Genomic DNA, 62,475 nt, shown 5'->3' on the forward strand with positions numbered 1-62,475 from the left:
AAAAGGACACTGGAAAAGTGAGCATGATTCTAAGGTGTTCTTAATCTACATGGGAATGACACTACTTGTAATGCTTTTAATAGGACAGCGATTTACTGACTGAATGAATTCCGTCGTTAACTCATGAAATTCAGTCAGTAACTATGTTTAGGGACTGAATTACGATTGAACATTCGGTCCTTAACTAGTGTTTTTCTTGTAGTTTGTTCTCACTATAAAAGAAGCTGCAAACAAAATAAAACTCTACTTGTCATCCTGAATTTTTTTGTCAAATCCAAATTACATAGCATAGCATAATAGGAGTATTAATTTGACATTGCCCTTCTAAACTAGGTTTCAATAAGGGAAGTGTTCCTAGAAAACTTTATCAATAGTGTCCTGGGACCAAACTTGTTGGTTTGGGACCAATCTAGAATTTGTTTGATAGCTAGAATGAATTAAGGTTGTACAAAAATTATCAGATAAGATTAAATTTATTTTTATTGTTTAAAATCATCTAATATTATTCTTTCATGACAATAACAATATTTGTCTATATTTTTACCGACAAAATAAAATTAGTAGAGAAAATTTTGTCCTAATTCATATATATCATGCCTTATAATCACAGTATTTCATATATGGATAAGAGGATTTAGGGGGTGGAGGTTAAGTTACCGATTTTCACACTGTGGCTATTAAACTTCAAAACTTAATAAAAAAAAGTCACTCAATTATATACTTTCTAATAATATAACCACTAAATTTCAATTAATAAATCAAAATGATATATTGATCATGATCTCAAAATAGAACACTTTAAGAATTTATGATATTCTAACCAGATTTAGTTCTTTATCTTTTTGTAGCAATGTTATCTATGTGTTGTTTGGTTATAAGAGAGAAATTGACGTTTTAGAAAAAGCTTCGAAAATTGTTATTTTAAAAAATAAAAAAATGTGGTTTCACGTGGTTATAGAAAACTTTAATTCTTGCACGTTTCGATTTTAAGGTCCTCACTAGCTGCTATTTTTATGTAAATATATAAACAAGATCAACTGCAGAACTAATTATTATGTCTCTATGTGGAAAACCAAGTCTATAATGCTAAGCTATGGAGAAATTTCACAAGGGAATATACAATAAGTGAAGTGAGGGATGCTACCCTTCTAACAGAGATGATGTATCACTAGTAACTTAATTAGTGAAGTTGAAAAGTGTGTGACCATACATAAATGAGACAATCAGAGTTATTGCTCCTTCAAACTTATAAATTAATTTAGGGATGAAGAAATGTCTGAGAACTATATTAGGATGATAATGTCATGCCTCATGATGGATTTGATATCAAACAACGTGGACCACTTGAGATTACCAGTAGGTTATCAATCTTTCCGTCTAAGATATCTATCTAATTTGGGTAGACATTATGACTCGCTAGACTCCGTTTATGACTTGGAGGCGAAAACACCTTTCAGACCACTACCATGATTAAATAGTGGGAAAATTACAAAATTGGGTCAAATGGGAGATCATTTACATATTTAACTCATTTATTCAACATACTACATATCTAGACTATGTTTGTGTGACTTCCCAAAATACCCTTAACGTTTCCCCTTTTTGGTTACACGAACGGTTGCTCTTCCCCAGATGATTCCCAGACTTTTGATCTCTCTTCCTTTATATTTCGTGAAATTTGCACCATTTCTCTACATCACCATGTCTTTCTCTTCTTCCTCTCTTCATCTCTTGATTTTTCATCTTCCTATTGCTAGAAAACGACGCAATGGTTCTTCCTCTTCTTGTTTCTGCTCGTCTATTGGTTTCTTTCTTCTTGTGCGGATCGAAGCAATCGTTATTCTACGTTATTTTCATCGTTTTTCCAGTTTATCATATGGTTATTGACGATTTTAATGCTGAAAGGCGGAAAAAATATAAGTATCTACTGTTTTCTCTGTGTTTTTTCCAGAAACTCACTTAGCGTAATCTGGTTTCGCGAAGGTCTGCGAGGAGAAAGAGCCTTAAATGTGACGATTTGACTTCGCGAAAACGGATTACGTGAAGTCTGCGAAGAGAAAAATGTCAGAAACCAGATGATATAATAAATAAATAAATAATATTTATATATTAAATATATAAATAAAATTAATTTGAAATTAATTTTATAAATTATATATTAATTATATATTATTTTTGTAAATATATATTAACATGGCATGGCTTGTAAACATTAATATATAATAATGTTGAAAGGGTTGTATTAAAAAAAAAAAAGTCGAATTAGGCTACAGATGGGAATAATATATGAGGAAAGTTTGAGGCTATAGTGGGAATAATATATAATAACCTTTAAAAAGAAATTTGACATAAAACCAATTATCCCAGTTAACTAAAGTAATCCCTCAAATTAATAACAAGTGGACAGTGAAAACTGCTGACTGCATCAATAATAAATATTGTTGCATAGGAGCAGTTATTAACTGGAATTTTTAAGTTAATTTTTTTTTTAATAAACTGCCAAAAAACCGGGGTTGCACCGGTTCCTGGTCTGACCTCCGGACACCGGTCTAATCCTGATTCCCACCGGTTTGTTGGAGATCCAACAGACTAGTGCAGCTCGGACCGGACCTTTCATCGGTTTTTAGTTAGACCGATCCGATCGGCCGGTCCGATCCGAGTTTGATAACATTGGTTTTCTTTAGAATATAACTATCAATAATTATTTTTCAATTATAACTAAACACAGCATATTTACTGTTTGAAATAAAACAGTAAATATAGAAGTGCTTACTTAATATTGAAAACAATTATTTTTGTGAAGAAAATCAATTATCTGTAATTAGCAACAACAATAAACACCTAATTAGTAACAACACGAACAACTGAATCTAAGAAATTTGAAGTATCAATTTGGTCCATAACTTGACATTTTTCATCAAACTAGTTTTAATACAAGTTAGTAAATAATTGGTAACTTTTACAATGTGTAATTTGTGATGTAAACATGTGTTGTTTTAGATTAATTGGAACCAAAATGGATAGAATTAACATGTGTTGTTTTTATGGAATTATTTTATTCATAATCTTTAAACAGTAGTTTTGTCTTTTTAACAAATTGACATGAAATTATTAATGTTGGAGAGGTCAACATCTCTTTTGCACATGTTATTTCTTGTTATTTCATTAAAAACATTATAAAAAAGATACTATGATCAGAAAGAAAGAATATTAATGTGTCAAACTTTTATTGGACAATTTGTAAATGATAATGTTATTTTTGTCATTTTGTGTACCTCTTCAACAGTCATGAACCCTCCACTCTCTTTCTCAATATAAATTTTAGCACAATGTTATGGTTTCACTGTCATTTAATTATTGTATTGGATCGATAAGGTATCTATTAAAGAAGTACCAATTTAGATTTCAGGTTCAAAATGGTATCAATATAGGCTTAACGTTTACAATAATTTAAGCTTGTGTCAAAAAGATAATTTTATTTTTCTAGCATTGTACAAATTAAGGAACGAATATTAGGCACTTTGAATCTTGTGTGGCCGTATGGTAACATTTTGGATGAGTTGTCAGTTGACAATTGATATTTGTGTGCCAGTATGGTCATATATTTTGTATGCAAATGCTGCTTGGGCTTGCAGCGTGCACAACACAAGTCTATCCCGCCATATGTTTTTAATTCTACACATTAATGAGGTTGTTAGGAATCGAACCCTCGATTGTTTGGTCCTAGAGGTTCCGATACCATGTCATGAGACCGATTTAACTAAAAGCTCAAACTGATAAGGTCCAATCATATATTTTATATTAATCTCTGACACCTTAGGCCTATTTTGGTACCTTATGTGACGTGACGCTGAGTTGGCAGACTTAACGGATGACATGTCACGTTCTGTTAGTAATTCTTAAATTGATACTATATTGTAAACGTTAAGCCTAAATTGATGTTATGTTGTAAACGTTAGACCTATATTGGTGCTATTTTGAACGTAGAGCCTAAATTGGCGCTTTCCTAAAAACCTTAGGTCTATTTTGGTACCTTATCCCATAAATTTATTGATAAACTGAAATAGTTTCTTACATTTTGGTTTTGTTCTTAAGTTACATTTTCGCTATCTATTTGTAAATATATTATTAATACAATAAATATTATAGACATTTTATTGTGATAAGTTGTTAGTATTATAACACGTTTTTTTTTATAATTATACTAATAACATACTAAATATCTTACACATAATTTATACTTGGATGGTCCAAAGTCACGGTTATAACAATCAAACTATTCTTTTTAAATTTCCGGTAACGTATGACTAAATTTTTTGTATCATTTTATACAGTAAATTTAAATCTGCACTTCTTCCAAAATGTTAGAGTTAAATTTGACTATTATCCCTATTATTAATCAAGAACATATGTTATTATAATTAATTAACCCTTCAATATATGGATTTTTTTTTGTAGACATTTAAGAAAACATGTGATGATAATCATCTATGAAAAATAAAGACAGCCACTCAGGGCCGGCCCTCTGGGCTATAAAATGAGGGGCGCCCGCCCAGGGCCCATAACGATAAGGGGCCCAAAAAAATATTTTTATAGTGTATTTTAAAATATTTTTATAGTGTATATAAATACAGAGATGAATATGTAACATTAGAATTAATTGGTTCAGTTGGTAGGAGGAGTTTCCTAATGATTTCATTTTAACTTGAGGTTGAGGGTTCAAACCCTCTCCTTTCTATTTTTTAATTACTTTCAAATATATTGTTACTATGATTTCCATGTTTCCTTAAATCTAAATTATCAATTTATATTTTGAATAAAAAAATAACCATTTAATTTTTTTCTCATTATTATTATTATTATTATTATTATTATTATTATTATTATTATTATTATTATTATCCAATTTCAATTTTTTTCTTAAATTTAAATGTCAATCCATTAAAAAAAAACAAATTAAATGTCAATATATATATATATATATATGAAAAATAATATACTTATTTACTTCTTGCAATTTTACATGACACATATACTTGTTATTATTTTACACAAATAATTCTAGTTAGTATACTTATTACTACTGCACCACTAACTAATTTAGTCTCCATATAGAAAATGTTGCAATCTTAAACATAATGTTTATGAGTTTGTACAATTTCAAACCTAGTTGATTAAAAATGAGTTTTTTCCATTAACATTAAAAATGAGTTATTTCCATATTGAGTGACTAGAACGGTGGATGTTGGAGTGAGGATAGAACAAGAAATTACACATAAAAGACCTCATTTTCGTCAATTAAGCTTGAAAATGTACCAATTGATAAACGTTAGGCTTAAAATGACACTATTTTGTGTATGAATGCTAATTGCTCTCTCCTAGTAACCATATGACTAAATTAGTAGCTTATTCCTTGTAATAAAAAAATCATTCAGCTTCCAGCTAAAAAAAAAAGTAAAATGTATATATGGGGGGCCAAATTTATCATCTCGCCCCGGGCCTCTAAAAGGTCAGAAACGGCCCTGCAGCCACTAGATCATTAAGGTATCCATGAAAGATAGTTTGTACTTTCAAACGTTAGAATATGGGTATATGTAATAGAGACAGGCAGTAGATCATTCCTAACTTTTCTTTGTAATTTTATTATTTATCATACAATTTTTGCTATCCATTCAATTTTTTCTTTCTTAAAAATTTCATAACAAAATCTAACGACATTATAATAGATCTGAAGAAAGAAAAAAAAATAAGACTAAAAATGTAAAAGACAAACAAAAAAGTACTTTGTTATTTTGTAAATAAAAAAAATTAAAGCCTCCTGCCTAACTTTTATGAAGTTTTTCTAGATTTTCTACTGACCATCGCATGGAATGAATTACGAGGGCTCAAGCATTTAATGGTGCCTGAAAAACACCGAAAATTTAATGAAAACTGTGTACGATGTTTTAATTTTATTCATGTAAAACCACTGAAATAATATTAATTTAGCACTTATAAATTAAGAGAAACCACAGCAAATACACATCGTCAGTGAATTCTGCATTCATCACTAGACCAATAAGTGTTCAAGAGCCTCCTCTTGCCCTCTTTATATTTGTCCCTGTAGACTTGTTCATCAAAGTTTGTAGTTTAACCTAACTATAAAATTGAATAGGTATGTTCTTACTTAAATTTTTTCTTAAAGAAAAAATTAGACTAAGTGAAGCATTAAACTTAAGAGAGGAATGACAGAGGATCACGGAGGTCTTTCGACCCCTAACTTAGAAGAAAATAACAAAAAAAAAAATAGATTTGGCAACAGATTTCATGGAATGTAAAAGAAACCCATTGATAGTAAGGTTAATTACATATTTTATGACAAATAGATTGTGTGATGTAGATTAAGTCGATATGACGGTTTTCCTCGTAAATCGACAAAAATTACAATCTTCTCAAGTTAAACTTGAATGATGAATAAATATTGGATAAATCCAAACTCTCAAAAGTTTGATATTCATAAAAAGTTGTTCTTCAATACAAAACAAGAGGTTTTTATACCCTCTTTAAATTAAAGGATCAAGACTAATAAACTCACACTAGGGTTACAAGCTAAGAAATAATTCTAGGGGTAAGATAGAGATTAAAACATTAGGTGGCAGTAAGGTAAATAATAGCTAATGGCAGAACAATAATTTAGTAAAGTCCAGTCCTTGTCTCTCCAACCAGGACTTGGCGAAGAAGTCTTCTTTAAAGGGCTTCATGCTCCGTGTTCTAACCCACGCTCCGCGTCACCTGCTGGTGCTCCATGGAATGGCTTCCCTGGTCTTCCTCGTCTACAGTTGGCCTTCTCCCTCTCCTTTGCTCATCGCTCCCACGCTCCAAGTGATCGGTGCCCTGAACTTGATTCTCCTCGTATGGTACTCTTTCCCCTTTACGAACAACGAGCCCACGCTTCGCGTCAACTGAAGCGCCAAAGTTTTCATAAATACTGTGGACGAGGCTTTAATTTTTTTTTATATAATAACACCCAAAAAATAATAATTTAATATCCATAAATCAGAAAAGATCACTGCAAACACCTACTGTCAGTGAATCCTGAATCCTTCACTAATACAAACATGGAAAAAGAATATCAAGAAGATTCGTCTCAATACAAACCTATATATAAACTTAAAATACCGAAAATAGGACAAAGTTTGAAAACACATTTTAATATAATGAGGCATTGGTGCAATAAAACTATAATTAGCTAAATTACAACTTTTTTAATTATTAATTATTAGTGATTTGTCATTTGATTTTTATGGTCTCCACAACTTTATCAAACTTACTGATTTTATTTCTGACAATAAATGCATTTAATTTTGGGTAAATAATGTATGAGTTCCTTTTTTTTTATCTAACACACGGTTTAGTTCCCTATTTTGAAAAACACATTACAAGGTCCCTATCTTTTGTCAATATCAACATTTTGATCCTTCTTCCTATTTATTTTTATATTTTTACCCGTTATATTTGAGATAAACAGATAGTTGGAAAATAATATAATAACATGGTCATCTTGTATAATACTATGGCTATTCTGAAAACTAAGATATGTTTGGTTAAAAATCTAAAAAAAATAGATGAAAGGGCCAAATGATTAATATTGATAAAAGAAAGAGATCTTATAAAATATTTTTCAAAATAGAAAGACTAAACAGTGTGTTACGTAAAAAATAGACACTAATAAATTATTTACTCTTTAAATTATCTAACTGTTGTCACAATCAGCATGTGATAATTTGTGACAACTAGACAATGACTTTTTCATGAATTTGCCAAGAAACAAAACTAGCACATAAAATTCGAATGTGTTTGTCGCCTAAACGTTTTAGGAAAAAAAAAACATGTGGTTTGAATGTGACAAATAATAGGTTTGTAGTTTAAAATTTTAAAAATAAAAATTTATGTTATGCTTTTTAACAAAAGACAATTTTTTTTTTTAAGAAACAACACAATTTTTTTAATTATATTGTTAATTTCTAATGATAATTAATGACAAATGTTGTCAATTATTAGGGCTGTAAATGAACAGAGCCGCTCATGAGCAGCTCGGTGATCGGCTCGATAAAAGTTCGGCTCGACTCGGCTCGATTTGTAAACGAGCCGCTCGTGAACACGATTGACTGGCTCTGTTCGTAAACGAGCCAAGCTTGAGCAGGCCAAAGCTCGGCTCGAAAGCTCGCGAGCAGGCTCGATTAGAACATTTATGAACAAATTTAGTTTTGTAGAAAACTATATAGTTTTGTGTTAGTTCACAAATATCTAAACTTAATATTATTTCATTTGCTATTAGATGAAACATAATAAATGAGTAATAGACGAAGTATTTGTAAGCATCTTGTTTATTTATTCATGAACTTTGTTTGTGAGCTTGTTTATGTACACAATTAAAGAGTTATTTACGAGCAAACTCCATAAATATAATTAACAATTTACTCACAAACAGTTCATGGTTAGATAATTTTCTTAATGAACCAAGTCCAAAAGAGGATTTTAGGCTCGAAACAAGCTCGAAGCTCGGCTCAAGCTCGTTGAGCAAGCCAAAGCTCGGCTCGGGCTCGGCTCGTTAATTTTATAGCAAGCTCGGCTCGGACTCGAGCTCGTTAATTTTACAGCGAGCCGAGCTTGAACAGGCTAAAGCTCGGCTCGGCTCGGCTTGATTACAGCCCTATCAATTATACACATTATCAGAATTGAACGGTATAATGTAAAATCTCATGTTTTATTAATAGTATCAGAACCATATGTATTTGCAAACTTTTAAATCACATGCATACGTTTGCAAGTAGGGAAAATCACAAATATTTTTTATTTTTACTTTTTCCAACATTTTACTAGAGTTTTGTATAATCACTAGGGATGAGGTGCAAAAATACCTCAAGCGTTTATAGTCAGTAGCAATTTTACTGCTAACGTCTAAAATGATGCAATTTACCCATAACAATAGCAGCCAAGATCAATTTTACCCATAGCGTTGGCAAGTGGAGTCAATTTCAGACATTATTATAAAACACAGATATTTTGTTCCTTATTCTGGACCAATTGCATATTAGTTCATTAAGAAAAAAAGATTTCACATTTTCCGTGATTTAATAATAAAATTGGAGATTAATATTCAAATATAATGATTCAAAACCAGATTGGACTATTGCTTTTTTTATAGCACCGAACCGAAGTATATCATTGACCTAACTCTCATTATATACAATTCTAAAAATTCACAAATCCCTAGCTCTCATTATATACAACAACAACAAAAACAAAGCCTTAGTCCCGAAATGATTCGGGGTCGGGTAACATGAACCATCATATAAAGCCGTGCAATAAGTTATGTCAGCGACACAACTTCTCTCCCTCCACTTTGTCCTATCCACTACCATATTCTGCTCAATCCCTAATAAACTCATATCACTCTCGATCACCCTTTTCCAAGTTTTCTTAGGTCTTCCCCTACCCCTCACCACTACATCTCTTTGTCTCTCTTCAGCCCTCCCAACCGGCGCATCAAGCGCTATTCGTCTTACATGGCCAAACCACCTTAGGCGGTTTTCCCTCATTTTATTCTCAATAGATATAACTCCTACTTTTGTCCTAATTATTTCATTACTCACCCAATCCTTTCTTGTATGACCAAACATCCATCTCAACATACGCATTTCCGCCACCGATATCATATGAATGTGACAGCATTTCACTGCCCAACACTCCGTACCATATAACAATGCTGCTCTGATTGCCTAGCTCTCATTATATACAATTCTAAAAATTCACAAACCCTAACTCTCATTATATACAATTCTAAAAAATTCACAAATCCCTAACTCAATAATTGACATGAGACAAATAGAACTCAGTCACACTAACTATAACCCTCATTTTAATTATGTATATTAAATATTCAACATGTGTTCCAAGTGCTCACATCTTATCCTCTTCAAACTTCTATATAAACACATAGTTAATAAACCTAGTATCTACATCTTCTTCATCTCTCTCTCAAGTAAACATTAATTTCCACAAATTAAACAATTCTTGTCCAAATTAATCATGTTGAGGCCACAAATTCATCAACATTCTCAAACCTTAACACCTCTCTTTCTGTTACCAAAACCTTTTATCCATGGAAATAGCCATCTCTCTGTCTTTCCCAAGTCCTCGTCATTATTTCCGGCCAAAACAAAGGCCATCCGGGCCGGAAATAAAGCTGGAAAAATCAAAGCTACAGCAAACTTAGATGTAAAGCAGTCAACTAAAGTGAAAGCTTTAGTTACTGTGAATAGAACAGTTGGAGGGTTATTGTCTAGCATGGGGATTCAACATGGTCTTGATGATATCACTGACTTGCTCGGCAAGTCCCTCTTGCTTGAGCTCGTTAGCTCGGATCTAGATCCCAGTGCGTTCTTAACCTTTTAGGTCAAATGGGTTTATCGCAAAATACACGTTATTTTAATTGTTTCAAATTGGGTTTTCATTCTAAAGGTTATATTTAATACCATGTAAATAATTTGAGTTTTTAGCTTGGATTTCGATACCAAAACGTTCTTAACCTTTTAGGTCAAATGGTTTTAGCGCAAAATACACATTATTTTAATTGTTTCAAATTGGGTTTTCATTCGAAAGGTTATGTTTAATATCATGTAAATAATTTGAGTTTTTAGCTCGGATTTTGATACCAATACGTTCTTAACCTTTTATGAAATGGTTTTATGCAAAATACACATTATTTTTAATTTGAATTTTATATATTGTACTAGTCAGTTCTATTATTTTTTTAAAAAAAATTATATTATGAGGTTTTTATAGTCCATTCATCCAATTTTCACTTATATTTCTATTACTCAAAGATTTTATATCATCAAAATCTAGTATATGACAGATTTTCTCTTATAGTATAAGATTTTCCATAATTTGTAATTGCTGAGTTTTCACTACTATACTATTCAGTCTTTTATTAATTAAAAAAAATGGATAAATTTTATTATTAGCATGTTTAGATCATAATTTCCCTCAAATAACCAATAATCAAATATTATTTATTAATTATAATATGATCTACTAGTTGCTAAATACAATTCTAGCCTCTTTTATTTAGAAAAGTAAATTGTCCTTTATATTTTGAAAATTTCGTATTTACTCGAATTTGGTTAAAATCACCTATTGGGTCTTTAAACTTTTATAAAGTGATCTAATACTCCCGAACTTGTATATAGTGATTTATTAGTCTCATGAACCTACACTACAAAAAAAAAAAACTTTTAGTAATGACATAATTTGTTATTAAAAGTCCAAATGCCCTTAGTAAAAACTTTTAATAACTAAAAAAAGCCTATTGTGGACCCCTTGTTGAACATTGCCTCCTAAATTATTTTTAATAACGGAAATGAGTTCGCATATTATTAAACTTAAGAAATTTTACTTTCCTATTAAATGCTTTAATAAGGGGTTTATTTGTTACTATTACAATTAATAAGTATTTACCTTCTTTTAACACAATTATTAAAAGGTTTAAAATTTTATTAAGAAAATAAAATTAAAATATTTTAATTTAGAGTGAATTAATAAGGGGAATTTTTAGTGAAATTTAACAAAAAAATATTTTGCTTATTAATAATATAGTAATAGAATTTAGCCTTATGAAGGATATACTTTTTAATAAGTGTATTTTATACATTTACTAAATTTTGCTTACTAATACCTCTTTTTCTTGTAGTGTCATTTAAAAATATTTTCTTTGTCATATGGATTTGGAGAAGGTTAATAGATCACGCTAAGAAAACTTAGAGAGTAAATGAATTCTTTTAAAATATAAGGGAATAATTGACTTTTCTAAACAATTAGACAACATTAGAAATGAAATAGACTAGTGGCAGAACCAAAACAAAAAAATAGGGATTCAGTGGAAAAGTTTAGTAAGAAAACACAAATTTGTTGGGATTAATACAGACATTCCGTTGTTGTTTCTATTTGTACTACCGAAATTGTCTAAAGGTAAAATTACAATATATATAGCGACAGAATTGTCTGTTGGTAAATCTAAATTCTAGTTATTTTCTCTTACAGTGGGGGGTCATCGACAGATCCTGTAGTTCCGTTCTGTCTTAGACCGAACTTATTTAATTAGTTACTTCCTAACCCGAACTGATTAATCGGTTTAATGTATTTTTTTTCTTCCTTGAAGAGACAGGATTGGAAAAGCCGAAAGTATCAGGGTACGCACACAAAAAAGACGAGGAAGGAGCGGAGGTAATGTACGAAGCAGATTTGGTTGTTGCATCTGGTTTCGGGGATGTAGGAGCGATTTATGTTGAAAATGAGCACCATCGTGAGATGTTCATCAAAAGTATAGAACTTGATGGTTTCCCTATTGGCACTCTCAAATTTGTTTGTAATTCTTGGGTTCAATCCAAAAACAAGCAAAAACGCCTCTTTTTTACCACTAAGGTAATTATTATCACCTGAACTTATTTAAAATGACGCCTCCACATGTTTAAAACGATCTTTCCGGTCTCTAAATTTGAGTGGTGCATGGAATAGGTGGTACTATCACAACAAATATAAATTACCTTATTGAAGTTTAAATAATCTCGAATTGATTAATCAGATCCAATTAATTACCTAAAAATAGCATTAAATTGGATTTTATTGCTAGTTCAATCATTGATATTCATTCTAATTAAGCATTGTGAAACAGTCATATTTGCCATCAGAAACACCAGATGGATTGAAGAAGGCAAGGGAGCACGAGCTTGCAAAATTAAGAGGAACCGGGGCAGGAGAGCGGAAGGCAGGTGAAAGGATATACGACTACGACGTCTACAATGATCTCGGCAACCCTGATTCAATCGAAAACCTCAAAAGACCGGTTCTTGGTAGCAAAGAACTCCCTTATCCTAGGCGTTGCCGAACCGGAAGGCCTAGAAGCGAAACAGGTGACTCTTTTCCTTACCATATGTTTCATTCAATGGTTGATTGGTAAATATTAGTTGATTTTTCCGCTCACTAATTATTTGGTAACGTTTTCCTCGAGACTTATTAAAATTGATGAAATTCCAACAAATTTGGAAGATAATTTAACAATTTTGTTAATTTAACAATTATGTTAGCAATTCCATTATGGGTGAAAATAAAGGAAATTATATTTACGAAGAAATGAATCCTTTAGTACATATAAAAACTCGGTCTCTAATCTTGTTTGTTCCAGTCTCTAACAAAATTTGACGTTAACAACGAAATTACGACGAAATATCCGTCTCTGTTTTTTTTAATAAGAAGTTTGTGTTTCTTACTAAACTTCTGTTCTTTAAGCCCGGGAATATTTGGCTCTGATTCCGCTACTACCACTGATTAAGAGGTAATTTTGTTGTTTGAACAGATCCGATCTCAGAGTCGAGGAGCAGCGGAACGGTGTACGTGCCTCGTGATGAAGAATTCTCGGAAGTAAAGCAACTTACTTTCGGAGCTAAGACAGTTTACAGTGTGTTGCACGCAATTGTTCCATCAATCGAGATGAGCATTGTTGACTCAAACCTCGGATTTCCTTACTTTACAGCCATTGATTCTTTGTTCAACGAAGGAATAAACTTGCCTGCTCTTAACCAAAATGGCGTCAAAGATACGCTGCCCAATCTCATCAAGACTCTCAGTGACCGGGTCGAAAGTGTCTTGTCTTTTGAGACTCCTGAAACAATGGAAAGTAAGAATTAGTTACATCAATTTGCAATAAATTATAATGGGGTGGGGGCGGGACGGGAATGCATTCCTCATTCTGCCTTAAATACTTAATGGGACCGATTTGAGAACCTCTATTAAAGGTTTCTAGGATTTTTTGGTTTCCATCCTCGTCTCGTGCGAATGCCATGCTTGGCGAGAAATTCCAATCCCTAACATAAAATAGAGCAAGTGGTTCAAAAAAACTTCAAGTGTTTGAATTTCATGACAATGAACATCTACTTTACTTTCACTAAAAAAAAAACGGCTCTTTACCGACGAAATGTTTCTAATGTAGCGACGGTTAACTATGGCTACAAATATTACTGACGGACATGGTAAGGATTTCTATATTTCAGGGACAGTACCATGTCTCCATCCTCATTTAGGTTTTGGAGGCAAAATGTCTTCTCCTGCCTACACTCTCATCTTTATTTCGGTTTCGGAGGCAAAATGTCTTCCAACCCTATCCCTCTCCCTCAACTTGGATATATTGAGGATTCCTTATCCCCCATCCATTGGAATCAGTAACGAGACGTTTGATATTCTATTGGTACAAGGATAAAGATAAAAGTTGGGATAAGGATAAGAATAAAATAATACATTTTACTATTTTAATCTTATTTAAACTAAGTAACATTAATTTGAAGGATAAGATAAAACTTTTCCATCCTATTAAAATTGCAGGAGCTTATACCACCTCTTCTTGGGTATATGATTTGAGGGACAAGACTCGTATACTTCCCCAACCTATCTCTAAATCAAATATGAGATAACTCATTTTTTTTATCCCAATTCCTCTGTTTTTATCCCTTCTAACAAACACCCTGTAAGGATTTGGGGGAATCGGGCTTCATTCTACAATTGCAATTCATAAGTCCTAGCTATCTGTACAGCTAATTCGATCTCAATGTATGAGTTTAATTGACTTTTCAGGAGACAGATTCTTTTGGTTTCGAGATGAAGAATTCGGTCGACAGACACTTGCTGGTTTAAATCCATTGAGCATACAGTTGATCACGGTACTAATTATAGCCCGAATTTGATTAAATTTTCTATTACTCAATATTTTCAAAACACACTATTTTCCTACAAACAAAGACGTCTAATAATATTAGTTAATTTTCTTGCTAATATATTCATTTATGAGCTATCAATTGATATCCAGGAATGGCCATTGAAGAGTGAGCTTGATCCTGAAGTGTATGGCCCTGCTGAGTCAGCAATTACCACAAAAATGATTGAGGAAGAGATTGGAGGGTTCATGACTGTTGAAGAGGTAAAACCAAATGACAAAAATAACATGTGAAAAAGAGATGTTGACACATTAATCATTTACAGATTGTCCAATAAAAAACTGACACATTAATATTCTTTCTGATCATAGTATTTTTTTATATGACAATGTTTTTAATGAAATAACGAAAAATAACAAATAAATCTGGCAAGAAATAACATGTGCAAATAAATCCTACATTAATATTTTCATGTCAATTTGTTTAAAAAAGACAAACCTAATATATTAACAGCTCTCTAAATTTGTCTAAACTTTGCAAGCGTCTTGCCACCTCCCTAAACTTGCTTATTTCGTAACACCAGCTCTCTAAATTTGTCCATAAAAGTAGATTAGCTTCCTGAACTTGCAAGTGTTTTACCAACTCCCCAAACTTGCTTATTCTGTAACAACTAAATACAAAAACCATAATAGTAATTCTCAATCCTCATACATTCAATCTCTCAAACCTGCAACACTAACTCTTATAACAGGTTGAAAGGTAGGAGAAGCGAAAAAATTACCTTTGAAATAGATGAAGACCTATTTTTAGAATTTAGATTTAATAAGTTTTTGTATTTAGTTGTTACAGAATAGGCAAGTTTAGGGGGTTGGTGAGAGACTTACAAAGTTCAGGGAGCTAATCTACTTTTATGTACAAGTTTAGGGAGCTAGTGATACGAAATAAGCAAATTTAGGAAACTGGTGAGACACTTGCAAAGTTTAGAGAACCAATCTATTGGACAAGTTAAGGGAGCTGGTAATGTATTAGGCCAAAGACAAAACTACTATTTCAAGATTATGAATAATTTAGTAACTGGGTTCTCTAAAAAGAGGTTAATTTTATCAATTGATTTATCATTTTGTCTCCAATTAATCTAAAACAATACATGTTTACATCACAAATTTACACATTATAAAAGTTACCAATTATCAACCAAATTGATACTTAAAATTTCTTAGATTCTGTTGCTTGTATTGTTACTAATTACAGTTATCATTATATTAATTGATTTTCTTCAAAAATAATTGTCACTATATGTTTTTCAATATTAATCAAACATTTCTATATTTACAGTTTTATTAAATGAATGAAAAATAATTGTTGATAGTTATATTCTTTTGTACCATAATTTATTGTCCACTCAATATGTGTTCAAGAGATTGTCCAATAAAAAATTAACATTATGTCCAATCCTATATGGATGTACCATAATATTCTTTCTGATATGGATGTACCATAACATTCTTTCTGATATGGATGTTGATCTCGCCTACATTAATAAATCTGGCAAGAAATAACATGTGAAAAAAAAAAAGATGTTGACCTCTCCTACATTAATAATATAAAAAAGACAAAAGTACTGTACCAAGATTATGAATAATTTTGTAAATGGATTCCCTTAAAAGAAAAGGTTAATTTTATCAATTTTGGCTCCAATTATTCTAAAACAACACATGTTCACATCACAAATTTACACATTGTAAAAGTTAACAACCGAACATGGGATTAATGTTCTAATTGTCATACATGTAGGCTGTGAAACAGAAGAAGCTGTTCATGTTGGACTACCATGATTTATTTTTACCATATGTGAACAAAGTAAGACAACTTGAGAATACCACACTCTATGGATCTCGGGCAGTGTTCTTCTTAACCCCGGAGGACACGCTCCGACCACTAGCTATTGAGCTCGTCCGGCCTCCCATGGATGGGAAGCCGCAATGGAAGCACGCATTCCGGCCTGAGTGGCATTCCACCGGTTTTTGGCTATGGAGGCTCGCCAAAGCTCATGTCCTTGCACATGATTCCGGCTATCACCAACTTATTAGCCACTGGTACGAATTACTACTCTTTTAATATATCATAGACGATAAATACTATTTTCGAGTCTTACTTAGTGTTGTATTGATGACTATTGACATTAGGAGTTTGTTTCATAAAAATCATTGAGCGACACATAAAATAGTTTACTATATGCCAACTAGACACTAAATTTGACAATAATGTGATTTTTAAAATTCTTTTATGGCGTAAGATGCACCACATGATATACAGATGGGTGCCACGTCAACCATAAAAGTTAGAAATATTTGTAAACGCACAATTAGATATTGGGTTTTAGGAAACAAATCCCAAACTTCAACAACCGCGGGTGTATTTTACCCATCTTACTTAATAACTTAAATTTTTAGCTTGAATAAGTAGTTAACACCATACATAGTCTCTTAATTAGATCAAGTGTTCGAAGGTTTGGATCCTGATTATGTCAGATCATGAAGGGGCTGTTGGCCCTTTCACGCCGGGATAAACAACAAAAAAGATAATATTTACAATGGAAATATCTGTTTCTAAATATATAATTTCGTCGGTCATTTCATTCTATCCATAACCTTTCAGTGATTTGTGTTTACGTTGCCGAATATGCGACAAAATTGTCCATCTGTTGATACATTGTCCAATTTGTGACTCAGCCACTTCATATGAATACCTTTTTCGGGTCATACTTATCGGCTTAACCTTATAGACTAAGAGATCGAGAGTTTAAATCGTTAATTAAGCGAATTCTATTGTTTCTTTTTGATTAATTTGACAGGTTGAGAACACATGCCTGCACAGAACCATACATAATTGCAGCAAATCGACAACTTAGTGCAATGCATCCCATTTACCGACTATTTCATCCTCATTTTCGGTACACAATGGAGATTAATGCTCTGGCTCGACTAGCTCTAATCAATGCAGGAGGGATCATTGAGTCTTCGTTTTCTCCTGGAAAATATTGTTTGGAAATGAGTGCTGTTATCTATGAGAAGGAATGGAGATTTGATCATCAAGCACTCCCCAACGATCTTATTAGCCGGTATGTTTACATATATTACATCAAAATAGCAGTCCATCATTGAAGGATTCAAGATTTATTGACTGGACGGCACGTGTTTTAATGCTTACGATGGATTTTGCCCCCAAAAAGGGACTCTTAATGACAATAATTCATGTTAAGAGCTCCTTTAAACATGTTGCCCGCTGTGGGGCTTGAGACAAAAAAAAAGTCTCTATATTTTTTAAACTTTTAATTTAACTTCAACCTTTAACTATTTATTTTTAAATTCATTAATTAAACATCTCCTTGCAAAATTAGTTAGTAATAAACGTCTAATTCGATTAAAAATGTTTTATTCTTTTAAATGTGAGTTGGAAATTATAATTTTGACAGTTTAAGTTACGGTTTTTACAGTTTTTTTATAGTCATATTACAGTTTGAAATATGATTTTTGAAATTTGAACATTTAACTGTCACATCGAACGTTTAACTGTCGCTTCGAATAGTTTAAATTACAGTTTAAAATGGTTTACTGTTATTTAACGGTCACTTCGAACCGCAATTTCAGTTTCTTTGCAAATTAAAAAATAGAGAAACCGGAAGACTAGCTTCTGGTTTCTTTACAAATTGAAACCGTAAGCTAGTCTTTCGGTTTCAAGCCGGGTTAAACAAGCTCCACAGTGGGCAAAATGTTTAACCGGGTTCTTAATAACGAATTATACTCATTAAGAACCACATTTTGGAGCAAAATCCGCTTATGAATGCTTAACTGAAATTTTTTGGGTACTCCGTTCAAGATTGTTCAGGAATCATTTAGGTGATCCTTGTTCCAATCAATATTTTTCTACATGTATTAAGAATCCGACCTGAAACTTATCTCAAACAATTAGAGACTTTTATCACTCAAGCCAATTTTAATTGTATACGAAATTATATTCGATCAACACTTACAACAATAACAACAAAGCCTTGTACCACATGAACCGTCATAGTAAACCGTGTAATCATGTCCGCTAACATTAACACTATTTGTTTATTTTGTAGTGGAATGGCTGTTGAAGATCCTACTGCACCACATGGTCTAAAGCTAACAATTGAAGACTACCCATATGCTAGCGACGGACTTATTTTATGGGACACCCTTAAAACTTGGGTCACTGATTATGTAAATCACTACTATACAGACTCAACCAAAGTTACCTCTGATGAAGAATTACAGGCATTCTGGACAGAAGTTCGTACCGTCGGCCACTGCAACAAAAAACACGAACCATGGTGGCCGGAGCTAAATACAACTGACGATTTAATCAACATAATCACAACAATTGTATGGGTAACCTCTGGTCACCACGCAGCAGTGAACTTCGGCCAATATACATACGCCGGATACTTCCCAAACAGACCTACAATTGCCAGAATGAAAATGCCGATCGAAGATCCAACCGATTCAGATTGGAAATTTTTCACTGAGAAACCTGAAGCTGTGCTTATGACGACATTTCTGTCGCAAGTTCAGGCGACGAAAGTTATGGCGATTTTAGATGTTTTGTCGAATCATTCGCCTGATGAAGAGTATATGGGGAAGGATATGGAGACGGCTTGGGCTGAAGAACCTTTGATTAAAGCTGCTTTTGAGAAGTTCAATGGAAGATTGACTGAATTGGAAGGGATAATCGATGAGAGAAATGCGAACCCCGAATTGAGGAACAGAAATGGTGCCGGAATTGTTCCTTATGAGCTTTTGAAACCGTTTTCAGAACCTGGGGTTACCGAAAAGGAGTCCCGTACAGTATTTCGATCTAAACTTTGAAAACGACGACCGCAAAGCGCGTAAAGTAAGGAAAATGTTATTTTAAAGATCTGGTTTAATATCTATGAAAATAAAGATCTGGTTTTTTTTGAATAAAAATTGGAAAAAAGCAGTGATGGTCCTCGGACATCCCAACTAGGTCGGCACCCCCGAAAAAACCATCCCAACTAATCCCAAAAAATATAATAAATGAAAAAGTCGTACAAGAAGAGGCAAAAAGCTAATAACGAAAATTAACAAAGTTACAAATGTCGCCTAAAATAAACGAATGACAAAAATTTGGTGAAGAATTCCACCATTTGATACCAGAGGTATTTACCCCGTATCGAGCGAGCGCATCTGCTGCACGGTTCCCCTCCCTGAAGATGTGAGAGGCTATGATTTGCATGTCAGAACATTGCTTCAGGCATTTGCGCCATAGTTGCCCGACAGTCCACGGAACTTCGGAGGACCTTTGCTTTAATAGGTTGACCATGTATGATGAATCAGCTTCAATCCATAGGTGTAACCAGCCTTTTTCCCAAGCAATATCGATGTCAAAAACTGCAACCACGTATAAAGATCTGGTTTAATTATTATGATTTCATGTTTACTAGATTATAAACTATATACCTTAGATTTTTATTGATGTCAAAAAGAATATGATATTCTAGAGCTAATGAAAGCTGTATTTTATCCGTCTTTAATTCGTAAACTTTTATTTTTGGGATCATTTAAGTAGCGAGGTGCTAAATACTGCAACCAAATTACTTATCACCGCCCCTGGACTTTTTTTGTTATTCTGATAATTTTGATCAAAAACTGAAAATTCTTTCTCCAAAATCATAAACCCGAACAACAATAATAGAAATTATGAAAATAATTGATGTGTGACAACCCGAACCTCGAAAATGGATGATTACGAGTCGGAAACATTAATTTTACATTTTTTTTATCGAAGAATTCATGAAAATAATATATATTTTTCATGACGATTTTGCATTTTTCGTCACAAAAATTAGAGAATTTTGCATTTTTCGTCACCAAAAAAATGAACGATTTAGTATTTTTCGTTACTAAAAATTAGAGAATTTTGCATTTTTCGAAATTTGGCCTAAACAGATGGCGCGTTCACTCCAGCACATGGTGTGGGCGGATACGGCATCCGCCCGACCCATGATAGGAACGGATGGCGCATTCCCCCTGACCCATGGGCCGGAGGGAACGCGCCATCCATTTAGGCCAAATTTTGAAATTTTCTCTCATTTTTTTTTTCAGTTTTGCAAAAAATTTATGCAAAGGGCAAATTGTCCAAATGGGGACGGTATAATGTGTTGAATTTAACATTGTATGAAAATTCAAATTTTTTTATGTTACAAATTTGAATAATTGGTCTATAATTAGTATTAGGTGTCCAATTGGAATATAAAAAATATAATATAAATAATAAAAAAGCAAAAATCACTAATAGGGGTGGTTAAAACCGCCCCTTCAGCTGAGAAAGGAGTATTCCACAGCACCACAATAGGGGCGGTTTAAACCGCCCCTATATATCCGCTGCTAAATTTTCTCTACCCCGTCGGTGATAATTTTCGTCGCTATTTTGTAGCTCCGGTCCCCTTTGGCGACAGATTTGGGGCGGTCGGTAAAACCGCCCCTAGACTTTGTAGGGGCGGTTTTAACCGCCCCTACACGTAAAAAAAAACTGCCTCCGTAGGCAATTTTTGTTGTAGTGAAAGTAATATGTGGTGGAAAATAGCAAAACCCAGTATTATTGGATTAGGAGAGAGAAATTGAATGTTTACAGAGAGAGAAACAACTAAAATAGTGATTTGAAAAATTGAAAAATATGGTTACATGATAAATGCGTTTCTAATTTCTTACCTTCCTATTTTCGGATTGTCGACTATTATTTAATAAGTGTCCATAATTTTAGTAAAAGGAAAGTGATTATGTAGCTTTGCTTGAACTCTAGAGTTAAGATAATCTAGGATTATCACTTGTAATTTCTCTCATTAACTTCTACTATTTACTTATCATGGCTTCGAGCAATTAAGATTGGACTCTTTGCTAAGGAAAAACTTGATTTTGTTCTTCGTGGTGATTTACGGCCTCAATATACGTCTACCTTGTATAAGAAATGGAAGCGTTGTGACAATATGTTACTTTCCCGGTTATTGGGTTTCATCTCCAAAGAACTTTCAGAATTTTTCTAAAATGTGAAAATAAGAGAATTATGGTAACAACGATTTGGTAAAACTATTTTAATTCTTGGTTATTTGTTTTTCACCAATTAAAAAATTAATCCAATCAATTATCTAATAATTAAAAAAAAACTAATTTTTACTAGGAGGCGGCACACATAAGTCCGGAAAGAGAGGGACTCTGATTTCCAATTAGATAAAATATCTTTCCTTAACTAATTTAATTAGATTATCATACTTGTTGGGCTAGGCCACTGGGCCCAATTTGAATTTATGAAAAAAGCCCAAATATCACATTGTGGTGATATTTATAAAAAGAAGGTCCTCACACATTTGGGTGTGTTCCAAGAGGTATCCACTTTTGTGAAAGGTTGAAGACCTACTTGATACTTGGCCATCACGCGCGTGCGCCGTCGCCGTCGTCCGAGCCAGATCAGGTTTTTTATTGAAATAATAATAATAATAATATTTTTTATTATTATTTTATTTATTTTGGAATTATTTTTTTAATTAATTAAAAATCTTATTTCTTTATAGCCTCTTTTGATTTGGTCTTTCGGAACCAGTCTATCAGTTCCTCACATCCCTGATTTCACTCCATCTTTCTTCTCCACTAAATCAGAGCACAACAACACTATTTTTACCATATCAATTTTCGTTTTTTGTACACGGGAAGAAAACACTTTCATCCTTAATCAATTTCGAACTGAGCAATTAGAGTGTAAACAGACCAGTTCGTACTGTGCAATATGAATTCGTATTACGAGCGAGTTGTTTTGTCCTAGAGGCGATCGAAAATTGATATGCTTGCACTTTCTGGCAGTTCCGCGGACGCCTTAAAAAAGTGACTTAGTCCATGACTCTCCCCGTTATTCTATTCAGTAATTTTGATGTTGTTCCAGTTTATGTTCCAACAATTTTAAGACGACTCACTATTGTTATGGCTACCAAACAATCTAATAGGCTGTCTGAAATCAAGAAGCCATTTCGGTTCGATGGAGCTCACTTCCGATGGTGGATACAGAAAATGATGTTCTACCTTACCATAAAAAAGCTGCTTCTGTTCTTACATCTGAGAAACCTGTTGTTCCCGAAGAAGCTACCAAGGCAGAGCTTCGTCCTACTTAAAAATGGATAGACACCGAGTTCCTGTGCAAGAACTACATCTTGAATGATTTGGCAGATGACTTGTATGATTACTACTCTAATGAACAAAAATTTGCCAAACAGATATGGGAAGCTTTGCAAAGGAAGTATGGCACAGAGGAGGTTGGTTCGAAAAAATATGTTGTTAGTCATTGTTGGGGTTTTATGTTTATAGACAATTATTTTAGGACATAAACTAATTGTAAATGGATTGTTCTTTTATCATTTGTTTTATGAGATGTAGTATGTTTAACTATATGAAGGCATTAAACTTTTATCATAACTAAACAAGTTAAATAAAAGAAAACCCCAAGTTTATATAAGCAATCGTAAAGTGTTCATCCAAGCATGAAGTGAGACTGTACTTTATGATTCTAAACTAATAAGTCGGTAAACTTAAATTGCCCCAAGTTGATATGTTTCGAGATTAACATAATGGTGTTGAAACTTGTTTGTGATAATGTCTTCTGTTGTGAACAGAGAGTTGATCTCACAAGCTTTAGGTATTCGTATATCTAGGCAGTTACATAGATTCGGTGAAAGAGTTCATTAGGATTGGGGACCCAGCTTGAGATAACAGGATGGCTGAATTTATCTAAATGTCACTTGTTTCGTCTCAAATGGTATTAGTAGGTATAAGTATAATCCTTAGACTCCAATAAACATTTATTAGGGATTCTGGGTTATGGAGTGTGGTACTTAGACGCTGTTTAAATATGATCCATAACAGGGATAACTCTAAGGTGTGAGTGAGAAGGGGCTGGGTATCACATAAAGTAATTGTAGGTAGTAAATGTTAAATTGAGCATTCGCCACTCCTGATAGATATGAGATATATCCATGGTCTCTTGTGGAAGAATTAATTGGAAATCATTGCAAGGTGATAGGGTTATGAGTAGAAATTGAGATTTCATTTAACCTATCTATTCAGAGTTAATTCTACCTAAACAAGTAAAATAGACATCTCATTATATGTAATTTGACATATTTCATAGTTACGAATTTGTGTAAGGATATAGCTAATGAAGGATCGAATTATACTAGACCTAATACAGAAAGGTAAATGTCATGAATCTGACTTCTTATCGCTCTGGGGGAATGTTTACGGTTCTACTAGTAACAGTCTTCGAACTCATTCAGTTTACATTTACTTGAAATTAATTTGGTTAAATTAATTCGAATAAATGTATACGTCTAGTAGCGGTAAGGAACTATTGAATCACGCATGGGACTTGGAATCGGAGGATGCAATGGTAATTGAGAGGGTGGAAACTAAGGGGCCAAAAATTGTAGTTAAGGGGATTAAAGTAGTAATTATAATTAGATTATAGTTATGGTTAAATTAATTTATTATATGATAATATTAATCAGTAGATTTAATATGATTATATCTCTAATTAAATTAATTCCCCAACATAAATAAATATCTAATTGGGATTATGATTATTATTTATTTATATTAGTTATAGATAATAATAATAATAATAATAATAATAATAATAATAATAATAATAATAATTATATTTATCAATTTAATTAGTAATCCTATTCGGAATAGAATTCTAATTAAGAGTTTTAACTTAATACGATTAGAGTTATATTTTTAGAAACTATTTATACCTCATATAGGCTAGAATTCAGCCAAGCTTACTTCACAGGGAAGACATTCTTCCGAACTCCACTCGTCTAATTACTCCTTTCGTTTACTCCCTATTTGATCGCGTATTGATTCTTTTATAGGCAATTATAAACGAAGCCTACCTCGACAAGCTTTCACCTGCGGGAGTTCCGTCATGATTACTACGGTGCTGTTTGGCCTTGAGGTCTAATAGAGAAAAGGACTAGCTCGGTAGGACCGGTGTCGGAGAAAAAGTTGCCAGCCAGATTTTAGGTCTAAGAATGTTACTGAGATTCCTTGTGGTAAGCAAGTGGGTTCGGAAAGTTAGGTACGCTTTGGGAAGATTAATATTAAGCACCACTAAATTCGCCTAGTGAAACCACTGGCCTCCTACTTAGCATTTCTAAATACACTGAGGCTATTAATAACTCCTTTAATCTTTTTAAATTCGTTTTGAATGCTTGATTTGTTTGGAAAAATCATTTTTATGTCATATTGCACATTTATACACAAAATCAAATCAATAACAAATATTAAAACACAAAAGCAATGAAATATGTACAGAATTAAATACAATTACATCTGGGCATTCCCAGGTCTTCAATCCGCACCAAGATAATGTTCTTCCATACTCATATTGTTGGGCGAATTCCGCAAGTGCACGGTTTCGCTTGTAGTAATAAAAGATATCGATCCTACAGAGAACGTTTTGATAAAAAAATTACTGTTCTGATTAAATTCGTTTTCTCGAGGTTTATATAAAATCGTTAATGGTTTAAAATGGTTTCTAATTCTAATTTTGGTTATAGTTATGATTACAATTTACAGAAATTATATTTAGATTAAAGTTTATTTCAAGATTAATTTATACTAAGCAAAAACACAACTTATAACTTTAATTTGTTTAGAAAAGATATAACAAATTACCAATTTACTCAATTTAAAGGAATTAAACTGTAATCAATCTTTCCTCTCGGCCTAAGACAGAAAACCTTAATCAAATTTGGTGTTTATATCTGATTAATCGACCGATCGTAATGATCAAATATAAATCCGAATTTGCTTGTGTTCAACGAAGTTTGCATGAGAAAATACCAAAATCTCTTTATAAATATTTTTGCATGAAAACATCCGTTAGAATTACTTCAAGAGTATCGATGGATCAAACTTAAAATAAACAACAGTGAAGATGAAATTGAATTAAAAGATATTTATTAGTTTGAGTTATAAACATCTCAAGTTAACAGAGAACAAGAAGTTTGAATGACATTTAACTAGGTATGAGTTTTGGGTTCTCAATCCTTTACTCAACTTCGTAGGTTTGTCAGATCGTGGGTCGCCCCCAATCCAGGTTCATCTCGCTGAGTCTTTAAAATTGCATCTCTCGATCGATCTACGAAGCAAAAACTCGACTTGAGTAAACTCTAATGTAAATAATAAATTCGGTATCTTGTATCTCTAACTATTTGTGTTTGAACAATAATTGAACAACAACAACTCAACAACTTTGAATTATGAGTTTCTTCCTCTATTTATAATATTCCAAGAGGTACGGTGACGTGTCCATTGGTGAAAAATTGTCTCTATCCGGATGAAAGGATGCGTCGATTGGAGAAATAAATATGCAAAATATGCTAAATAGCTTCGCCGTTTCTCTAGAGATTCAAAAATCTCGTACGTGATAAGGGGAAGAGAAAGGAAGGAAGGAAGGAGGCGCGCTCCTTGCTGCTGCGCGCGTGTCGCGGTCGAGATTTAAGAATCTCGACAGTGACAAAGACTTCTTTTCCTTCTTTGGCTATGTGTTTCAATTCTCTGACGTGATTTCTTATTCTCGTACGTGATTTTCACTAAAGCTTGATTTCTCACTCATTTCTAACCCATTTTTGATCCTATTTGGATTTTTCCAAATAATTAACACATTGCACACAAACAACAAATACCAACGTGAAATCTTTCCAAAATAAATAATTAATATATATTTTTCATGAATTTTAATACATTTATGTATTCTAATTTATGTATATTTTGGGCTTATCAAATATCCATCAAAATGAAAGGTTAGAAACAAATAACATGGTTATACAATTAATTGTGGTGTAAAAATGGACAAATGACTAAACTGAATAAACTTGAAAACTTTATTTGGGAACCAAATTGAAAGAAAGAGGAAAACTTCACATAAGGGACTAAGGTGAACAAAAGATAAAGTTTTAAATTCGGGACTAAAATGAATAAAACAATAAGTTTTAAATTATGGACTAAAACGAATAAAGTAAAAAGTATTAAATTAAACATTAAAGTGAGCAAAAAATAAAGTTTATTAAATAAGGGATTAAAGTGAATAAAGATGAAGTTATTTGGTTAGAAATTAAAATGAATAGAAAATAAAATTATTAGGTTATAGATTAAAATGGATAAAAATAAAACTATTAGGTTAGGAGTGAAAATGAATAAAAATAAAGTTTTATTATATAAGCATCAAAATGAATAGAAAATAAAATTACTAGGTCAGAGATTAAAGTTGATAAAAATAAAACTATTAAGTTAAGAGCGAAAATGAATAAAAATAAAGTTTTATTATATTATGATCAAAATGAATAGAAAATAAAATTATTAGGTTAGAGATTAAAATCGAATAAAAATAAAGTAATTAGGTTACATATAAAAATAAATAGAAAACAAAGTTTTATTATAATTATCAGTACCTAAACGATTATGAGATATAATTTATTGGTTCGTTTATCCCAAATCATCATTATGAACAAAATAAATCAATTACATCAATAATATTAAGAGAAAAGTACAAAAATAAATCGTGTGATTATACCTGTTTTCGATTGGTACTCTTGTGGTTTAAAAATTTACAAACTGATACCTTGATGTTCATTCCGTTAACAAACACATGTCAAATTGACTAACGGTGTTAAAATTCAAAAGGAAAAGAGTTAATTTTGTCCTTATATTTTATTTATTTTAGAAATTAACCCCCTTATTATCTAATTATCACAAACAAACCCCAAAATAAAAAGTAAAAATCAATTACACCATCTTCTCCATCTTTCTTTAATTTCTTATTTTTCTTCGTCTTTTTCTCACTAAAATCAATTGAATTAATAAAAGATTAACTCTAAAGATATTTAAAAATTCTAAAAACAGAAGTAGGATCGTGGATTGCATAAACTGGAAAGAATTCTCACAATAATAAAACAATTACAGAGCAACTAAAAGTCACTGATTTATAGATTGTGACTTTTCATTATGCTCAAATAAAAACAAGGAAATTATCGGAACAACTTGAAGATTATTAGCAGTATATCATTGACTTTTCCCATTCTCCATAAAATCATAAACCAAAGCTTTGATGTCATTGCGTTTATAATCAAAAGCTTTGATTATTTTATAAATTAACCCTCTTATTATCTAACTAACAAACGTTTACATTTAGCCATTCTTGTAATTCCGGTAAACTTGTATAAATGTGGTAAAACTAACTGTTGGATCATATAAATAACAACCTCAAAATAACTGTCAATGATCTCCAAATGGAAAGCTGAAAACATTAGAAACGCATTTATTATCTAACCACATTTTTTAATTTTCCTAATCACGGATGCTTTCTTCTTCCATAAAGATTTACTTTCTCTCTCCTAACCCTACAATATCTAAATGATCTCAAAAATAAAAAATTTAAAATCTGAAGTTGGACGTAATATAATTTTCATTAGCTCTATATTATCATATTGATTTTGACATCTATAAAATCTAAGATATATAGTTTATAATCTAGTAAACATGAAATCATAATAATTTCTTTTGTGCTTTTCACTTTATTATAACTCCAAACTGCTTGCAAAAAAAATATCAAATCTTTATTTTGAAACTAAAAAGAACTTACAATCAAACGTTTAATGACTCTCTAAATTGTTAAATCACTTTCGGCCACTTCAATTTATTTAAAATAATAACATTTCCGTCAACCTAAATCACTTTTCGCCACTTGAATTTATTTAAAATAATAACATTTCCGTCAACCTCTTACTCGCGCGTGAAGTTTGTAGTATTGCCACGTTGCAAATAAGGCGGAAAAGACATTTTGAAAGTTTAGATCGAAATGCTGTACGGGACTCCTTTTCCGGTAACCCCAGATTCAGAAAACGGTTTCAAAAGCTCATAGGGAACAATTCCCGCACCATTTCTGTTCCTCAATTCGGGGTTCGCATTTCTCTCATCAATTATCCCTTCCAATTCAGTCAATTTTCCATTGAACTTCTCAAAAGCAGCTTTAATCAAAGGTTCTTCAGCCCAAGCCGTCTCCATATCCTTCCCCATATACTCTTCATCTGGCGAATGGTGGGACAAAACATCTAAAATCGCCATAACTTTCGTCGCCTGAACTTGCGACGGAAATGTCGTCATAAGCACCGCTTCAGGTTTCTCAGTGAAAATTTTCCAATCGGAATCCGTCGGATCTTCGGTAGGCATTTTCATTCTAGCAATTGTAGGTCTGTTTGGGAAGTATCCGGCGTATGTATATTGCCCGAAGTTCACTGCTGCGTGGTGAGCGGAGGTTACCCATACAATTGTTGTGATGATGTTGATTAAATCGTCGGTTGTATTTAGCTCCGGCCACCATGGTTCGTCGTTTTTGTCTCCATGGCCGACAGTACGAACTTCTGTCCAGAATGCCTGTAATTCTTCGTCAGAGGTAACTATCGTTGAGTCTGTGTAGTAGTGATTTACATAATCTGTGACCCAAGTTTTAAGGGTGTCCCATAAAATTAGTCCGTCGCTAGCATATGGGTAGTCTTCAATTGTTAGCTTTACACCATGTGGTGCAGAAGGATCTTCTACAGCCATTCCACTACAAAATAAATAAATAGTATTAATTTTTTTTATTGATTAAATTTCGTAATTTTTTAATTCGACACATTAAGTGTGGATGAGTATAATTTCATATACAATTAAAATTGGCTCGAGTGATAAGAGTCTCTAATCGTTTGAGATAAGTCTCAGGTTCGATTCCTAACATATGGAGAAAAATATTGATTGGAACAAGGATCACCTAAATGATTCCTCAACAATCTCGAACAGAGTACCCAAAAAAATTTCAATTAAGAACTCGAAAGCATTAAAGCAGGTGCGGTCCTGTCAATAAATCCTGAATCCGTCAATGATTGACTGCTATTTTGATGTAAATATATAAACTTACCGGCTAATAAGATCGTTGGGGAGTCCTTGATGATCAAATCTCCATTGCTTATCATAGATAACAGAACACATTTCCATACTATATTTTCCCGGGGAAAACGTAGACTCTATGACCCCTCCTGCATTGATTAGAGCTAGTCGAGCCAGAGCATTAATCTCCATTGTGTACCGAAAATGAGGATGCAATAGTCGGTAAATCGGATGCATTTCACTAAGTTGTCGGTTTGCTGCAATTATGTATGGTTCTGTGCAAGCATGTGTTCTCAACCTGTCAAATTAATCAAAAAGAAACAATAGAATTGGCTTAATTAACAATTTAAACATTCGATCTCTTAGTCTAAGAGGTTAAACCGACAAATAACCCGAAAATGGTATTCGTAGTGGGAGGGAACTGTATCAACAGTGGATAATTGTGTCCCAGATTCCGAAGGTAAAGACATATCCCTTAGAGATTATGAATAGAATGAAATTGCCGACGAAATTATATATTTAGTGACAGATATTACCGTCGTAAATATTATCTTTTTTGTTGTTTACCCGGGATTAAAGGGCCCATAACCGCTTCATGAGCTGGCTTAATCGGGATCCATACCCTCGATTTATGGAAAGAAAATGAAATCCAGTGTTTTTTTATGAAACAAACTCCAAACTTCAATAGTTGTCAACACAACACTAGGTAAGACTCGTCGCAAATAGTATTTATCGTCTATGATATCTTAAAAGAGTAGTAATTCGTACCAGTGGCTAATAAGTTGGTGATAGGCGGAATCATGTGCAAGAACATGAGCTTTGGCAAACCTCCATAGCCAAAAACCTGTGGAATGCCACTCAGGCCGGAATGCTTGCTTCCATTGCGGCTTTCCGTCCATGGGTGGCCGGACGAGCTCAATGGCTAGCGGCCGGAGCGTGTCTTCCGGGGTTAAGAAGAACACCGCCCGAGATCCGTAGAGTGTGGTATTCTCAAGTTGTCTTACTTTGCTCACATATGGTAAAAATAAATCATGGTAGTCCAACATGAACAGCTTCTTTTGTTTCACAGCCTACAAATTAGGACATTAATCCCATTATTAGAGGTGATTATATGCATAAACTTAAATACATGAAATTAATTATTAAATCTCTTTTTCACATGTTTGTTATTTTGTTTACCTCTTCAACAGTCATGAACCCTCCAATCTCTTCCTCAATCATTTGTGTGGTAATTGCTGACTCAGCAGGGCCATATACATCAGGATCAAGCTCACTCTTCAATGGCCATTCCTGCATATCATTTGATAACTCATAAATTAATTAGAAAGAAAATTAACTAATATTTAAGGTCTTTTATTTTTCGGAAAATATAGTGTTTTAAAAATAGAAAATTTAAATAAATTGGGGGTATAATTAGTACCGTGACCAACTGTATGCTCATTGGATTTAACCCAGCAAGTGTCTGTCGACCGAATTCTTCATCTCGAAACCAAAAGAATCTGTCTCCTGAAAAATCAATTAAACTCATACATTGAGATCGAATTAGTAGTAGGGATAGCTAGCTAGGACTTATGAATTGGAATCGTAGAATCCCCAAACTCTCTTTTGAGGCGGAGAAATGCCTGAAATCACCCTTTCTTGGGTGGATTTCGGTTAGGGGTGAGAATGAAGCCCGATTCCCCCAAATCCTTAGGGATTCCAATCGACGGGGACAAGAATCCTCAAAATATCCAAGGAGAGGGATAGGGGCGGAAGACATTTTTCCTCCAAAACCTAAACGAGGATGGAGACATGGTACTATCCACCAAACTATAGAAATCATCACCATCCCCGTCGGTAATATTTGTAGAGGCGGTTAAAACCGTCGGTAAAGTATAAAAATTTAGTCGGTAAAGGGCCGTTTTTTTCAGTGAAAGTAAAGTAGATGTTCATTGTCATGAAATTCAAACACTTGAAGTTTTGTTGAAACACTTTCTCTATTTTATGTTACGGATTGGAATTTCCCGCCAGGCATGTGCATTTGCACGAGACAAGGATGGGAACGAAAATATCCCACAAACCTTTAATAGAGGTTCTCCAATCCGTCCCATTAAGAATTTAAGGCAGAGTGAGGATTGCATTCCCATTCCCGTCCTCACCCAATATCCGTGCACCCCTCCCTACGCCTCATTGAAGTGACATCAAAAAGTTCAAAATTTGTGTAATAATTTAGTGCAAATTAATGTAACTAATTCTTACTTTCCATTGTGTCAGGAGTCTCAAAAGCCAGGACACTTTCGACCCGATCCTTGTGAGTCTTGATGAGATTGGGCAGCGTATCTTTGACGCCATTCTGGTTAAGAGCAGGCAAGTTTATTCCTTCGTTGAACAAAGAATCAATGGCTGTGAAGTAAGGAAATCCGAGGTTTGAGTCAACAATGCTCGTCTCTATTGATGGAACAATTGCATGCAACACACTATAAACTGTCTTGGCTCCAAAAGTTAGTTGCTTTACTTCCGCGAATTCTTCATCACGAGGCACGTACACGGTTCCGATGCTCCTCGACTCCGAGTTCGGATCTGTTCGAACACAAAATTACCTCTTAATTAGTGGTAGTGACGGAATCAGAACCAAATAATCTGGGACTGAAGGAACAAAAATTTAGTAAGAACACAGAAGTCGTATTAAAACCATCAGCGACGGAATTTCGTCGCCGATTTCGTCATTAACATCAAAAAGACTCTGTAACAAAGGATATTACCAAATAATAAATAAGAGGAAAAATCAACTAATATTTATTAATAACAACAAATAATAAATAATAACAGTTGAAAGAAACATATAGTAAGAAAAAGAGTCACCTGTTTTGGTTCTAGCCCTTCCGGTTCTGCAACGCCTAGGATAAGGGAGTTCTTTGCTACCAAGAACTGGTCTTTTGAGGTCTTCGTTGGAATCAGGGTTGCCGAGATCATTGTAGACGTCGTAGTCGTATATCCTTTCGCCTGCCTTCCGCTCTCCTTCACCGTCTCCTCTTAAATTTGCAATCTCTTGCTCCCTTGCCTTCTTCAATCCATCTGGTGTTTCTGATGGCAAATATGACTGTTTCACAATGCGTAATTCGATATTATTAAACTTCGATAAGGTAATTAATATTTGTTGTTTACACTACAAATTAAACTAGAAATCTAGATTAGATGATTAGAATTCTAATTTCATCAGTTCAATATCATGTTAAGTATATATATTTTTAGTTTTCACCATCCAGTTAAATCAGAATTTTAATTTCAACAGTTCAATATTTTTTTTTTTTAGATTTCACTAATTAAACTTAAATTGGGATATAATTGATCTAGGGTAAAAATTAATGTCAATTTTCAATATATATACAGTGTGATATTTAACTTTATAAATAATTTATCATAATATAATACTAGACAAAATATCATATTATGTCTCCTTTATTAGAATATTCTTTGTACTCTATTTATGTCAATTCATATGACAAATAAGAACAAAAAGTTTTGTAATCTCCTAAACTTTTAAAATATCATCAACATGTTGAGGCGTCACTTTAAATAAATTCAGGCGACAGAAAAGTCGATTTAAACAGATTGAAGAGTTAATTATATCTATGATCCTCTAACTACCACAATCGCAACAAAATATCATAGAGAAAGTCATCGTTGTTTAACTTTAATTTCACTAATTATGATATTTTTGTCTGAAATCAATAAATAAACGCATTCGTTGAAGATACCACGCGGATATTTATAATTAACTCCAAATTGAGGTGATGTGGAAATGTCATTTTGAAAGTTTAGAAGAAAGTGAATAATGATTACCTTAGCAGTAAAAAAGAGGCGTTTTTGCTTGCTCTCGGATTGAACCCAAGAATTACAAACAAATTTGAGAGTGCCAATAGGGAAACCATCAAGTTCTATACTCTTGATGAACATCTCATTTTGGTGCCCATTTTCAACATAAATCGCTCCTACGTCCCCGAAACCGGATGGCACAACCAAATTTGCTTCGTAAATTACCTCCTCTCCTTCCGCGTCTTTTTTGCGTGCATACCCGGATACTTTGGTCTTTTCCAATCCCGTTTCTTCAAGGAAGAAAAAAAAATACATTAAACCAATTAATCGGTTCAAGTTAGGAAATAATTAATTAAATAAGTCCCGTCTGAAACAGGGGCGGAACTACAGGCTCTGTCGATAACCCCGCCGACTCTAAGAGAAAATAACTAGAATTTATATATTGTAAGTTTTCCACTGATTCCCTATATTTGTGTTTTAGGTCTGCCACTAGTCTAATTTACTTTTAGTCTTGTGTATTTGTTTAGAAAAGTCAATTGTTCCCTTATATTTTGAAAAAGTTTTATTTACTCTCTAAACTTTATTAATATGATCCTCCAAGTTTATATGGCAAAATAAAAAAAAAAAATTTTAAATAAATTCATGAATAGATTACTATAAACAAGTTCGGGAAACATTAGATCACTTTATAAAAGTTTAAAGAGCCAATAGGTGGTTTTAACCAAATTCCAGATAAATAAGAAGTTTTTAAAATATATATAACAACAATTGACTTTTCTAAACAAGTAAAAGAGTAGAATTATCTTTAGAAACTAGTAGACCATATTATAATTAATAAATAATATTTGATTATTAGTTATTTGAGAGAATTTGTATTCTAAATATGCTAATAATAAAATTTAGAGTTAATTTCAAATAAAATCCCGTGGTTTCACTTTTTTCCGGATCTATATATCTGGTTGGAAAAAATTTCATTTTTTCAAATTTATATTCTAATTAATAAATAATAGTTGATTATTGGTTATTTGAGGGAAATTATATTCTAAACATGCTAATAATAAAATTTAGGGTTAATTTCAAATAAAATTCTGTAGTTTCATATTTTTTACAAAATGGTATACGTGATTGGAAAAAAATTCATTTTTTCAAATTTGCCCAATAAAAATCTCAAAATGAAAATTTTCAAGAATTAAATGATAGTTTAAACAACTTTAATTCTTCAACGTTTTAGGTTTGAGGTCATTTAGGTGTTGTTTTTTTATGAGAGAAAGTTAATGTAAAGAGAAAACTCCAAAAATGATGATTTTGAAAAATAAAAAATGTGTTTCCCTATTAAATATGATACTAAACAATTTTAATTCTTCAAAAATTGTCATTTTAAGGTAGTTATCGGTCAAATTTGGAAAAATGAATATTTTGCGAACTACATATACCAATGTGCAAAAAAAAAAAGTGAAACTAGAGGGATTTTATTTAAAATTAACCCTAAAATTTATCCTATTTTTTTAAATTAAAGGACTGAATAGTATAACAGTGAAAACTCACCAACTACAAAATCTTATTCCATAAGAGAAAATCTGTCATATGCTAGATTTTTTCAAAATCTTTGACCAATAGAAATATAAGTGAAAATTGGATGAATGGACTATAAAAAACCTCATAATATAATTTTTTTTGAAAATAATAGAATTGACTAGTACAATATTAAAAATTCAAATTATAAATAAGCGTGTATTTATAATTTGCGATAAAACCATTTGATCTAAAAGATTAAGAACGTATTGGTATCTAGATCCGAGCTAATACATGATATTAAACATAACCCAATTTAAAACTATTAAAATAATGTGTATTTTGCGATAAAACCATTTGAAGTAAAAGGTCAAGGACTTACTAGGATCGAGATCGGAGCTAACGAGCTCAAGCAAGAGGGATTTTCCGAGCAAGTCAGTGATTTTATCAAGACCATGGTCAATCCCTACGCCAGACACTAATCCTCCAACTGTTCTATTCACAGTAACTACAGCTTTCACTTTAGTTGACTTCTTCACATCCAAGTTTGCTGCAGCTTTGATTTTTCGGGCTTTATTTCCGGCCCGGATTGCCTTTGTTTTGGCCGGAAATAACGACGAGGACTTGGGAAAGACAGAGAGATGGCTATTTCCATGGATGAAAGGTTTTGGTAAGAGAAAGAGAGGTGTTGAGGTCTGAGAATGTTGATGAATTTGTGGCCTCAACATGATTATTGTTCTTAAATGAGATTTTCTAAATTTGGACAAGAATTGTTTGATTTGAGGAAATTGATGTTTGGTTTGAGAGAGATGAAGAAGATGTAGATACTATGGTTACTAACTATGTGTTTATATAGATTTTTGAAGAGGATAAGATGTTAACAATTTGATCACGTGGAAATTTGATTTTTGTTTTGTAGAAAATGGTAATCCTTTTCAAACTCAGTTAGATATTTTTTAATTCGGTTTATATATATATATATATATATAATTAAAATATGTTACATATATTAGAAATGAAAGTCAATTATTTGTGTCATGTCAATTATTGAGTTTAGGAATAAAACCGGTTCAGTATAATCTAGGGATTTGTGAATTTTTAGAATTGTATATAATGAGAGTCAACGATACAATTCAGTTCGGTGCTATCAAAAATCAATGGTCCAACCGGATTCTGAATCTTTTTATTCACGTATTCGATTCGGTTCAACAATCTCCATTTTTTTTTTGAAATTAAAAAAAAAATCTTCAATATATTTACTTAGTAAAGTGAGAATTTGACAATGTACAAAATTGTAGCTAATGTAAACCAATGGTACAATTCTGTTTAATTCTTAAGAAAAAGTTAAGGAAGAATATAGATCATTTTATTTGAATATTCAGTTTTATTTTGTAATCTCTAAGATATGTGGTCAGTACCAATATTATTACAGATAGGATCTAGAACAAGTTAGTTTTAATCTTAAACTTATAAAGGATTCTTTTCAAGCTAAACATGAATGAGTGAATTTTGAGTTTTACGAAAATCTGTAGAAAATCATAAATCTCCCATTATTGAAGGTAGAAACCTTCACAAAAATTCCATAAAAAAGATGAAATTTAGTATTGATAAAAGTTCAACAACATAACATAGCTCCCAACACGTATATTTCAACAAAGCACAAAAGGATAAGTTCAAATTTTACCAAGTGGACGACTTGATTCATTTGTATCATACACGTGCTAGGAGTATTGATTCTTTCATTTAACGTATTTTCTAGTTTGTCATTAGGTTATTTTTTTATCCATTCTACCCCTAATGTCTTAACTGATGTTAGTAGTGCGTTGATGAGTATTATGTAATTTCTATCCTAGGGTTATGGAGGTATAAAAGCCTCTATTTTTGTAATGGATACAACATTTATCAAATCAAATATATTTTCTTTTCCATTCGAGTCTAAGGTTTCTAATAACCTTTGGGATTATTTCCTTATTTTTAGCTAGAGAATAATTATTTCTTTGTTAGTTTAAAATCAAAACTATCAACATCGTTTCGAATTCGTATCAATAACCAAGGAAAAAAATCTGTTAATGATATTTAAAATTGGTTCAAATTATCAATATTAAACCTTCGATTATATCATTAATTATCATCAGAAATTAACAATATAATTTAAAATATTGTGTAGTGGTGAAGCACTTAGCCTAGTGGTTGAGAGTTTACCTATGCCTTGGGAGGTCATGGGTTCGAATCACATCCGGGTCTGGTGGAGATTTTTCCGTCTTCTTTAATATAAGCGCATTACGCAACTTTTAAAAAAAAAAATTTAAAATATTGTGTATTGTTTCTTAAAAAAAATGTGCTTTGTTAAAAAAGCATATCATAAATTTTGATTTTCAAATTCTTAAACTATAAACCTATATTTTTCACATAACAACCCACATTTTTTTTTCCTAAAATGTTTAGGCCCACAAATACATTCGGATTTTATGTGGTAGTATTGTTTTTGGCAAATACTTTCAAAAAGTCATTGTCTGGTTGACATGTTCTATTTTTATTTGAACTTAATTCAATTATCACGTGCTCAGATATGATTGTGACAAAATTGAAAAAATAAAAGGATTAAGTTTGACAAAATTGCACATAAATCAATAAGAATTATTGTTTTTTTGTAATTTAGCCAATTATCGTTTATTGGAATAATGCTCATTAAATTAAAACGTGTTTTCAAACTTTGTCCTATTTTCCATATTTTAAGTTTATATATAGATTTGCATTGAGGTGGATCTTATTGACATTTAGGGAAAAAAATATATATAGTGTAATTAAATCAATAAATGTCACATATTTATTTATTTTTTAGATTAATAGTCTTTTATATAATGACATATAAAACGATTTTAATTAATTGTGTATATTACTCGTAAAATATTGTAAGATGTCTTAATTTAAATTGTATTAATATAAGTTTTTGTAAGTAAATTGCGGGAGCTACTTATTCGAGCGGGGTGTTACTATTTGGAACAAATTTTACTTAATTCGGCTTTTAAACATGTTTTTGTTACAAAACTATAAAAGAAGGAGGCAAGGGGAGGTACTTAAATACCTATTGGTCCAGTGACACAGCGGGTGCTTTGAGTGATCTTTTTGATTTAGGGATGCTAAATTGATTTTTGTTTTTATTTTTTATACTTTTTTTTTTTTGCATATTTTTAGATTAAAAAAGGATAAGTTGCAAAAAATATCGTTAACATTTACGGTCTGGAGCAATTTTATTCCTAATGTCTAAAATTTAGTAATTTTACTCCTAATATTAATAGTCAAAAGCAATTTTACCCATAACGTTAACAAGTTGGGTCAATTTGAGATATTATTAACTAATCATAATCATATGTTTGTGACATGTTACTAATTAGTGATAAAATAACGCGGATGTGAAGCGTAGATGACAAGATTGATGACCGAGAAACAATTTGATAAATTATTTCTCAAATTGACCCAATTTATTAATTTTAGGGATAAAATTGTTTTTGACTGCCAACTTTAAGAGTAAAATTGTACCATTTTAGACGTTAGGGTTAAAATTGTTCCTGGTTGTAAACGTTAAGGGTATTTTTGCATATTATCCCTTAAAAAAAATTAATGACTACAATTTTCATAAAATTTTCAGTGTTTTTCGCGGATCACTTAATGCTCAATCCTCCTAATTAGTCCATGTGCTGGTCCGCGGAAAATGTGCAAAATAACAAAATAAAAAAACAATATCAATCGAGTACCTTTTTTTTTTGGTTTTTTTTTTCTTCTTGAGAGCTATTAAAATGTCGGTTAGGTGTTGTTTGAAATTTTGGAAGAAAGAAAAAACGAATGGATAGCAAAAATAGTATGATAAATGTAAGTCGTTGTTTTCTATCACTTGCTGATGATGATGCTGAGTCAACAAGTCAGCGTAATTGTAAGTCAACCCGTCAGCAAGAGTAAAATCAAGAAGTCGGAATGCTGAGTTATCAAGTCAGCATGGCTGTGGTCAGCATGGTACTGAGGTGATAATACAGGTCAATATGGTCTTGCTGTGTTACCACTGGTCAGTAGGTCTTGCTGAGTTTGTACATTTTTTGAGTAAGGATATTTTGGGTATTTTCACAACCTTGTAAAGGCTATAAAAGGTCTGGGTTGGGAAGTAGTTTCATACGAGAGATTCTTAGACTAAGTCATAAGTGTACACTGTGATAATCTGAATTGGGGATTGGAAAAACACGAGAGTTTCTGGAGAAGGAGAAACTGTTTCAATCTTGTTGTAATCTCCATTGATTAGTGAAGTTGCTGGATGTAGGCAGTTAAGCCGAACCAGGGTAAATTCTGTGTGTATTCTTTTGATTGTTGTTTCAAGATCCAATCTGTGATCTTTGTGTACTTTGTTTCTCTGTGTGGTTGATTGATCGTTCGAAGCGTAGTTCAACAATTGGTATCAGAGCTAATCAAGAACAGAGCAATGGGTTTTACAAAGATCGAGATCGAGCGTTTCAATGGTAAGGGAGATTTTTCTCTATGGAGACAGAGGATGAAGGCAATCTTGGTTCAAATGAAGGTTGCGAAGGCTCTGAAGGGCGAGAAGGAATTTCCGGCGACAATGACGAAGGAGGAGAAAGAAGATCTTCTTGAAAAAAATATATATAGTGTAATGAAATCAACAAATGTCACATATTTATTTATTTTTTAGATTAATAGTCTTTTATATAATGACATATAAAACGATTTTAATTAATTGTGTATATTACTCGTGAAATATTGTAAGATGTCTTAATTTAAATTGTATTAATATAGGTTTTTGTAAGTAAATGGCGGGAGCTACTTATTCGAGCGGGGTGTTACTATTTGGAACAAATTTTACTTAATTCGGCTTTTAAACATGTTTTGTTACAAAACTATAAAAGAGGGAGGCAAGGGGAGGTACTTAAATACCTATTGGTTCAGTGACACAGCGGGTGCTTTGAGTGATCTTTTTGATTTAGGGATGCTAAATTGATTTTTGTTTTTATTTTTTATACTTTTTTTGCATATTTTTAGATTAAAAAAGGATAAGTTGCAAAAAATATCGTTAACATTTACGGTTTGGAGCAATTTTATTCCTAATGTCTAAAATTTAGCAATTTTACTCCTAATATTAATAGTCAAAAGCAATTTTACCCATAACGTTAACAAGTTGGGTCAATTTGAGATATTATTAACTAATCATAATCATATGTTTGTGACATGTTACTAATTAGTGATCAAATAATGCGCATGTAAAGCGTAGATGACAAGACTGATGATCGAGAAAACAATTTGATGAATTATTTTTCAAATTGACCAAATTCGTCAACGTTCAGAATAAAATTGCTTTTAACTGCCAACTTTAAAAGTAAAATTGCACCGTTTTAGACGTTACGATTAAAATTGTTCTGATGGTATACGTTAGTGTATTTTGAACCTTATTAAAAACTAGAATTTTTATAAAAAAATTTGGTGTTTTTCGAGGATTAATTAGTGCTTAAGCCACCTAATTTTGTCTTTTTTATTTTCTTCTCCAGAGCTATTATAATGTCGGTTAGATGTTTGAAATTTTGGAAGAAAGAAAAAACGAATGGATAGCAAAAATAGTATGATAAATAATAAAATTAGGAAGAAAAGTTAGGAATGATCAATGGAGAATTATCATCACATGTTTTAAATGTCTACTAACAAATTTAAATTCTATATATTAAGCATTTAATTAATTATAATGACACATATTGAGTCAAGTAGTTGACTAATAATAGCGATAATGGTTAAATTTTTAACGTGTTACAGATTGAAATCGAAGTGAGAGTTTTAATTCTAAACCCACAAAAAATGTTTCTCTCAAATTTAAACTTAAAAGAGTTAATCCCAATGGAATAATAACCAAGTTTCAATGGAGGCTAAAAATTCATATTTCATAAAAAAAAAAAAAAGTTCATATTCATTAAAAATAAAGAGGTTTATATACCTTCCTTCAAGATAGGTAAAGATCCTAAAATGTCCCTACTAGGGTAACAACCCAATAAGAAAAGACAGGGGTAAGATGGAGATAGGTGGTATAAATGGCAAAAAGGATAATAAGTCTAACGATAAAATAGTAAATAAGGTAATGGCAAAATAGTAATTAATAATTTGGCAGCTCTTATCTCCTCCCTTCAACTTGGTGAAAAAGGCTGCTCTAAATGACCCACACGCCGAGTCACATAACCCACACGCTGTGTGGGTGTGCATCTGCTCCTCGTGGCCCTTTCCTCCCCTTCTCGCAACACCCTCACTCGCCAAGCCAAGTTGACTCATCAGGTGACACGTCGTGTCACTTTAGTTTTGCCCTTTTTTCTGTTTCGGTTCCTCCTGTCGGGTCCGTGTTGGAGATGTCTGTATCATTCACTCCTTCTTCAAAGGAGTTGGACCCCAACTCATTCTTTGTTCTATTAATAAATAAGGTATATATTTATTTAATTTGTCATGTGCAAATTTAGTTTATAGAGTATCCAAATCTAGTTAGATGCTCATATTTGACAGGTTGATGACTTAGGCAAGTTTAACCGTAAGGCAATAATATACTATTCTAAAATATTACTATTTTGTTATTATCATGGGAATGATAATGAACTAACACTACAAGAAAACAGCTAGTTAGCTACCGCAATTTTGGTAGCTAATGCGGTAGCTAAAGCTGTTTAGCGACTGAATTCAGTGGTTTACCGACCAAACGCATTGAGTCGGTAACTCACTAGTCGCTCGAGAAAAGTCGACTATTTCCGACGATAGTCGCAGACTGTAGCGACTGTTCGAGTTAGTCGCTGACTGGTCGCAATGTATACCGACCATATTTTGCGACTAAAAATAGTCGCTAATGGGTCAGGTGGACACATGGCTGATCGGTTTACCGACGAATCTGACAAAAAAGCTATCGGTAATTTACTTAAAATATCTTATCGACAGACTAATTTCGTCGGTAATATACTGGGCAGTTTATTTATTTAATTGTAATTATAAATTATTTATAATGATAATTGTAATTAGAATTAGGATTAAAAAATACAATTATAAACATTCACAAATAAATTAACCACAATAAACAACACTCATGGAAACTAAAAATATATTTAGAAATAATTAAAATATTTAAAACTTAAATATGTTAAAAAAATATGATACAAGATACCATAATCTAGATTAACCTAATATATTAGATAAAAAATCTATATCATAAAAAAGTTATTCCAGAAAGTTATCTATATCATAAAAAAGTTATTCCAGAAAGTTATGTCAAAATATATCTAATTGTTAGATTAACCTGAACCTCTCTACAATTGCCTAAAGATGATCTCCAACTCTGTTGATAGCTCCAACTCTATACCTTCTATCAACAGCTCTTGTCTTTCACTTGGTGTAGATGTGCTAATAAATTAGTTATGTACCGTGTTAAAGCCATCAAGGCGCTCCTGTACAATCTCATGTGTGTTTCTTATCCCTTGAATTTCAGTAGTAGCACCTAAATAAGATGGACCAGCAAAACTTGAAGATGATGGTCTTGAATTTCTAAGGTACCGGTCATCGTAATACTGCGAAGCTGCTAATAAATTGGTTCTGTTCGCAGTGAACTGATGGCAAGAAGAGCAATAAGCAGCGGCAATGGCAGCAACCCTAATAAGCAAGGAACCATATAATTATGAGCTTATAAAGCCACAATTGAACAAAAAAAAATTATTAATAATAATTCACACATAGTTGAAATTGCCAATTTTCCTAAAGCAGAGAAAAACACTTGAAAAAACAAATAAAAAGAGGGTTCCAAATACAAGTAACTCAACAACATTTTACACATATCAAGTAAAACTAATTTAGTTTAAGCATGAGAATTGGCCGCAATCTTGACCACTAGAGGACTTCGAACAATATGCACCCTATCAGACCAAACTATCTCCCCAAACACATATCTATTCATTCCAATAATATTATCCATACCCTTAACTGTAACATGGAAACTTTTCTAATCATTAATCTTGTTGAATTTCAACTTCATGGGCTCAACCTTGACAGGTATTCCACTCGGTTCTTCCACCTTAACTCTATATACACATGAATTTCCCACATTTTTCAATCTTCTACTCAATTTCACAAGTGCCTGGGAGGTTAGGGATCAGGTTAGGGATTGTGATGGATGGGTAATTTAAGTTTAGCAAACTTGTTGTGTTTGCTGATGGGCACTTGTATGGCTCTTCAACAAATATTGATATTTGGGTTTTGATTATACACAGAAAATTAAGGTAATCTGTGCTGCTTAAATCATAAACCAATCCTGCTTAAATCATGAGAAATTGAGTAGAAGACAATACCTGAAGTCATGATTGCAGACTTAATAGCAGCTGGGCTCCAATGAGGGTGGATGGAAACACGTGGCTTTCTCCCTTCTTCTTAGCTAACTAGACTCCGCCCACTCCATTGCGGATGAAGACTTAAAGGTGGAATCCAATCTCTACAGCTTGATGTTGTCTCTCACTTCATCATCTCTAAGTTTTGATGCGGCGGAGATTGGATTTGATTTCTAAGTGACCGCATCTCTCTACAGCTATTGTAACCCATTTTTGCCAGCTGAACAACCTGAAAATAAACTCATAAATAGGGGAAAATAAATCACAAAACCACGGGCAAGTATACGTTTTAAGTAACTGATGCAGCGGAATACACAGACTTTCGTCTTAAACGAATGTTCGCGCACGAACAATGCTTAAAACCGTCAACTATCGTTGAATCGCGCACGACTAACGAAAATTGGAAAAAGAGAATAAACTCTGAAATTTTATTAATCCAAAACTGCCTACATAATGGGGAAGTCGCGCCTTTATATAGGCTGACAAATAAAACCTAATTCGAAACCTAAAAGGAAAAGTAAAAAAAACACGGAAATAATTGAAAATGCGACAAAAACACAAAACTTCCGTTTTGAGGCCCAAAACGGCCTCAGATGGCTAAAAAACACGTCCACCATGGGCCGAATCCAATCAAATTAGGGTCCTAAATCACTAAATTCCAACAAACCCCGTTTTAACTTCAAAATATCAGTTTTGCCACCCGATCAGCTTTCTCCAAATAGTTCAAGGCTCGCTACACTTCATCAGTAACCAAACTAGGCAACTTGTACCAAGGCGGACAATGGACAACAGATAAACATCAATATGAAATTCAGATGCGTTTTCTACAGATTTATACTCCTTCAATCTAATTACTACAGTAAGGCAATGTTGAATGTACACTAAAACTAATATTTCTAAAAACAGGCAATTGTAATAAAGAACGACAGCTACCTCATTTTCATCACTATGTGTCTGAAAAATCATCCAGGAAGGTCTCGTCAACATTTGGCTGTGCTTCAACATTTGGCTGTGTTTAAGGAGATTCTTTAATAGCCTGAATATTTTTTGTAAAAGATAATATTCCATTAAAACAGATATTACAGGTTGAAGATAATTTTTTGGATTAAAAGCATATTATCTCACCGTGTATGTGAGTAGAGCCTCTAAAATTGAATCTGTATTCTCCTCCCCTAAACATTTAACACACCATGGTTAAAGATGAGAAATTAAACATGAAAGTTGGAGTTCAGATCACAGAAAAATTAAAAGATGAAGTGATTCACATTACCTCTGTTACTCTTGTCATAGCTTGTGCAGAAGGAGGTCTGAAAGTATACTCTTCATAATACCTTTGACAAAGTCAACTATAATCCTTTTAGTTCATGCCCCCTCCATGGAGTCGCAACGTCAATCTAAACCAAGTTTACGCAAATTTGATGAAAATATGAATCAGTAAATAAAAATCCAAGTCACAAGTCTGTTTTTTAACATTCACTTTCCCAAAACAAAAAAGCATATTAAAATTTCAACATGCAAACACCATCAACAAATATGAATATATAGTAACAAATAATGATAGAAATATGACAAAAAAACTCACATGTGTCTTGTTGGCCATATCACAAGTTCACAACTATATAGATATTGGTTGTCAAAACTAAAGCTACTTCATTTACCAAATCACAAAGACCACTCTAATAGATTGTTTATTCCAAAATTGATAATAACAATCAAATACTTGTTTTGGTGATTATGCATCAGACCCATAAACAAATGCAAGCTTTGATAGTTAAAAATTTCAAAATCTAAATTGCCTCTAGTTGTTCTGCCAACTAACTTATTGTCAAACCTTCATGGTATTTGGACACAAAAATTGCCATTGCAGCAAGCAGAACAGAGCCCATTGTAGCATATGTCAAGTAGTATGCTTGAATAGGAAGATGTGATGATGATACCACATGCTTACCTTAATAGACTTTTTTAAGATAATTAAACCCATGGGTCTTTAAATGCTCCATAACTCCTACAACAATGAGTAAATAATAACTTTAAATAGCTAGGGAATTTAACATATGTGCATTTCATAGGACAGAGGCATTTGGAAACAGTTACTAAAGCATTGAGGGGAAAGGAAGAAAACACATCTACCAAAACATAGAAAGTCCTAATGAGCAAAAACTCATAAGAACAATAACTACACATATAGTCATGCCAAGCAAAGAAATTACACTTGCCTATTATCCCCCAGTGCTGCCAAGGAAGCATTGGCACAAGCTGCAGCAACTCTTGGTCCAACAGAAGAGGCCAGAAAGGCAACCTACAAATTTTCATACTGGTTAGATCCAGAAAAGGGAAGCAACTAGCAAGCAAACTATATAAATAAAAATAGAGAAGGTAACTCAAATATCTCATTCCATCATTACTTATCCAGCTCCATTCTCTCTCTAAATCCAAAAGTGGAATTCTTAAAAATATTAGCTGTTTTACATGTTCGAACAACCAACCTCCATCTTTTTTTCCTGTCTTGAACAATTGGTTTGATAAAAGATTACAGCAGCAATTACATGTAGGAGGAAGTGGGAGATTGAAATTACAAACTCTAGCAAACACAAAAAAAAAAAAAACGTTTCGCATGCTTCAAGATTCTCTGTTAGAGTTAACCAGAGAAGGATCTGGTCGGAGGTCTGAAAGGAGCGGGATTAGGTCGGAGAAGAAGGGCAGAGTGGGCTTAGGTCGGAGATGAGAAGCGGCGTAGGTCGAGGTGAGTGAGAAGAGAAGAGATGAGAAGAGGCGTAGATGAGAGGCGGCTTAGGTCGTGAGGGAATTAGGTTTTCCTTCTCTAAAGTCATTTTATATTTCTTTTTTCTTTTTTAGTTTTTTTTTCAATTTTTTTATTATTAGTCAACTGAAATGACGGTGGTTAAACGAAGATACTGGTGGTAACATGGCCCCCAGTTACACTGCTACTTTCTGCGACTGGAAAAACAATTAGCGACCATAGCAAGTCGCGGCTTTAGCGACCGAATTTCATCTGGTTGCTAAATTCGGTCGCTAACTAGCTGTTTTCTTGTAGTGTAAATACTAGTATGTGCTTTTGTTGTCGATGGTGTTTCAACGGAATGGACATTAGATATCAACCAAGGGCATAGGGGACGCGACTGTATATGCTCTTATTGTAAGTTAATAATGACGGTATTTACATCTTTAACGGTAGGATTTACTCTTGTTATAGATCTCTAGAGAAAATGTCTTATAGTGATGGTTGTGTGTCAAAGGTATGACTCATTCAATATATATAGTCGAGTCCTTAAATCCGAAGTCACAGTAAGGACTAGATGATACGCAGTATGCTTAGATTATTCGCATGGGTCCGTGAATGGGTATCAAGTATGTGTTTAGTTGGATATACTCTAAATACTTAGAAACCATGGGTGAAACGAGGGGATTGCTTTTCTTCACTGTGAGAGAGGATATCATCGGCCACTTGAGGGGATTGCTTCTCTAAAATTGAGTGATTTTATTGAAACAAATTAAAGTTAAATGACCATTTTGAAACAATTATGTAAATTGAGTGACAAATGATACATTTAACCCGGTTTTTTAAAGCTAATTTTCCCGTAAGGAGAATTTACACTCTACACAAACAAACACTTTTGATTGAATTGAAAGGTGCTAGGCACATGTCACCTCTGTTCTCTGTTCTCAATTCGAATGAGAAACATAAACACAATTTTCTTAACCCTGATTTCATGTTTGGATTCTTGGGTCATTAATATTATGACATTTTAATAAGAGGATAGACTGTCGCTATTTCTATAATTCATAGTCGTTATTATCATATTTTAATAAGTGAATAAACGGTATTTGTTTTTATATTATACCAATTTTATTATAATATTTTAGTGAGAAAATAGACACTACTTATTTCAATATTCTACCGTTATACTATTATAACCGTTATTTCCATATGTATTGCCATTCCAAATGCTATTGTAAGTTGGTCTACTTTACGAATGTACTGATATCTAAATTTTGAATACGATAAAACATAAATTCAATAACTGAAACATGTATTTACGCAATTCAATCAAATATAAACAATTTTCCTTTTTGATGAATAAAATTGAGAACCAAAGTACATAACTATGAATGGAAATGTTTGTTCTTATTCTTTTAACATAATCAAATCAAATGCATAAAATAAATCAACTTGTTGGTACGTAATATGATATAAAAAAATCAAAGGCATAATCAATCTTCATGATGTCTGATAATAATTATATCTAGGGGACTTATCTATTAAGAAGTTTGGAGTTTTTTTAGAGGATCCAATGCATTTTACGGCACGTGTTGCTTATGTCATAAAATTCGACACATGTCACAAAAAAATTTGGGCATCCTCTAAACACTCGGTCCTGAGTTTAATAATCTCTCGTCCTAAAACCCCCATTGGGATTGCACAATTAATGTGGGGTAAAATATCATATAGTGCGAACCCAAGTGGTCTTATAGAGGATCCGATCCTCCGTAATGGTCTATAAAGTTGGCCGTCAAAATCAATTTCAAATGAGATTATTAGATTAATCTAACATAATTTTGGAAACAATTTCTGTTTATTAGGTAAACATGAAATCATAATAATTTCTGTTTATAATATGCTAATTTATTTAGTTTATATAATCTCGTAAACATGAAATCATAATAATTTCTGTTAACTAAATCAACAACAATAAGCACAAGTCTTCTTTATTCTGAAATTAAAAGAAACTAAAGGTTCATAGATATTCATGTCTCAAATAAGGCGGAAAAGTCGTTTTGAAAGTTTAGATCGAAATGCTGTATGGGACTCCTCTTCCGGTAACCCCAGGATCCGAAAACGGTTTCAAAAGCTCATAAGGAACAATTCCGGCACCATTTCTGTTCCTCAATTCGGGATTCGCATTTCTCTCATCGATTATCCCTTCCAATTCAGTCAATCTTCCATTAAACTTCTCAAAAGCAGCTTTAATCAAAGGTTCTTCAGCCCAAGCCATCTCAATATCCTTCCCCATGTACTCTTCATCAGGCGAATGGTTTGACAAAACATCTAAAACCGCCATAACTTTCATCGCCTGAACTTGCGACGGAAATGTCGTCAGAAGAATCACTTCAGGTTTCTCGGTAAAAAATTTCCAATCAAAATCACTTGGATCCTCAATCGGCATCTTCAATCTGGCAATTGTTGGTCTGTTTGGGAAGTATCCACCGTATGTATATTGACCGAAGTTCACTGCTGCGTGGTGACCGGAGGTTACCCATACAATTGTTGTGATGATGTTGATTAAATCGTCGGTGGTTTTTAGCTCCGGCCACCATGGTTTGTCTTTTTTGTCTCCATGGCCGACTGTACGAACTTCTGTCCAGAATGCCTGTAATTCTTCATCAGAGGTAACTGTGGTTGAGTCTGTATAGTAGTGATTTACATAATCTGTGACCCAAGTTTTAAGGGTGTCCCATAAAATTAGTCCGTCGCTAGCGTATGGGTAGTCTTCAATTGTTAGCTTTAGACCATGTGGTGCCGACGGATCTTCGACAGCCATTCCCCTACAAAATAAATAGATAAGAGGATACTTGTTTCAGCTTTTCAGACAAGTTTTTTTTGTATGGAAGACATCAGAAACAATAGCGTTTTCGAAACTTTGAGGGAAATCTATTTTCTCAAGATTTTCATGAAAAATCGTTTATAATATTTGATGTTTATAAAATTACTCTTCTTATTTCCACAAAATATATTGCTTATTTAACATTATTCTTATCACTATAATATTATTATTGCTACAAGAGCAAGGTTTCACTTCATTCCATAAATTATCAAAATTTTTTTGTGTGGTTATTTATATTCTTTTTATTAATTTGTATATTAAAATTTTATTGTTATAATTTATTTGGTAATTAATTTAAAACATACTCATATTATATATTTTACATAATAACAGTTACAATGTTTTGAGATGGTCGCTAACTGATATTTTGATGTAACAATATAAACTTACCGGCTAATAAGATCGTTGGGGAGTGCTTGATGATCAAATCTCCATTGCTTATCATAGATAGCAGCACTCATCTCCAAACAATATTTTCCAGGAGAAAAAGTAGACTCAATGGCCCCTCCTGCATTGATTAGAGATAGTCGAGCCAGAGCATTCATCTCCATTGTGTACCGAAAATGAGGATGAAATAGTCGGTAAATCGGATGCATTGCACTAAGTTGTCGATTTGCTGCAATTATGTACGGTTCTGTGCAAGCATGTGTTCTCAACCTGTCAAATTAATAAAAAAGAAACAATAGAATTCGCTTAATTAATGATTTAAACTCTCGATCACTTGATCTATGAGGTTAAACAGATAAAATATGACCTGAAAATGGTATTCATGTAAAGCGGCCGAGTCAGAAACAAATGGTCAGAGTGGGGAGGTGGTGTCAATGGACAAAGATCTGTTAAAAATTTATAGATTTTTTTGAGACCAAGTGTCAAAGACGAATAATTGGCGCTATTCCATCGGTAAAGACAAATCCATTAGATTATGAATAGTGAAATTACCGACAAAATTATATATGTAGTACAGATATTTTGTCCGTAAATCTTTTTTTTTTTTTTTGCTACTTATCTACGGAGTTTGGGGGTCGGCGGTTCATCTGTGACCCCGTGTCCCTCTATCCTTGTTTATGTGTGGAAGTTATTTTTAACAAATGCATGATGTAAGGCTTCCGACGTTTGGTCACTTGATCCAATAAAGAGACTCTGTACTGTGTGAAATACGTTCAACTTAAATATGAACGACGGATAATTGTGTCGCACATTCAGTCCACAATGACAAATCCATTCGATATTATGATTAGAGTGAAATTACTGACAAAATTATATATTTAGTGACAGTTATTTCCGTTATAAACATTATACTTTTTTGTTGTCTATCCCGGGGTCGAGGGGGTCCACGACCCCCTTTTTTTTTTGAAACAAAAATTCTGGGAAAAAAATTCCACGACCCCTTCATGAGCTGACATAGTCAGGATTCAGACTTTTGATCACTAGATCTAATTAAGAGACTCTGTATCATGTTTAGTATGATAAAATACACCATCGGTTATTGAAGTTTGGGGTTGGTTGCGCAGAGTCATTAAACTTCATTTCCTTTCAATAAAATCAGTGGGCTTCAAAATTGATTTCAATAAAGTCATTCAAGCTAATTTATATTTTAAAACTCAATGGAATATTAACCTGACCCAACTTTTATGGTAGTGCATGTCTAATTACGCGGTTGCAGATACTTCGAACTTTTATGGTCGACGTGGCAGTCAGGTGACACATCCTAAGCCATAAAAGAATTTAAAAGATCACATTCTTCTACGGTTGAAGTTAGTGATTTACCGAAAAGAAAATGAAAATTCAGTGACTTTTATAAAATAGACTTCAAACTTCAACAACCGTCAATACACACTAGGTAAGATCGGAAATAGTATTTATTTTCTGTGAGATCTTAAAAAGAATAGTAATTCGTACCAGTGGCTAATAAGTTGGTGATAGCCGGAATCATGTGCAAGGACATGAGCTTTAGCGAGCCTCCAAAGCCAAAAACCTGTGGAATGCCAAGAAGGCCGGAATGCGTGCTTCCATTGCGGCTTCCCATCCATGGGAGGCCGGACGAGCTCGATGGCTAGCGGCCGGAGTGTGTCTTCAGGGGTTAAGAAGAACACTGTCCGAGATCCATAGAGTGTGGTATTCTCAAGTTGTCTTACTTTGCTCACATATGGTAAAAACAAATCATGGTAGTCCAACATGAACAGCTTCTTTTCTTTCACAGCCTACAAATTAGAGCATTAATCCATTTTTAGAGGTAATCATATGCATAAACTTAGGAAGAAAGAGTTAATTTGATGCTGAATTTATTTTTTTAAACAAATTGACATGAAATTAATTATTTTTGTCATTTTGTTTACCTCTTCAACAGTCATGAACCCTCTAATCTCTTCCTCAATCATTTGTGTGGTAATTGCTGACTCTGCCGGGCCATACACTTCAGGATCAAGCTCACTCTTCAATGGCCATTCCTGCATACCAAATAGTTGAACCAAATAGATTCTAAATTTGTTCTAAACAAAAATTTTAATTCAAGTCGTGTTTTGATTAGTACCGTGATCAATCGTATGCTCAGTGGATTTAGACCCGCAAGTGTCTGTCGACCGAATTCTTCGTCTCTAAACCAAGAGAATCTATCTCCTGAAAATCAATTAAACTCATACATTTGACATCAAATTAGTAGTAGAGTTAGGGTTTTGAATTACTTAGGGTGAAATTGCAGAATCTCGAAACTCTTTTTTAGGTGGAGGAATGCCTGAAATTTTGGGTGAATTTCGGTTAAGGGTGACAATAAAACTGGATTACTCGAAATCCTTGGGGATTCAAACCCATCGGAAGAGAATCCCCAAAAATATCCAGGGATAGGGACAAGAGCCGAAGAAATTTTGCCTCCAAAACCAAAACAAGGAGGAGAGTGTAGGCAGGAGAAGACATTTTGCCATACGACAAAAGGGAGATGGGACATGGTACTATCCCCCGAACTATAGAAATCCTGGCGCTATCCCCCACAATCAGGGGCGGAGACAGGGGCCGGGGGCCGGGCCCTTCCGGCTGCCGGAATCAACATGGTCACCAGTAGTTTCTGCTCACTGTCTCCAAAAAAAATTAAGGTGTTGTGGTGTTCCGATCCTCCTGTTTCTAAGAAATTTCGATCGGGTGCTGAATTAGCAGGTTCTTTCTAAATCCAAAATTTCAATTTTTTCTTGGTTTCTTAGGTTCTATCTAAATCCAAATTTCTAATTTTTTTAGTCTGTTAGGCCCTAATTAAATCCAAATTTCTAATATTTTTTTCCGTGTTAGACCTTCTTAAATCTAAATTTTTAAATTTTTTGGCCTATTAGGACCCCTAAATCCGAATTTTTTCTATTAGACACCGATTTAGGAAAAAAAATTACACATCATGTGTAAAATCGGACCCCCAACCAAACAATCAATGTATTTGCCACTGTCCCCAATAATCAAAAGTAATAATAAGAAAGTAGATATTGATTGTGATGAAATTCAAACACTTCAACTTTTGTTGCAATATTTGCTCTATTTAATTTTGGGGACTCGAACTCCCAGTCACGCATATCGACCTGCATGGGACGAGCATGGGAACGAAAATAGAGATTCCCAAATCCATCCCTAGGACCGAAATGAAGAATGCATCTCCGCCTCCGCCCTGCCCAGTTACCACCCCTAGTTTTAGTGTCCGTGCACTCCCTTATCTGCCTCATTAAAGTGACATCAAAAGTTCCAATTTTGTTGAATAATTGTGTGTAAATTAACGTAACTAATTCTTACTCTCCATTGTTTCAGGAGTCTCAAAAGACAAGACACTTTTGGTTTGATCCTTGACTTTCTTGATGAAATTCGGTAGGATAACTTTCGCGCCATTTTGGTTAAGCGGAGGCAAGTTAATTCCTTCGTTGAACAACGAATCAATGGCTGTGAAGTAAGGAAATCCAAGATTTGTGTCAACAATGCTTGTCTCTATTGATGGAAGAACTGCATGCAACACACTGTAAACTGTCTTCGCTGAGAAAGTTTGTTGCTTTACTTCCGAGAACTCTTCATCACGAGGCACGTACATAGTGCTGCTCCTCGACTCTGAGTTCGGATCTGTTCAAACACAAAATTGTACCTCTTAATCAGTGGTAGCGGTGGAATCAGTACCAAATACTCGGGATTTAGGGACAAAAAATTAGTAAGAGCCACCAACTTTTTATTACACATCAGCGACAGAATTTAGCGTCGCCAATTTAACATTATATCTTGTCACAAAATCTGAAAGTAATAACAAAATTACAACTGCGAGATAAAAATCCGTTGGTAAATATGTATTTTTTTATTATTATCTCCTGAAATCGCCTCTGTACAAGAGTCCATAAAAATTAGGGATAAGGTGCAAAAATACCCATAACGTTTACAACTAGGAGCAATTTTACCCCTATCGTCTAAAATACTGCAATTTTACCGCTAAGAGCAATTTTACCCCAACATTGGCAAGTTGGGACAATTTTACACATCATTATAAGATACAGATATTTTGTTTTTTATTCTGCATATCCGTTGTTTGTAAAAAAAGGATTTAATATTTGTTTGTGATTTAATAATAGAATTGTACATTAAATTTTAAAATTTGACGAAATATTTGAATTTTTTTGTCCAACCCGTGCAAAATACAGTATATTTTTAATTTTTATTTTATTTTTTTCACGTATAATTATATGTTTGTGATTTGTTACTATATGAGAAGATTCATTACCGAGAATTTAATTTAATGAATTATTTCTCAAATTGATCCAATTTATCAACGTTAGGGGTAGAATTACTCTTAGCTGCCAATGTTATGGGTAAAATTGCATCATTTCAGACATTAAGGGTAAAATTACTCCTACTGCTAAATGTTAGGTACTTTTACACCTTATCCCTGAAAATTAGGAACTGTCATTATAAAGTTAAAAAATTTAACTTATCATCCATATTGGTTAAGATTTCACAAATTTCAGTAACTTAGTAACCAATGTTACCAAATGATAAGTTATTGGATAAATCAACTAATATTTATGAGTAACAACAAACAGTAAATAGCAACCGTCGAATCAAACAGATTGTAAGCAAAAAAATTCAACCTGTCTTGCATCTAGGCCTTCCGGTTCGGCAACGCCTAGGGTAAGGGAGTTCTTTTCCACCAAGAACTGGTCTTTTAAGGTTTTGGTCAGAATCAGGGTTGCCGACATCATTGTAAACGTCGTAGTCGTATATCCTTTCACCTGCCTTCCGCTCTCCTTCGCCGGTTCCTCTTAATTGTGCAAGCTCTTGCTTCCTTGCCTTCTTCAATCCATCCGGTGTGTTTGACGGCAAGTAGGACTGTTTCACAATGCTTAATTTGAATCAATAACAATGATTGAACTAGTGATAATGTTCAATTTAACGCCGAATCCAATGGTAGTTTAGATAATTAATCGGTTTGCTATTGTTTAAACTTTAATTAGTTAACTAATTTTTGTTTAAACTCGAAATCTAAATTAAATGATTCCAATTTTAATTTATCAGTTCAATATCATGTGATATACATTACAGTGTTATAATTTAGGGTAGAGTCTAACAAAACTAATATCCTTTCACATTTTTGTCAAATTGGTATCTGAAAAAAAATTGTCTAACCAGGACTTAGGTTTTTGTTTTGTTAAATACGATGATTGTTTAGTTTGTCGCTATAAAAATTACCAGTAACGATCTCAACATGAAAAATTTCATGAATTAAAGTTGTTTAGTAACACATTTAATGTGGAACTAAATTTTTTATTTTCCAAAATTATCATTTTCGAAGCTTTTCTCTCCTTATCAAACAGCAACTAAATGACCCCAAAAATTAAAAAGTTGAAGAATTAAAGTTACTTGTAATATATTCAAATCTTTGAATTTTTTAATTTTAAGGCGTCAACACTCATTTTAATTTTGAAGTACTTATTTTTAGTAAAGCGAAAAACATCAACCACCTTCTGGTCACAGATTTGGACTTTACCCTATAATTTATTAATTTGTATAAATAATAGCAACCATATAAATAATTTATTATAATGTAATATTGAAGAAATTGAATAGCAATTACCTTGTAGTACTCTTATAGTACCATATAATGTCTTATTTAACAAAGAATAGTGTTTGTACTCTTACAGTACCATATATATATATCTCATAATTCATATGCATAAGACAAAAAACATTATACATGAACTGATTAAATAGAAGAAAGTGAATGATAATAACCTTAGCAGTAAAACTGATATTTAAATACAACAAAGTGAATAATAATTTACCTTAGCAGTAAAAAAGAGGCGTTTTTGCTTGCTCTTAGATTGAACCCAAGAATTGCAAACAAATTTCTGAGTGCTAATGATACCAACAAGTTGTATACTCTTGATGAACATCTCAGAATGGTGCTCATTTTCAACATAAATCGCTCCTACCTCCCCGAAACCCGATGGCAGTTCAAGATCTGCTTCGTAGGTTACCTCCTGTCCTTCCTCGTCTTTCTTGTGCGCATACCCCGTTACTTTGGGCTTTTCCATTCCCGTTTCTTCGAGGAACAAAAAAAAATACATTAGATCTTATTAATTGGTTCGAGTTAGAAAGTAACTAAATAATAAGTTTTGTCTAACACAGGGGCGGAACTAAGGATCCATCGACCCCGATTCTAGGAGAAACTAAGAAAAATTTAAATTTACCGACGGAATACTCTGTCGCTAAAATAAAACTTCGGGCTAATTTCGCCATTTAGGCAAATTCGGTAGTACAACGCAATTAGGGACGGCTTTTCCCTCCGTCATTCTTAATCACAACAAATCTGTGTTCCCTTACTAGTCTAAATTAGGGATGTAAACGGGACGGGACGGGCAATGCGCATTTCCCATCCGTGTCCCAGACTAGTCGGGGATTCACCATCCCCATCCCCGCGAGCTAAACGGGGACAAACTGATCTCCATCCCTGTCCCACGCGGATCCCCATTCCCCTTTTACATATGTTCAAAAAACGTTATTCATATTCCTCATTCACCACTGGAAATCACTATTTATGTTTAAAAATCAGTAAAGGCAAAAACGTTTAAAGATACAGTGGCTAATAATACCAAGTATTAACAACCATTCTCAAACTTTTCAAATGAAAAAAAACTAAAAATTAAAAACAACTAATCACCTAATTAAAATGTACATAAATCATAAAAAAAAATCAATTATTACGGCAAGGATCCTCATCGGGGATTAACGGGGCGGTAACCGGGATCCCCACTGGGTGACGATATCTTTCCCCATCCCCGTCATGTGGGACAAAATTATCCGCATCCACATCGAAATATCCGCCCCATTTGCTTATAAAAGTTAATTGTTCCCTTATACTTTAAAAACATTTTATTTACTCCTTAAACTTGTTTAGTCTCTCAAATTAAAACCCAATTTGAAATAATTAAAATAATGTGCATTTCACATTAAAACCATTTGACCTAAAAGGTTAAGAACGTACGTGTATCGAGATCCGAGCTAACGAGCTCAAGCGAAAGGGATTTGCCGAGCAAGTCAGTGATTTGATCAAGACGATGGTCAATCCCTATGCTAGACAATAATCCTTCAACTGTTTTATTCACAGTAACTAAAACTTTCACTTTAGTTGACTTCTTCTGCTCTAAGTTGAAATTTAATAATTTAGCTTTGATATTTCCGGCCCGGACTGACTTTGTTTTGGCCGGAAATAATGATGAGGACTTGGGAAAGACAGAGAGATGAGTGTGGCTATTTCCATGGATGAAAGGTTTTGGTAACACCAAGAGAGGAGTTGAGGTTTGAAAATGTTGATGAAGCTGTGGCCTCAACATGATTATTGTTCTCAAATGAGATTTTCTTAATTTGGACAAGAATTGTTTGATTTAAGGAAATTGATGTTTACTTGAGAGAGAGAGATGAAGAAGATGTAATACTAGGTTACTAACTATGTGTTTATATAGAAGTTTGAAAAGGATATAAGATGTGAACACTTCTATCACATGTGTAAGTTTGATTTTAGTTTTGTTTTATGTTGTAGAAAATGGTAATAACAGTAAAATTCAGTTCGGTCGTATAAAAAAATAATGGTTTAATCGAGTTTTGGATTTTTTTATTGGAATATTCAGTCTTATTCAAGAATTTTTAGCATATTTTGTTAGTAAAGTGGAAATATAAAATGTAAAAAATTGTTTCTAATTGAAGTTAATGGTAGAATTCAATTTAGTTCTTAAGAAAAGTTAATCTTCAATAATCCAATTCTATAGATCTTTTATCTTTTTGTTTAAGTATTCCGACCGAAACAACTTAAAAGAAGAGGAACCCAACTAATCATGCTGAGCTGTTATTTCTCTGTTTGGATATTCTAAAAGGATGTCCGCATCAAATCCTAATTAGATTAATATTTAATGAGTAACCTCGAATTTAATTCAAAAAAAATTGTTATCATGATCGAGCAAACTCATTTGGCTTTGTGTCTTGTTCATATTACATGTAATTTTACTACTTTAATAACGATCACATCTTAAATATGAGAGTATACAATAATAATGTTAAATATTTTAGTAATTTTCAGATTATGAGGTTAATTCCTAGGGATCCAAAACCTATTTACCAAACCCTCTGGTTTTTTACATTTATTAATCATGATATATAAAAATATTGAAGGTTTTTGTTGATTAAATGTACTTTTATTACCTATTAAGGATAACATTTAAAAAATATAGAATGATATAATAATAATTTTAAATATTTATGTTGAATTCAGTTAGCAATCAACTCTAACCTGAAACACGTATTTATATGTCAGTTTCGAGTCTGTTAAAAAATACTCATTGCCAAACTATAAACTTTATAGACAAATTGGATCCATTATCGGCGAAAATATAGGACCAAATACACAAAGGTAACTCAACTTATTTTATTTCAATAGAATTATTGAATTATTTTTTATTTTAATAAAATCATTGCGATAGGAAAAGTTACTAAAATAGTGACATGACTGTGAATTTGAAAAAAAAAATTCTTTTATATATAACAATCACATGGTAGACACGTATGTACCACATGACAATAAAAAAAGTATAATTTCATACTGCCACGTGTCAGTTTCAAACAATCACTACAAGAAATCACTCTTTTTGTGGGGAAAATCAAGTGGAGAGAAATTATTCACCACAAACGTGAATAGATTTGTGGGGAACAAATTTTTCGCCACTGATCTTGAGATTTCAGTGGGGCATTTATGGTTTCTCCACATAAAATGGTATATAAGTGGGGATCTAATATTTTCGACATAAAAAAAATATATATCAAGTGGTGAGTATATATCAATACGTGTCCCCATAACATATATATCAATTGTGACGAAAGTTTCATCACACAATGTCACTCATCAATGGCGAAATATATATTCCCCATAATATATGTACCGATTATGGCGAATTTTTCGTCACACGATTTCTCTTATCAGTGGCGAAATACTATTTTCGCCACAAACTATGGGTTTTTATGACGAATTTGTTTCCCATAAAAAAAATATCAAACCGAATGAAATATCATATTTGTTGGGAAATATATGATATGAGTGAGGATATATGTTACGCCACAATATAATACCCAATTGTGGGGAAAATGTGGATCGCTACAAATACCTATTGTGTCGCCTATAGGATGACGAATTGAGGACGAACTCTGGTTTCTCCACTAAGTACTTTTATGGCGAAAAAATAGTATTTAGTGGCGAAATATTTTCCCACAAAATGAACGACTTCTTGTAGTGAATGGAATTAAGTAAATGTAAAATATAATTTTTATTTGTTTGTTCTCATGTGGCTTTATTTCATATGTAAAAGTGAGTCATTTTCAACATGATTACCATGTCACTATTTCAGCGATTGTTTATGTCTAAAATACTCATAATGATTTAATTAATATAAAAAGAAAAGTCCAATAGTTTTATTAAAATAAAATGGAGTTCAATCATCTTTAGCGTGTCATTGCTTTTAACTAGATACTATAAGAGTCTCCCATTCTCCTATTTAGACAATAATAACAATCATATTCAGACAATAATACATATTTATCATTACTTCCTTTATACTCTCCCTCAACCTGATTAGATAGTGGAGCAACTATCAATTTATACCGAAGAAACAAAAAAAAGGGCCTCTAACTTGCGAGTGTCGCCAGGCTATATTCCACGATTCAATAGGACCTTCCAAAACTCGAACAAACGGTAGTACACAGGTTCTAAACTTATTGTGATACAATCAAGTAAACTTTTACTACTATAGAGTAAAAAAATTATACATGTTTTAATATTATTTAGGCTTTAAAGAATCAAATAATTGATATTTTAGTCTTAATATCCAATTGATTTTTTTAATATAGATTGAAGGTTAAATTAAAGAAATCGTAAAATATTTTTTTGATTTTGGGTAAACAAAGGTACTTAGTGAACTAAATATTAATACATACCGTATAATTGTTAATGCAATATTTTTTGCTTATCATCTATTAAAATATATTTTAAATTTTTTTACCTACAACTTGTTTTTTTATTAAAGAGGGCCCTTCCTTAAATTATCAAGACTTGTCCTGAATAACATGGTGCAATACCATTACCTGTAATTGGTGCATTTGGAAACATTCGTGACTTTTTTTTCTTTGAACCAACGGAAGCTATAGATTTGGATTTTCCATTTCTTTTTTTTTTATTTCAAAAAGTTAAGGTAAGGGTAGGTCTACCCACTCCCAAGGTCAGGGCAAACCACAGACCTCGATGAGGGTTTACAGTGGAATTTACAGATCACCTATTAATGAAGGATAAATTTTGATGGAATGGGGAATCGAACCTCAAACCTTTCAAGCAGAGGTTCAACGCCTTTCGATTTTTAATCTTTTGTGATTTTTTTTATAGGAAAGGGAAAGAAAAAACCCCACAAACTAACCCGGGATTAGCCTAGGAAAGCTAACTCCCAACATATCATCCGAAAGCAATGAAGTAAGGAAGTCCGGAGGAGAAGAGAATGTTGAGACTCTCAACGTCCTCACATGGCCCTCAGCAGCAAGGCGGTCTGCCACCCTATTCTGCTCCCTGAAAACATGATCAAACTTGATGGTGTCGAATGAAGCACACAATCTTTTGATCTCTTTAATTAAGTTATGGCTTGCCAAACACATAGCCTTATTATCAGATATCATTTTGACCGCTTCAAGGTTGTCAGCTTCCACGAGCAGTCTTTTCAAACCCAGACTTTTAGCGATCCTAAGCCTCGAGAAGATCCCCTAGAGTTCAGCAGTAAAGGAAGAACCCACCCCTAGATTCTGAGTAAAGCCAGACACCCAAGTACCACCAGCCTCTCTCAAAATCCCTCCAGCCACAATTCTGTCATCCACAAGACACGAGCCATCAGTATTTAACTTAACTAACCCTTCCCCCGATCTACTCCAACTAAAAACATGCTCAACAGTTCTTCGGCCAGTACTAGATAAAATATCATCCTTAAAGCTATTAATAATATTATTAATTTCTTAGAGAAGAAATCAAGCAGGTTAGGAATAACAGTGGCTCCTTCTCCAAAGATATCAGCATTCCTCCACCGCCAAAGCTGGTGACAGACAACAGCAAAGAGGATAGCACCATGCTCCATCGCATGTAATAACAAACCTTTAGCACCATCTATAAACCAATCATGATCCGAATAGGCAAAGAAATCAGGTAGCATATGGACCGGAAGAACTTTCCTCCACACATTTTTGCTCTTCGCACAATCCCTAAGAACATGGCAGATGGTTTCCGCCTGAACTCTACATCTACGACAAGTATCCACCTCCACTAAATGGTGCCTTTTCCTTTCGACATTCGTAGCAACCTATTCTTTGCACCAAGCCACAGGAAACTCCTAATGCGATAAGGAACTTTTAAGGCCCAAATATTCTTCCAAGCGACAGAAGGAGGAGTATCCAAATTAAGATTGAAGGCCTCAAAAGCAGATTTGCAAGAATAAGCACCGTTATTCGTAAGGGACCAATAGTGACTATCTCTATCTTCCTCTTTACTACTAACTTTAACACCTCGAATCTTCAGGAGCGTCTCCAGACTAAGGTAAGCATCAAATCTTGACCAAACCCAATCTCCATCTGAATCCACAACATCCGCTATACTCCAATTACGAATCTCCAGAGGTGGCTGAGAAATATAAACATCTAATAAAGGCCTTTTCCCCAGCCAGGTGTCATTCCAAAAACTAATAGTTCTGACATTGCCCACCGACCAACCAATCCCAAAGCAAATCAGAGAACACAGCATTAACCCCTTTCCATAAGAAGGAACAATTAATAACTCTCTCTTTAGGGCCCCAAAAATCCTATCCTTTCTATATTTTCCGCACAATAACCGAACCCAAAGAGCACTCGGGGATTGCCACATCCTCCAAAGAAGTTTCATTAACAATACTTTGTTATTGTCCCTGGCTTGTCTAATCCCCAATCCATCCAAATTCTTAGGTTGGAAAACCTCTTTCCACGGAACAAGATGAATTTTCTTCCCCTCTTCTGAGTTTCTCACAGGAAACGACGATTGATTTTGTCAAGACCATTAAGAACAAGCTCCGGCAACCTACACGCTTGCATTATGTGATTAGGAGCCGCACAATTCACAGACTGGATCAGGGTAAGACGGCCTGCAAGAGAAAGGGAATTAGCTTTCCAATTAGCACATTTACTATCAGACCTATCAAAGATCTCTTTAAAGGAAGCCTTAAAAACTCTATCACTATGGAGAGGAACCCCCAGATAGTTACCAAACGCCTTGGTTAGAGGAATACCAGAACTCTCACTCATCCTTTTACAGACCCTTTGGTCCATATTATTAGAGCACAACATTGTCGATTTTTGGATATTCAGCTTTTGTCCCGATGCAGAGCAAAATTTGCTGAGGATATCCATAATCACACCAATTTGCTCCTCACTTCCTTCAACAAAGATCATCACATCATCAGCAAAGAGTAGATGAGTGACCGGGGGATAGAATTTATTAATGAAAACCGGATGAAGCTTCCCAGTGCTCACATCATCTTGGGTAAGATGAGTTAAACCTCTCCATAGCAATAACAATAAGAACGGGCTCATAGGGTCCCCTTGACAAATACCCTGGGAAGGAGTAAACTCCACGGACAAATCCCCATTTATCAAAACTTGGAAGACAGGGGAAGAAATGCAAACCTCAATTAATTTCCTCCAATTTTCTGGAATCCCAGCTCTCTACAGACTATGAAGAAGAAAACTCCAGTTAATTCGATCGTAAGCTTTCTCAAGATCCAGTTTCAAAGCCACAATACCACGCTTACCCTTTTTGAACTTCATTGAATGAACCATCTCCTGA

At 33.3% G+C, this 62,475-nt stretch overlaps 2 protein-coding genes, 1 long non-coding RNA gene and 1 pseudogene across 4 annotated transcripts; 1 reads left to right on the forward strand and 3 right to left on the reverse strand.

Annotated features, from left to right (window-relative positions):
- Positions 1-10,018: 10,018 nt before the first annotated feature.
- On the forward strand, positions 10,019-20,201 carry LOC136222300 (linoleate 13S-lipoxygenase 2-1, chloroplastic-like; annotated as a pseudogene).
- An 8,183-nt stretch (positions 20,202-28,384) lies between these two features.
- Positions 28,385-35,893, reverse strand: LOC136222305 (linoleate 13S-lipoxygenase 2-1, chloroplastic-like). Its single transcript, XM_066009917.1, has 9 exons — positions 35,454-35,893; positions 33,587-33,849; positions 32,606-32,843; positions 32,003-32,323; positions 31,185-31,270; positions 30,944-31,054; positions 30,533-30,834; positions 29,796-30,062; positions 28,385-29,447 (listed from the first exon to the last, which is right to left on the reverse strand). Exons 1-9 carry the CDS (start codon positions 35,797-35,799, stop codon positions 28,688-28,690), a joined length of 2,694 nt encoding a protein of 897 aa, XP_065865989.1. The 5' UTR covers positions 35,800-35,893; the 3' UTR covers positions 28,385-28,687.
- Positions 35,894-42,317: 6,424 nt separating this feature from the next.
- LOC136216913 (uncharacterized) lies at positions 42,318-46,256 on the reverse strand. Of its 2 annotated transcripts, XR_010683407.1 has the most exons (7): positions 45,951-46,256; positions 45,681-45,763; positions 44,735-44,858; positions 44,590-44,636; positions 44,398-44,500; positions 43,429-43,693; positions 42,318-42,736 (listed from the first exon to the last, which is right to left on the reverse strand). It is a non-coding gene; the product is annotated as an uncharacterized lncRNA (long non-coding RNA). The 2 variants fall into 2 exon arrangements; XR_010683417.1 differs by lacking the exons at positions 45,681-45,763; positions 45,951-46,256 and adding an exon at positions 45,413-45,645.
- A 1,881-nt stretch (positions 46,257-48,137) lies between these two features.
- LOC136222306 (linoleate 13S-lipoxygenase 2-1, chloroplastic-like) lies at positions 48,138-57,002 on the reverse strand. Its single transcript, XM_066009931.1, has 9 exons — positions 56,575-57,002; positions 55,373-55,632; positions 54,182-54,419; positions 52,851-53,168; positions 51,619-51,704; positions 51,425-51,535; positions 50,988-51,289; positions 49,479-49,745; positions 48,138-49,029 (listed from the first exon to the last, which is right to left on the reverse strand). Exons 1-9 carry the CDS (start codon positions 56,921-56,923, stop codon positions 48,270-48,272), a joined length of 2,691 nt encoding a protein of 896 aa, XP_065866003.1. The 5' UTR covers positions 56,924-57,002; the 3' UTR covers positions 48,138-48,269.
- Positions 57,003-62,475: the final 5,473 nt, after the last annotated feature.

Source organism: Euphorbia lathyris, chromosome 1 (assembly GCF_963576675.1).
Source record: "Euphorbia lathyris chromosome 1, ddEupLath1.1, whole genome shotgun sequence".
Classification (NCBI taxonomy): domain Eukaryota; kingdom Viridiplantae; phylum Streptophyta; class Magnoliopsida; order Malpighiales; family Euphorbiaceae; genus Euphorbia; species Euphorbia lathyris.

Excerpts from the sequence above, each read along its gene's own strand:
- LOC136222305 (XM_066009917.1), bottom strand. The coding sequence starts at position 35,799 with ATGTTGAGGCCACAAATTCATCAACATTCTCAGACCTCAACACCTCTC. Across the intron at positions 33,850-35,453 it reads TAGCTCCGATCTCGATCCTA|AAACGGGATTGGAAAAGACC; the intron begins GTAAGTCCTTGA and ends TCTTCCTTGAAG. Across the intron at positions 31,271-32,002 it reads GACTCCTGACACAATGGAAA|GAGACAGATTCTTTTGGTTT; the intron begins GTAAGAATTAGT and ends TTGATTTTTCAG.
- LOC136222306 (XM_066009931.1), bottom strand. The coding sequence starts at position 56,923 with ATGTTGAGGCCACAGCTTCATCAACATTTTCAAACCTCAACTCCTCTC. Across the intron at positions 54,420-55,372 it reads GCCTCTTTTTTACTGCTAAG|TCCTACTTGCCGTCAAACAC; the intron begins GTAAATTATTAT and ends ATTGTGAAACAG. Across the intron at positions 51,290-51,424 it reads GGTTCATGACTGTTGAAGAG|GCTGTGAAAGAAAAGAAGCT; the intron begins GTAAACAAAATG and ends TCTAATTTGTAG.